Here is a 72,089-nt window from a genome sequence, read left to right on the forward strand (position 1 = left end):
TTTAACAAATTAATTAGCGTTATACAGTTGAAAGCGTTTTCTGCATTGCGCGCGAAACTTTCGTTAAAACGGAAAAAGTCAACATTTTGCGATTTTGGAGCGGCAATTAAAAAAAATAATCATTCTCGATTTTCTTTAATTTTTACCCGATGGGCCCTTGATGACCGGTAATTACAAATCTGCAAAGACATGTTGCATTATTTCGTTTTAAAACGATAAAATAAACGTGTAACCAGGTCGTGGTCGCATCAATTACAGCTGGGGCGTTTCTGTCTTAACGACTTGTGGTACACGAGCGACGCATGCCGCAGTATTCGTACTTGGTCATTTTAATGCCCAGGCGTCATTAAGCACCATAAAAATAGACGTAAACTTATTTTCATTGCTGATATGGCTGCTATTGCCAATGAAAACTGAACATTGCGGCGCGTATACGATCCTTTTTAAGGTGTTATAATACTTGGCTGGTTAGATGTTCATTGTGCTACCATTTAAAGTTAGTACTTTAATATTAGTACCTGACGGACAAAATAATTTGATTCGTATTTATAGGCACCGCTCGAAAGCTTGCTGTCAAAATTGTTTAATTCATTTCTCTAGGCATCACTTAAACGAGCGACATTGCGGAAACTTCTGCCCCGACCGATGGCGCGCATGGCTAGGGCGGAACGAAAACAGTGTCTCTGAAAACAATAGCGAATGAGTGGAAATCAAGGTTGAGTTAGGAGAGATATAGGTAGCATAAGCGGCTCAATGTCGGAGGCAACAGCCAACTGTGCGCTCGGACTCTACTCAAGTCGCTCCAACAGGATCTCCTGCGACGTCTCATCCGCTATCAGAAAAGTCATGATCTGCGACTGGGTTGAGGGGGGCAAGAGGGTTATTGATCTGGGGAAATATTTTTTATAAAATTCCGAGAAAGTCATAGAGTGCAACAACCTGCAGGTGTTTATTTGTAATTAGAACGTTCTTTGTGAGAATCAGCCAGCGCCGCCATTAAGTGCCGTAAGCCGTCACACGCGCACAGGTTCGTGGTTCACTATAAACAGAAAACGAAGAAAGAACTGCTGGCGAGACGGCCGGGCTACAACACGGTGAGGCCTTGCCAATGAAGAGGACGTAACACAAGTTTTTAAACTACGGGAGTTTAATTAAAGCGATCATTTATTTAGAAAGATAAATAATGTAATGGGGTTCACAAGTATCGAAACGTGGCAATAAATAGTATTAACACTTTACCCAGCCGGTGCGTGGTAGAAAAATACAAATTTACTTAGCAAATACACAGAAGGAAAACAATTACTAAACAATTGAAAGCTGAACTCCTAAAATCCTGAATTACTACCAACCAGATTGCAATACTGATGAGCTAGCGGGTGGAGGGTGTGTCTAATCTGTCATTGTCCGGGAGTGACGGCCTCTTCCCTTGCATTGTCCGAAGGGGGTGGTACCGGTGGTTTCCACGGTGTGCTAGTGGGCAGCTCGATGAAGCCAACCACAGACACCCTCCACTCGCCTCTGCTGCGGTCTGTGCTGGGGAAGCCTTCTTTCGAAGGCTTCCCCAGCACAGACCTGGCCATCCACCGTCGCTTTTCCCGGGCTCGATTCGCTTTTTCGTAGATCGAAACTCACGGCTCCAAGTCCAGAGCAGACTTCGTGTTCACACAGGTCGCATTTCGTACGAGACGAAAAGAGCGTGGTTGGAAGCGCGATATGTCAAACCAGCTGCAGGAAAGCTTTCGAACCGCTTGTCTTGCGGGGTCTTGTTTATATTGAAGGACATAGGAATTTGAAAACAATGGTGTACGCCTGGGGGGTCGGTCTCCGGGAAATTTGACGAGAGGAGTTTCTAATATATCCGGACGCAGGCACATTTGGTGCAATAAGTAACCTACTAGAACACGTTCAGACTCAAGGCTTCTTCCTCTCAGAGTCCGCGCTGCGTGCCACGTGCAAGAAATTCTCCTAATCTGATCTTTCATATTTCCACATGTGAAGCGACTGGATTCTAGGCACCCTCTTGGCGTCCTTCTACTCCAGTTCTTTCCGCTCTCGAAATGCCTCAAGCTCACCATCCACGTAGAGCAAAAAGACGTTTTTCATTTTTATTTCAGTGCCCGTACAAACCCATTCGCACCTTTTATGGCGTCGGTGACAGACGCCTGCAAATTTTGCAGGGTGGCTTGGTGTTTTACAAGTCCCCTTTCCCCGTCGCATGCTTTGCTTTGCCCTGCTGCCGAAAAGATCCACTTCGTCGTCTGGAGCTCACTGCACTGCAATTCGTGAAATTGGTACCCGCCCTTAAAATAAGCGGCCGCTCCATCGCTAACATAAGTGAGGCGAGAGTAGATTGATGCGTTTTCCTCGAGGTGTGCCTTAACTTTTTGACAAGGCTAAGCATGCATGATCCTTATCATCAGTTAGATTGTCCCAAATTGCTGTTTTGGACTAGAGGCGGAAAATCCTCAGTGTGCTCTGGAGCGGACATATCTACAGAGCCATGCATCGAACATGTTTAGGGACATTCGTACAGTCTGCTAGCACCGGCAAAACTCTCTAGGAATCCTTGCCCCCCCCCCCCCCCCCCCCCCCCCGCCCCTCTTCCGTTCTCTTTGTTTGTTCTTCCGTGGGGAGGGGCTGTTGTGCCACCGCACGATGTATGACTTGGGTGTTTCTTTCCCATCGCCACAAGCCCAGCCGGTTACGTTACACCGCGCAGGGACGCCGCCGGTGTTGCGTATCGCCGCCAAGAGTCGGAGAGATGCGATCGCCTTTGCGCGTCGCGTGCGGGTGTAACCTTCGGCCTCCTTTTCTGCCATGGGGGGGGGGGGGGGGGGGGGGGGATTACTTATTTTTTGGCAAGTCTGCCTCAAGAAACACTTGTTTTCCTCCGGCGCCGCCGTCTTCGATTATGCTCCGGCTTGGAGTCCAGTTACGCCATACGTAACGATGCCGTAATATACCGACGGCTTAACCTTCCGTCCAGGCCACACCCTCCATCGGTCGGGCCAAAAGCTCCTGTAACACCCCTTAGTCCTAACGGTGCCTAGAACGACAAATCAAATTATTTGTCAGCCAAGTACTGATATTATATGACTAATTTGAAAAGGTTGCACAATGAACATCTAACCAGCCAAGTATAACACCCTAATAAGGATCGTATACGCGCCGCAACGTTCAGTTTTCATTGGCAATAGCAGCCATATCAGCAATGAAACCAAGTTTACGTGCTATTTTTATGGTGCTTCATGACGCCTGGGCATTAATATGACCAAGTACGGATACTGTGGCATGCGTCGCTTGTGTACCACTAGTCGTTAAGACAGAAACGCCCCAGCTGTAATTGATGTGACCACGGCCTGGTTACACGTTTCTTTTATTGTTTTAAAACAAAATAATGCAACATGTTTTTGCAGATTTATAATTAACGGTCATCAAGGGTCCATCGAGTAAAGTTTAAAGAAAATCGAGGATGTCCATTTTTTTTAATTGCCACACAAAAATCGCACAATTTTGACTTTTTCGGTTTTGACGAATTTTTCGGGCGCAATGCAGAAAACACTTTCGACAGTACAACGCTAATTAATTTGTTAAAAGTTAAGAAAGCATGGAACACTCAACACAAAAAGTTTCAACTTTAGAACATAAATTTAAAGCGACTTAAAAATTCGCCGAAAAATGCCTCATTATGTAAGATTTGTTCCAGAAGCCAAGTTTGACATTTTATTTGGCTTGAAATATAAGCTCAAATAAGTTAACTTTAACAAATTCTGATAGAAAAGTATGCTTGAATTAAACGCAAAAAGTAAGGTATATTTCGTTGCACGAACATGGTGGGCTACCTTGTATAAAAATATAATTGAAGGCAAACAATATGCATGACATCCTATACAGCTGTCCATATCTGAACACCCTACAAACGTCATGGAATCATGGAATCTTTCTAAGCAATATTTGGGCAAAGTTCAAATATTGTTCAACTGACCTTTTAAGGTGATAGGAAGCATGATTGGTGTTGGCTGTCTTGCGTAAATTGCTGCGCAACAAGCCCGTTAGTATCCGAATACGTAACAATAGCAAGGCGTGGCGATGCAATATTTACTTCGCCGCTGAGCATCTCGCTCTTGATAATCCCTTATCGGTTGGCGTTGGCCGTGACCTGGTGTTGGCTGGATATCAGAGGCCACAACGGCCGTCACGTACAGCACAGATACGGATAACGCTAACTACCGGGGAGATCAGCACGTCACGAATGACGCAAAGGCTATAATGCGTCATTCTTGACACTAGACGCAGCGTGCTGCCTTGGTATAAGGTTGCGCTCTCTTGACGTTCATACAATGGTGTTTTCTGTATGTCTAGGGGGCGGAAAACCCGTCAGCCCCAATGGGCGTCCGATGTCTCCGCTGTAAATACAAAATTTAGCCAGTGCACACTCTCAAGAAAAAAGGTGTAAAAGATTGTATTGTTACACCCTTTGTCCTATATAATACAGCCCAAAATTAATTTCGACGTACAGAGCCCTATATAGTCGAACAGACGGCCCTAAATTTTACGAAGGGCTTCATAACGGTGCGATATAACTTTTTAAATAGCTAAAGTACGTATAAAAAAACACATAAAGAAAACACTCAGTTTTCACAGTAGGGCCAAGAAAGCCCCGATTATTTTTTTTTTTTTTTTGTAGTCAGTAAAAGGTGAATTTGATAGCCACATGGCTATCAAGTCCCTAATAAAATTTGGGGCCGTCTGTTCGACTGTAGGGTGCTGTACGTCGAATTGAAGTTTGGGGGTGTATTATATGGGACAAAGGGCGTAACGATACACCCTTTTACACCCTTTTTGATTGAGAGTGCAGTATACCACCGCTTATATGGGGTGTTGAACGTGCGTCGCAATGTAGTGATACACGACGGCACGCCGATACGATGATCGTCCAAATATCAAAGGGCATTCGCGAGTAGGGACTGAGCCCGGCATCTTCAAGCCTCTGCAGAGCGAGTTTTCGCTTCATGAGCTCTCCGAGCTGGGGTACGCTAAAGCAGACTTGTGCCCATCTCAAATACTCTACTCTAGATACTGTATTTAAAATACTCTTTCAAGTATCTTGATATCTTTCGAATACCTTTGATCGAGAGGATTTGATACTCGATTTTAATTACAATTCCGAGTATCTTGTACTCATTATCTCAAGTACATTTTTGATTGACATTCCGCCATTTTCCAAGTTTTTCGGTATGAAGTGGTGTGGGCGCGGCAAGAGCAACCGTAAACATTCTTTCGAGCAACCAAATCTTCTTGCTAGCTCCGATAAGCTCCGATGACTTAAAGTGAGCTCGTGAAAACATCGCATTAGTGCCGATTGTGACTCATATTTCACAGCAAAGTTCGTGCAATGACGGTTTTCCGCTCACCTTTCCAAAGGCGCCTTTTGTTTCCCTGAAATTTCCCCCAAAATACTGCTCAAACAAACGGTGTGGTTTTAGGGAAGTAAGGATGACACCCTGAGTCGCAACGCAGACTGGGAAACGACCTACGACAACAATTAATGCAGACTTGAGTTTTTCTTTAGTCTCTTCTCTTTTTCTCTTCAGTCCGTCGCCTATTGCTCTCGCGAACACTGTCGGTAAGCGAACATTGATAAGTAGAGAACAGGACAGGGAACTAACTAAAAGCAGGATGACCTCTCCAAATGCCAACAAAGTGTCCCCCAAGCTTGAGTGCTTTGTTCGCGAGTTACATTAAGCAATGCAAAGCGTCACGCTTGCATTGCTTAATGTCACAACTCAGTCGGCGTTTTTTGGTCTAAACAAATGTTTCGGCATCGTCATTCGCTGAGCTGCCTCCGTAAGTTGCGGCGATTGGCTCTCCGAGTGTTGTGCGTGAAAGAAGACGCACGGGCTTTTTTTAGAGTGTACCGAGAACTGAACGGCGGAGCCAGGGCGCCACTAGCCATACTGCGCCGTCAACTTCCCGGTACTGGCCGATGGAGGCAGAGTGCTGGCCGACATGCTGTGCTAGCTGGGCGTTTCGAAACCGGAACTAAGCGGAACTTGTCTAAATTATGCCCAGGGGGGAATTTTTTTAGAGGAAATGAATCCAGAGGGAGTCCATGAGAAGTAATTAAAAGGAAAAAAAAAACGCCGTACTACCTTAGTGTCGTCAAATATTAGTATACCTTATTAAGTGATGAGGAAAGCAACGTTCTTTAAAACGATACTGCGCGTGCGAAGCCTAAACCAGGTGGATATCTATGTTTCAGAGGCGCCCTTAACTACAATGATTTTATTACAAAAAAAAAAACTAATTTATTTATGATTCCCTCCAGAGTCCACCGGACAAATCTCTGCAGTCAGAGACGATCATTTTAAAGACAACCTCTTTGACCTGGACTTCCTAGATTTAATCATATTGTGATCTTAATAAGACCTGGGTGACTTTTTAATTTCGCACATAGTTGCTGTCTGCGTGGAATACGCCGACACAAAGCCTCCGTTTTACTTTGTTGTAGTATCTGGTTTGTCTATTTTTACGTGAATAAATAAGTAATTATATTCAAGCAGCCTCTTAGAAATTTATTACATGGCTAATGTAACGTCCCTAGATAACGCTATCCGAAGTAACGACAAGTCCTCGTCTCGCGCCCTCCTCTCCTCGCTCCTGTCGTCTGCTAGCGTGCGGTCCGCCATGATCTTCCTAACTCGCCCACTGTGGCTGTGTACGAAATCTTTCGAGGTACTGCGGCGGGTCATGTCATGTGACAATCCAGATAGAACAACGCTGGACGAGGGTAGGTTTTCGAACGCCAAGGTATTCAACCGTTACTCAAGAGTGAGGTCCAGTCAAATCCTCCATGTCCTTCCGAACCGGAAACGGAACGCGGGCGCGGACCAATCGGAGAGCGCGTCGGCACATCAATCGCTGTCGCTACTTAGCAAAGCGTTTACCGAGAACCGGAAACGGAACGCGGGCGCGGCTGATGCTGTTCTAACTAGCTCATTAATAAACACGTTAAGAAATAGTTTTCCCCGTCGTAATCTTCAAAGTGGGTAAAAACTGGAACATGTAGTGGAGATTTGGAGGAGCAGACGAACCGGGAATCAGCGCTTCTCACAGAACGTCTGTCAAACAAATCCCGTGCTGATGTTTTACGTTTCCTCTACGGTTAGTGTAGCCCTGCTCAGTTTGATATACAATTTTTGTTTTCCTCTGCTCACCGAGAGACCGACACCCGCCATCGTTCTCGGCCTTCAGAAGTGGTCGCAAAACTATTTGCCTGAAACCAATATAGCACCAGTATTGGTGCGCTAGCTGTCTGGAAATATGGACACCTCCGTCCTCCCCCCCCCCCCCCCCCCCCCCCCCCAAGAAGCAAAAATTGGTCCCGTTGTGAGTTGTTTACAATAACGAGACATTGTCGCCGAAAATGGTGTTCATATAGCGAAGTATCCATAGAAACGGGGTTCATGTTAACGAGGCATGGCTCTACCTTAGTATTTATGAGGAATGAGACAAATTTACAACCATCTCTCAATGTGAGGGAGACGAACGTTCTAAAGCCAACGCGATTTTTGCTTTCCAGGCAACTCCGTTGAAGAGCGGCTTCTTTCACTCCTCTCAAATCCTCAAATGCTTATCAACAGTAAGAAATAACCTAAAAAAAAACAAGATAAAACGAGCTGGTTTTAAAAAGCTAGGCCCCTTCACAATTTAAAAATTTGTTAAAAGTTCTCTGGTTTAGTAATTTTAACTCAAGACTTCTGTCGAATAGGCTTACGCTTTAAATAATACTTTCATATTATAATAAAAGAAAAAGAGAAAAAAAATGTTTTGGCCACCATAAATCGCACGTGTAACCTGCGCCATGACATCTGGTCGTTATGGCACGCACTGGGCCTTCATAGTGAGTTTCGTGAGCTCTGACTTTTTGTTGGACAACGAGACAGATGGTATGCTGATGCAGCTTGCTCCTCCACTATGGATGTAAAAAGCTTCCAGTACCTCTCGGGTTGTTTTGTCCCGGTGTTTTCCCGTAACTGTGGTGGCATCAAAAGACGGTTCACGTAGACACTCTTTACAGTGAAGGGAAACATTCCCACACACCGTGGCTCTGAGGGGGCAGTTGTGCTCAGGGAGCCTGTCGTTTAGGCAGCGTCCTGTTTGCCCAATGTAGGAGTGGCCGCAGGATAGTGGTATGTTGTAAAGAACACCCCTGGCGCATAGTACAAATTGCTTGGCGTGCTTTTTGAACATGTTTTTAGACTTCCCTCTGCCTTGGCGTTGACTCTTGGACAAATCTGGCTCATATGTCGTGGAGCTGAAAAGGCCTCTGGGACTCCATAGCGGTTTCCAACATTTTTTTTTTTTTAGATTATGGGAAGTCTTGAGTAAATATGGGATGACAACTGGTCTTTTTCTTTCCACGCGACGTTTTGTCTGTAGATTTGTCCAAGAGTCAACGCCAAGGCAGAGGGAAGTCTAAAAAAACAGATGTTCAATAAAAGCACGCCAAGCCGTTTCTGCCATGCGCCACGGGTGTTGTTTACAACATACTAGGGTGCCTCAATGCCCTTCTGCTTAGGGTGATGCCACCCTTTGTAGTACCCGATGATGACAGCACGCGCTCACGGGTAAAATACAAATAAATTGACGAAAACAAAATGTCGCCATAGCGCAGTCAGCGCCACAAACGCGTGCCTTGACACGCTCTTTCACACGCTTCTGAACAAAAAATAAAAATAAAAGTGTGAGACAAAATGGCCCGATGTCTCCACCCTAAGCAAAGCGCACATGAAGGCACCCTACAACATACCACTATCCTGCGGCCGCACCTACATGGGACAAACAGGACCAACGTTACTGGAGCAAGCTCAGTTTGACAGCTCCGCCTGCAGCGTGGGCTCATTAGCGGTCATGAGAACTAGCAGCGCTGCAGTCGACTCTTGCTTCCGCATTGTCTAGCCCGCCAAGTTTGAATAGCGGTACTTGACCTTGGGCGAGTTGTTGATTTATACTAACACTTCACAGCGTAAGGAAAGAGACGCACACAAAAATAAATTTCAGACACTCAAAGAAAGAACACTCACAATGCACTTACTCTGATCTCTGTGGTGTATTACACCTCATCTTCATCTTCTTTTTTTTATTTTTTTATTTTGCTATTATACACATGGAAGTAAAAGAAAAGCAAGAAAAGAAAAAGAAAAGGAAGCTCTCAACGCAGTGGTAGCAGGCAACGCGCGAGACAGGGAAGTAAGATCCGACTGCGGCGCCGCTAGTTCTCGTGACCGCCACCTGGGCCACTCGTCTCTGCAGGCGAGAATAGGGAGCTGCGAAACTGAGCTCGCTCCAGTAACGTTGAACAGGACGCTGCCTAAACGACAGGCTCCGTGAGCACAACTGCTCCCTCAGAGCCACGGTGGTTGGGAATTTTTCAATTCACTGTAAAGAGTGTCTATGTGAACCGTCTTTTGATGCCACCACAGTTATGGGAAAACACCGGGACAAAACAACCCGAGAGGTGCTGGAAGCTTTTTACATCCACAGTGGAGGAGCAAGCTGTATCAGCAATCAGCACACCATTTGTCTCGTTTTCCAACAAAGAGTTGGAGTTCATGAAACTGACTATGAAGGCCCAACGCGTGCCATAACGACCACATATCATGGCACAGATTACACGTGCGGTTCATGGTGACCGAAATATTTCTCTTTCGCCTGTTCTTCTATTAAAATATCTAGATCTCTGTTCTATCCGATGTGTCTTTTCCCTTTATGTCCTTGGCGCTGGGTATTTTCATTATGTACACTTTCATTCAAATTGAAAGCACTTTCGTGCGCCCTCTCTTCCGTAAGCGAAGGGGAAGCTTCCGGGTCCGAGTTTCGATCCCGTAACCGCCAGATCAAACAAAAGTTTCAAGCTGCCAACAGTATTAAAATCATAAAAAAAATACAACAATAAAAAAACTGCCGACACTACTTATAATCAGAGGAAATTTCCTAGATGAAGCGCGATTTACGATAAAATGAATGAATACTTTCGCATAAACGATGAGCTATATTGTGCCCTTCATGCGCATGGTGTAGAATTGAACAAAGAAGCCTGGCCCACTATTCTAGTCAGAGTATACTATTATATTTAATTAGGTGAATCACAGCAGTGATTCACTTAATTGGTGATTCAGTCACGGCGTGAAACTGTTGTGCACGTCCTTCGGAGTGTCTATATTATCATGACGAAGGAAAGTAAAGCATTGGAAATTTTCGCATAATATAACTAATAGTAAAGCTAGTTGGAATATTGAGGATTGTTTGCAGTATAACGCAAGTCGAGATACAAGGCAGAAGCACGAGAATTTCATCCTTGAGGGCCGTTGTAGAAAAGCTGTTTTTAAATACTCCTTGTCTACATTCTGTCCAAGGGAAGGGGGGGAGGTAGTTTTCAAAGGAAATGTATATATGCGTGGAAATAGTTAAAAATGCCGCTGCACTACATTAGTACCGTTAGGTGTTTTTACCTTATGAAGTGACGAGAAAAGCTACTTTTTCTTTAAACAATGCTCCAAGTGCGTCAACGTCCACTGTCAACCGAAACAGCCTAAAAAACGCGGAAATCTAGGTTTTTATTGGGGGACAGCAGAGGTGCTTTTATCTACCATGGGTCTATTCCAATAGAGCTAATTTATTTATGATCCTTTCCTAAGTACACCTGAAAAACGTCTGAAGCCAGAGAAGATGCTTTTAACAATTACCTTTCTGACTAGGACTTCTGGTTCCTCAATGTTTACATCTGCCCTTCTCGTCCGCTTATGTTCTTGTCTAGCTGAAATAATTCTTTTTTTTACTGTAACTTTTTTTTATAATTCTGTATCTAACTACTGCCTTTTGAATTTCGAAGGTAGATGTTGTCGGATTGCAAATCGCCAGAACCAAGCCTACCTCTATTTTTTTAAGTTGATTCGTACGCTTTACCTGATTAAATAAGTAAATATTTACACCCAGTGTCCTAAAACTATATACCAGAGCTAATGCGGTTCTAACTAGCTCATTTATAAACGCCTTGACAACCAGTTTTCCCCAAGGTAATCTTCAAATTAGGTGAAATTTGGAACATGAAGCAAACATTTGGATGACCAGACGAACCGGGAATAAAGACTTCTCACAAAACGACTGTCAAACAAAACCCGTGCTGATGTCATGAGCTTTCTCTGCGTTTAGTGTAGCCCTGAAGTTCAATATCCCAAGTTTTCTGCTTTGCGTAATGAGACGACGACTTCTTCCATCGTTTAAGGCATGTCAGAAATTTTCGCAAAACCACATGCCCACTCTGTATACTATGTCCACTTTATGCCAGACTCCTGACCATATTTAATATGCAAGGTAACGAAGGGTGCAAGGTGCTACTGCGCGTTACCGTTTCGCCAGAACTGTAGATTGAAGTTAACGAAAGCACGCTGGGATTCCATTTCCCCTGTATTTTGTCAATAAAGGAAACGTGGGCGTTATGTTGTTTACATGTCACTACTAGAAGCTCGTTGCATGTCACGTAAACAGCGTCTATGTAAAGATCATGGCCTCTGCCGCCGCGCCCCCCCCCCCCCCCCCTCCGGATCTCACAAGGGGGGCACGAGCCCCGATGCACCCCCGAAGTCTACGCCTATGATCGGGACGCCAACTGCCGCCAACGAACGAGTATAAAGGTGCGTTTATACTCCAACGTAACGCCGACGGGCGCGCGCGCCTGACCTCGTTGCGTTACGTTGGTGCGAAAGGAGCGTCTATACTCCGACGACAGTCGAACGTAACGCAGCGTAGCGCGCCTCGGCGACCGTCGGCGAAGCTTTCGCCGAGGTAGGCCCTGCTCGGATCTCGGCGTCGCCTGGCGACGGTCGTTACCCAGAAGCCTTCACGCCAGCTCCCGTCCCGCGTTTGCCATGGTCCCGTCGTTGCCCCAGCCGGGCATCGGTCGGGCTGTGTTGTCTGTTCGTCTGCTTGCCTTTCGGGCTTGTGTCGTGTAGGGTAGCCGCTGGTCAGTTGGATGTGCTTGTGTTGGCGCTCTGTTTATTCCGTTCGCTCGATGGAGTGAGCCGGCGCGTCGACGTGGACCTGTCTCGGAGCCGTGAAAATGTGTAGGCTTAACGACACCGGGACGCGCTTGAAGCTCTTTGACGGACATCGGCTTCCCATTTCGGTGTCATATCCGTGAGTTTTTGACGCTAAAGGCTAGTTCATGAGGTTTGTGCACAGGACATATGTTAGAAGCTGCATGGTCGCTGCGAACCACCATCTGCTGCTTTTTCGTTGAAGTTGGTCAAAACAACACCCGGCTGATAGTTTTTGCTTTTTTTCGCTAATCACGTATGACTTTCGTCAGGAAATAAATGCCTTTCTATGCGAGCTACCTTCGTTATTTCCTTGTTTTCGAGAGTACCACAGCGCGAAGATATCAACTGCCGCGAGTCCCAGCTTTTGACACATTTAACTGCTTAGATCATCACCGCCGCAGGGCAGCCGGACAGCGCTGCAAGTTGAGAACGGAAGCGGCAATCCGGAACCAGCGAGACCAAACCATCCGGTCGCCATGGTGACGCGCATCCGCAATGTGAAGCAATTCGTTCGAGCGCATTGAACGACGCCGGAGTATAAACACGGTTGGCAATTCTTTTCGCAGCACAGCGTGGCGTGGCGAAGTGGACGTTGATCTTCGTTTACGTCGTTGGACGTTAGGTTCGTCGACGTCGGACTATAAACGTACCTTAGGCGCCGAAAGCCGGCGTAACTAGCCGACGACGTTTTCGACTCAAAGCGGCGCGCGTTCCGCAGGCGTAGAAAACTCGGGAAGACGCAATCGCAGCATATGCTTTATCATGTTTCTGCTCACCGTACCCATGAAGACAAATTAAATTTACTATGCTGGCCAATGGCGTAGCCAGAGAAGTATTTCAGGGGGTGTTTTACCTTGCTCAAACCGCTGAAAATGCAAAAAAAAAAGAAAAAGAAAGAGAGGAAAAGAAATTATACAAACACAGTTTTAGTTACTTTTTTACTGTTTCTTGGAAGACAAAAATTCAACCTTTTTTCGCCACATCTCGTTCGTTCAATTTTTAAAGAGGGAGACTTTAATGGTGAACAACGAAAACACACAATCATAAAATGTAATAATGTGCTTTCAACAGAAAGGTCCAGACACGCTCACAAGTATTCCAGTGCGTACACTTCTCTGCGGAACACTCGGGTATCCGATGACTAAAAAACTACGGAAAAGTGCCACAGAATAATGAAGTTTAGAATACGATTAAACATACAAACTTCTATTCGCACTAGGGCAATGAGCAAGTGAAGTGTGATGCTCCTTGTTACTGCGTGAATCAAATTTTTCAAAAATTATCGTACTATGGTCATGCTTTGGCTCTTTCCGTTCTTCGATGTCGTTTTACGAGAAAGGGGCAAAGAAAAGTACCAGCTTTTATCATTTTGTGGGGTCGAAACATTTAGTGAAAACCGCCGTCGGTCAATCGAAATAAGCGAGAAAACACTTCCAGGGCTAACTTGGATGTTCCGGTGAATGGTCAGACGCGCAACACCTAGCAAGCGCTCCTGGAACGCTGAAGCTCTCAGGTATGACTTCAGCCTTCGCAGTCTCGAGAACGAACGTTCCGTTTTAGTTGTGTTAACGGGCATGGTGGCCAGGATTTGCAGCAGGTGGTTTACATTATATAGGATACAAGGCCTCCGGGAAACGACAAGTCGGCTGTATCGCTGAGGCGCGCTAAGCGGTGCGATCCTTCCATAACTGTGTCCAAACCAGAAGTTCTTCAGGCAATTTATTTAACAAAACGTATGCTCCGCAGAGGCTGGATTTTTGCTTGAAGTTGAGGCTTGAGACATAGAGTCTGATGTCGTTGGCCACAACACCGCTGTCGCCTGGGGAGGACGTTGCTTCCAGACATGAATGTGCCGACTCTGCTGGAGACCTTGATGACACCATTCTTCAAAAAAAAAGTGTCAAGCGACAGCTTGGCTACTGAATATATTACTTTCCCGAGTCCCATGCTGGACGGAAGACTGTAAGCATTACCTAATTCAGCGATTAAGTCAACTAGGTACGCTTTGAAACCAAGTGACAATGAGCATTCCAAAAGGTGCTTCTTCTACAGTGCATATACTGCCACTTTTCCCTCTCGCTTCTTTTTTTTTTCTTTCTTTCTTTTTAAGGGGGATGCTCTATTCTCTTTTACATTTTGGTTCGTAGAGTGCTGAACATAAAGGAGTGCAGACTAGTAAACTCTTAAAAAGGGGAAGACTGGACGAAAACAAGAAGAACAAAACCCCTATGCTGTTTGTCATTTCGTCGTCCTATTTTCATTATAAGGGTTTGCTGCCCTGAAAATGTCGTCGAGTTCTTGAGACTCAAAGGACTATAGTCGCCTATCAGACTGTTAGAATTATTTAGAGCCCGCGTTTAAAGACGGGGTTACCCTGCTTGTACATGATACAAGAAACAGTCTGCCCACAGAATCGAGCGCGATTCACCAGGAGATGGGTGCTTCGAATGCCGCCTATCAACGAGTTCAATGACAATCTCGACACGCGGCATACGAACCACGGATACCGCGGTGATTCGTGTTTGTTGACTGCCCTTTGTAGGATGTATGAGCAGTTTGGCACCGGCTTTAAAGAAGGACGCGTAAAACGCAAAAAAATGACCAGAAAATGCAAGTTGACTCCAAGTTGGCCAGGGCTCCTCGATATCTGTCATCTCTTTTGCCCGGCTCTATTAATTTCAAAATTAGAAGTATGCTGCTAAAAGGCTTAATATATTCATTTTTACAAAGTTGTGGCTTGGTGGCTAGAGGTGGCGCAAGGCGCCGCCCGATTACAAAAGTTCAGCTCCCTTCATCTATCCGCAGTAAGCAGTCACAAGCCGTTGCAATGCCGGCGCCCTCAAACGCGGAACTGTGAATCAGCGTTGAAGTCAGGCAACAAAGCTCGCAACTGATTGGCAAGCGGAGATGTAACATCCGTCATCGAAATGTTTAATCGCTCAGTTCTGCATCGGACATCCGGCATTGCGCATCCGAGATTCTTTTTATAGCTTCTTTCTCACTCAGTTCTTTCTGTCACAGTCATGCGAATGACGAACATCCGGGAAGTGGTATACGGTCTTTATCGTGTTTGATTAGGGCATGTGCCACCATGGCAAACGCGTATATTAAGCGCCAGTCGGTTTCGTGCTGTAGAGGAACCAAAATCCGTCAATGTGTACCGCTAAAATGTCTGTCAGACTCTGGTACGGAACAGTTACAGTGATCTTCCTATGCACGTTCCCGGCTCAGTGGGGTAAGTGCTTCGCAAATTCACGGAATACCCTCGTCGCAGTCGAGTACTTTTCCAAGTGTTTCTTTTTTTATTTTTTTTTTGTTGAAAACTTGGAGCTTTAGACTTTTAAGGGTAAAAATTAAAAACAAAAGACGCAACATAAAAATATATACATGTTACAGACGAATGTAAGCAGTCTTAGATTATTGAAACAGCGCGTTATTTGGACATTCAATAATCCGATCATTGGATCGCTCGCTGCACGCTGCGTATGTATGAATCAGTCGTCAATGATTTTGATATTTGGTCTCGCCCTTGAGATTGATATCAAAGAAACTTCCATGTTGACGAAAGGTGTTTATGAACCAGGGGAGCCTGACATCTAGGAAGTGCAGTTACGTAACAGTTCCCAGTACTTACTTTACCCATATGTTGGCTGTCGGTTTTGTGCAAATATTTCTGTAAGCTTTCTTTATACTATCACGTTGAACATGTTAACGACAGCTCGTCTGCTCCCTCTTCACAGAACCATATAATGCAACTTACCGCAGATTATTTTATGCGTCCTTTCTCGGTTGGCAGACGTCAATTTCGTGCTCCTTCCACTGAAGTCTAATTTAGAAATACCCCAAAGGTTTAACATACCGATTACTAGCTTTCAAAGTTTTATTTCACGGAACGTACCATTTCACTGGGTTTTCGTTTATGTTCCGCTAAAGCGTTATGTTAATCAGAAAGGCAATCTTCCCCCTGTAGTCTCCAGAGGCAGCGTAAAAATAATAAAAAAATTAAATTATTTCCGCTTAGCACGCGCTTAACTAATTTGAAGCGCGAGAGGACATCTACTCTTTGTTTACATATCGGGAGGGGTGTAGCACGATGGCTTCGCGTGGAAAATCTCTGTCGCAAAAGCCCCGCGTCATTGGCCCTACTTTTCAAAAACCCCGAGTTAAAGGGATTGTCCGGTCGAATGTTGTATTCGAGAAAACAATTGAATATCATTGTTATTGCCTTGAGACGCATCGTACGTGCAATACCTGAATTTTATATGCCCCTCTGCATAAGTAATTGAATTTATACTGCTCCCGTCGCATCCTAGCGTAAACCCTGCTTTTGGTTCGCAACATTGGTGCTCTGACGTCACACAACGCAAAGCGAGCATTTTCCTCTCGTCGTTTGCATGCGAATGAACGGCGCAGCGTGCTTCGTTTTTGTAGTTGCGCTCGGCTTGTTTCATGCATGTGTGAGATTTTTGTTGCGCGGTTGAGTGCCACAATCACCGGGCAGCACATGCGAGCCAAGACGTGACGTTCCACACTTTTCCGCGAAACCTGCAGTGACGAGCAAAATGTATCGTAGCCGCGCGTAGGGACTGGGTTCGCGTCAAGATAGAGATCCCGCTTATGCAGCAGTCATCTCACGGAAGAGAGCTACGAGCTGAGCTCTAAGCGGACAGAAGGCTCGTGAGCTGGGGTGTGATGCTCTGCCAACAATATTCAACTACGTCCACCCACTCCTCGCACGAAAGGGATCAATCGGTTTGATTATGCAGCAAAACTGAAACCAACAGCTAGGCCATCTGGAAGCGATGCCAAAAGTTGCATTTAGCACGCGTACAGCCAGATTCTGTTTGACCCGAGTGTGAAAATGGAGCGTGGCTGCGATTCACCAAGCTCGTCACAATCAGGTGACGAGAAGCATTTGAACGATTCCTCGTTTGCCATCGACCCGCGGAAATCGCCTCCAAAGGGAACGACCCGCAGCCTCATCACCGATCCAGTGGATCCGCCGATATGTGGACACAGATGCCGCTTCGGGTACCTAGGCGCCACTTCAGAGGCAAAATCCGGATGCTTTGCTTTTCAAGTACTCTTAGTTCGATCGGTGACCGTCGTAGTTGCGTCTGCGCGAAACGGCATACGTTTGCTCGAAGCTTATGGTTGTTTTCGAGTAATATCCTGCTAAAAGGCGTGATTCTTTTTTGCACACGCTGGGAACTGCACTAGAAGGAACGCGTTTCCGTAGAGTACAGCCTAGAAGACTATATAATTCGAAACAAAATACAAGACATCCATCGACCAACGCTTGTTATCCCGGCCATCCGACAAACCTTTGCGTTTTGTGACGTCACGCAGCAGCTACGGATGACAGCCCTTAACACTAGCGAAATTCGGGGTGCAGTTTCGTACATACGCTCATGATAGGTTTAATTATTAACCGGAGATCCTATATATAAAAATAAAATTACGTCTGTCTATATGAAGGCTCTCTTGACGTAACGAGCGCAAAAACTTGAGTACTTCCGGTTTCGACCGGACAATCCCTTTAAATTGCCCCGTTCCATATCCCCCGCATGCGAGAAGCAACGTCCTCACCGCGCATCAACCGGGATTTTTTGATGTCTTAACCTGATTAATATTTTTAGGGTGTACAAAAAAGTAATTTAAGGAAAAGGAACAACAAAATAAGGCGAAGCGCCGAAAAACTTCGAATGGCGCGCAAGTTGTCCATTGCATAACTCGCATCACCACCAATGCCCTCACCGGACGCAGAATAATACACTTTATATACCTAAGGGGATAAAAATAATTTTAGATGGGCGTTAGAAGAATTTAGCTGGTGTTTGGTTCTAAGATATGTGACGCCATGAGGTTGGGGTTAACCGTTTCTACAGAACCCACTTCGGTGGGAATGTGAATCCGCGCCTGCTTCAGAGTCGACCACAGCCTTGGTTCAATGCTTATTCAAAAAGGCTGGAACTTCACATGTTTTGCGAGTAACTATGTTTTCTGTGTGTATGTGTTTTTGTTTTTTTTTCTAACTTTTAACGTCGAAGGACGTGAATCTGGCGAGCGCAGGCCGGAAGAACGGAAAGCTTTACCCAATTATTCCTCACTTGAGTGTCGGGTACGGCATGATTAACCGCCGAATTCACAAACCTCACTTCAATTGAGGGTCCCCTCCACTTCCTCGAGGAAGGCGCAAAGGCCGGCACTGGCCCATGCGCCTTCCTTGAGGAAGTGGAGGGGACCCTCAATTGGAGTGAGGTTTGTGAATTCGGAGGTTAGTCACGCAGGCTAGTGTGAACGCTTACTGTCTTTTAGTTAAAACCAGAATGCTCCGCCGTCACGGTGTTGACCGGCCACTTAAAACGAGGGGTTCGTGTACCGGGTTCTGAAACTGCGGCTTTGAAAGTGGGGCAAAAAATTACGGGGCGTTTGCCGCGAGGCATTTGACGCGGGTCATTTGACATTGGATGCTTTAGTGCACCACCAATCGGGAGGTTAGTCCGCCCGGGTTTGCGTTTCGTCTATCCTCTCTGGATGAGGAATTTAGTCGGCACAGCAGCACTTGCACTGAGTGTTATTCGACGTTAATGACGGTGTAGTGATTAGACGAAGCCACGCCGGTATGCAGCTCATTCAGACTATCCAGACGGAAGCAGGCAGGGCGGGTCCTGCAGCACGAACTTTCGCACCACGCGCTCCGAGCTACGGTGGGCAACGCACTCAACCATTGAACCCTCCGTACATTTCAGCCTTGCAAAATAAAATAAAATAAAAACACCAGAGCTGGGTTTTCCTGAGATGCGTGCCTAACCTAACCGAACGCCGTTAGATTGCAAACGCTGTCCGTGGTTCAATCTGCGCCCTCTCTTAAATCTAGGCACGCCAAGGGAAACGAGATAAGCCTTTCCAGACATTCTGATTGAGTGGTGCGTCCAGAGGACGAAGATAAGGAGCCGGTAAATACGAAAGTGCCAGGTATGAACGGTAATGTCGGCGGTTTTGGGAACCTGTTCCGAATTTTATCAACTGGACTAACGTTCCACTGCAAGGTTAGGCTTACGGGATAAGGAAAACGTAACAAGGTTTTTATGGCCACATATCCCCTGGATTGTTTAGTCCCGCTAACACCTCTGTCTGGCGAGCTCATATAGACATGAGCGCCATTAAAATATCTTGTAATAAAAGTATAACGTTCGAGTGCGATTTAAATTCCCATAATTAAACAAATACTTGAAAAAAATTTAAATGATAGTATGCATGTACAAGAACCGACCACGACGATCATGAACGCTGGATCCACAAACATTAAAAAAAGCCATTGTTATTGAAACAGCCAGCTTTCGCGGGGATCGGGAGCATGCTGTGCACCGAAGTCCTAGTTTTTCCATAAGAGAACGTCGCTTTCCTTGTCTTCGGGTTTGAAAATACCGGTCTCTCCTGTTCTTACGACATTCTTAACTAACGAAGTTTTTTGCTAAATTATAAATAAGGAAAGAACATAAAAGACGAGGGCGGCTAAGACGTTGTCCGTCCTTGCCGTAACTTAAGAAGCTCTTCGTAAACCTGGCCTCTGTTCCTCAGATTAAATGCGATGAAATGCGGAGCCTCGACAGGAACATCGTGAGTAAAAACAATTAGGAAAGGCAATGGTACGATGTCCTGGACGACGTTGAGAACGACGTCCTGGTGGACGATGTCAAGGGTGACGTCTAGGACGACCTCTAGGACGACCTCAAGGACGACGTTTAAGAGGACCTCGAGAACGACGTCGCAGACGTTGCCTACCCTTAGCGAAAACTAATACGTTTGAAATATACCACATTCTAATTTGAGTGTATTTGAAATACAGTTCATTATTGTAAGTACACGAAAAATAGACCGAAAATATAAACTTCTTTTTTTTTTACTTAGTACTAAAATATACTTCTAAAATCATTTTAAAATACCTTTACTTAAAATACATTTGAAGTTCCCTTCATGCGCTTTGAAATATGTAAATACTAAATTAATAGGAACAAAATACCTTTCACATATATTTCTTGGAATATTTATTTAATTCATGCAAAATATACTTTAACCCTAAAAAAAATGGAGCAATCAAAAATACGTGCAGAATACTCTTAAAATACCTGAAAATCGTAAATACTGTTGTGTTATACTTTAAGTTACTTTTGACTGCAATACTTTATTAATTTGACTTAAACTACCAAAATATTGAAAAGCTTCCCTTCTAGAAGTTCACTTCAAGCAGATATGGAGTACACGGAAGCGCCTAAATACAACATTTGATTAGTTTGTCAACTGAATTGCGCAGCATCGCACTGACAAATCAGCCCAGTTTATGTTATTGCTTCCTTTTTTTCTATCAAGAACACACCTGATCAGTTCCTTGCACACCAATCACATACGGGATTCGGGAACTACAACCACAACATTTGCTGATGCTGGAAAGCTTCAGCAGGTGCTGTGAACAGGTACGTTTGGCGTGGTTTTGTTAGCACAATGTTAGTTCACTGAACGTGTACCCTCACCATTGTGCGTGATGTGAATAGTGACTTTAATATTGTAATATGGAGATAGTGATAGCTTTTGGAGAGGTTTATTATGAGACTGCTCAGGGCGCAGGCTGGATTCGAATATCCCGGTCGCGCCACGAGCAGCCCGCGATCAGTCCTCATGATGATGATCGTTGTAAAGATGAGGACGATGAATGTCTTTATGATGCTGTGTATCGAGACGATGAAAGAAGATGATGTCCTCGTGACATTTGTCCCTCCCAGGAGAAGGCGACATCCTGGCGCCGTGAAGAGGTTATTGTGGTTTGGGTGGTGGGTAGTAGTTTTTGAGTCGGCTGACATGTACAATGTCGCGATTGCGGCGACGGTGGTCTTGGGGGACTTGTAAGGGTTCCACGATGTAGTTGACTGGTGATGTGCGATCGAGTATCCGATACGGACCGAGGTATTTGTCGAGAAGTTTTTGGGTCAATCCAATGTGGCGCTGTGGGACTGACAGCCAGACCAAGTCTCCAGTCTCGAAGGAAACATCTCTGTGGTGGTTATCATAGCGGCGTTTCTGATCGGCTTGGGCGCGAGTAGTTTGGAGGCGCGCTAGTTGCCGGCATTCCTCAGCGTATGAAGCCATGTCGGAGACGCTCTGATGTTCGGTGAAGTCGGACCGGTAGGGTAAGACGGTGTCAAGTGTGCACGATGCTTCTCTGCCGAAAAGAAGAAAAAATGGAGAAAACCCGGTCGTGGTGTGAGTGCTGGTATTGTAGGCGAATGTAATGAGTGGTAGGACTTTGTCCCAGTTTGTTTGATGGAGGTCTGTATACATAGCGAGCATGTCTACGAGTGTTCTATTGAGCTTCTCGGTTAAGCCATTCGTTTGAGGATGGTAAGGCGATGTGGTACGATGAATAACATTGCAAGCTTGCAGGAGTTCTTGCACAAGGGTGGATACGCGGCCACGATCGCTAAGCAATGTCTGGGGAGCTCCGTGCCGTAGTAAGATGTTGGTGAGGAAAAAATGGGCAATGTGATCTGCTGTGGCATTGGGTAGGGCGCATGTTTCTGCATAGCGAGTAAGGTGGTCGCTCGCTACTAAGATCCAGCGGTTGCCAGAAGCCGAAGCATGGAGGGACCCAATAAGGTCAATCCCAACTCTTTGGAAGGGACGCTCGGGGCACGGTAGCGGTTGTAATAAACCAGTAGGGGACTGAGGGGGGCGTTTGTGTCGCTGACAGTCGGGACAGGCTTGAACGAAGCTCTGCACGCTGCGGTAGAGCCGAGGCCAGAAATAACGCTGGGAAATTCTGCGATAGGTTTTCAGGAAGCCAATGACCACTTGTTGGTTCGGAGTGAAGTGAGAGAAGAACGTCGCCTCGTAGTTCTTGTGGGATACATAGTAACCAGCAATTTCCCTGTGGGAGGTAATTTCGTCTGTAAAGCAGGCCGTCTCGGATTTGAAAGTGATGGACGGAGCGAAGGAAGGCACGATTCGAGGAGGTGTGAGTGCCGTTGAGGTGGTTCAAAATGCGGCTGGTATAGGGGTCCAAAATTTGCTCGCTGGCGACACTGTGGAGACTTAACGGTAGAATGAAAAGTGGGTCTTCCACGTGAGAGTCATCGGTGAGTGGTAAATCCGGCAGCGGGCAGCGTGAAAGGCTGTCCGCATCTCCATGCTTCTTCCCAGACTTGTACAGCACGGTATAGTCGTACCCTTGGAGGCGCAACATCCACCTGCCAAGACGACCGGATGGACCTTTTAAGGACGACAGCCAGCATAGGGCGTGATGATCAGTCACTACGTCGAAATGACGTCCGTATAAATACGGACGAAATTTCGCAATAGCCCACACGATGGCGAGTCCCTCTTTTTCTGTCGTAGAATAATTTCTTTCTGGTTTGGTTAGCGTTCTGCTGGCGTAGGCGACGACGTAGGTGTCATAGTGTTGTTTTCTTTGAGTAAGGACTGCGCCCAACCCGAAACCACTAGCGTCAGTGTGAAGCTCTGTCGGTGCGGTATTATCGAAATGTCGCAGGATGGGGTCCGACGTTAATAGTTGTTTTAGTCGGTTGAATGAGTGTTCACAATCTGTTGTCCAGGCAAACGGTGTGTTCTTTTTAAGTATATCGTGAAGAGGTGCTGCGATGCCTGCAAATCCGCACACAAAGCGTCTGAAATAGGAGCAAAGGCCTAAAAAACTCCGAACATTTTTTTTCATTTGGGGGGGGGGGGGGGGGGGGAATCAGAAACGACTCGAAATTTATGTGGATCTGGTCGGATTCCTTCGGGCGAAACGACATGACCGAGGATTAGAATTTGAGTACATCCGAAATGGCATTTTCGTGGGTTTAACTGTAGTCCTGCGTTTGCTACGCAATTCAAAACGGTATTAATGCGAGATAGATGCTCTTCGAAAGTTCGTGAAAAAATAACAACATCGTCTAAGTAACAGAGGCAAATCTTCCATTTGAGACCACGAAGTACGTTGTCCATCAACCTTTCAAATGTAGCCGGGGCATTACATAAGCCAAAGGGCATCTCAAATAGACCATCGGGTGTAGAGAATGCTGTCTTTTGTTTGTCATCTTCAGCCATAGGGACCTGCCAGTAGCCTGAGTGTAGGTCCATCGTTGAAAAATATTCGGCTCCCTGGAGGCAGTCTAGCGCGTCATCGATTCGTGGCATCGGGTACACATCTTTTTTGGTTATTCGGTTTAAACGGCGGTAATCCACGCAAAATCGAATAGTCCCGTCTTTTTTCTTTACCAAAACGACAGGAGATGCCCAGGGACTGCTTGATGGGCGCACGACTCCTTTCCGGAGCATCTCACTTACTTGATCGTCGATCATATTACGTTCGGCTAAGGAAACTCGGTACGGCCGCTGCCTTAGTGGTTGCTGCTCCCCGACGTCGATTCGGTGTTTAGTGGAAATCGCCTGGCCGGGGGCTAATTGACCAACATCGAAACATTTGCTGTGTTTGTGAAGAATGGCGTAGAGCTTTTCCCTTTGGTCTTTGTGAAGGTTAGGATCGATAGTTTCAAGTAGATGAGGCGAACTAGGAGAAGTCGTGGTTGTAACACCAGTGTTGTCGGTCTGCTGGGCAAGAGCGAGTACTTGAAGTGTGTCAGATATTATTGCCGTTCCTAAGACAAGGCCTGACGGTAAAAGACAATTAGAAGAAGACGAATTAGTGACCATGATCAACGCTTCCTTATTTGCGAATGTAGCTAAACTGTATGGGGTGAGAAGTCCTGTCTTGGCAAACGTCGGTTTTGAAGGCGAAATTAAAACATCACTTTGAATCGGGTCCGACGAAGAAACTACTACACTCATGGAGGAATAAGGAGGAATTACGGTGTCTTCTGCAACAAAGACCTTATAACTGTTACTGGGCTCGGGAAATGCGGGTGGGAGAACTTCAGATAATTATATTGTGGAGTGGGAACAATCGGTAATTGCTGAAGCCTTAGACGAAAAATCCAAACCCAAAATTATCTCGTGTGAACATGAGGCGAGAACAAAAAATTCAACAACATGGAAAACTCCGCCCAAAGAAAGACGGGTTGTACACCTTGAAATAGGCATCAAATTTTGCTTACCAGCTGTCTGAAGGACAAGACCGGTACACGGGGTGGTTACTTTCTTGAGTCTTCCACAAAGATCATACCTCATGACGGAAACGGCAGCACCGGTATCTACTAGAGCTTGAATACGTAAATCTTCAATGCACACTTCGACCATGTTGTTCGGAAAATGAGGGCTTTGAGATTGTGAAGATGCTGCAGTTCTTGCCTCCTGAACCGCAGGTATCAGTTTCCCCTAGGGGTGGGGCTGACATTGCGGGGGAGCATTGGTGAGGAAGACCTGCGGCGTGGCGACGGCGAGTGGTACCGCTCTGATGTACGAGGTCTGTCACGGTAGTCGTCACGGGGCGAGGGCGGCCTATAGGTGGACTCATGCTGGGGGGTCGAAAATGGACGATACGGGGCATCGTAGGTGATGGGACGGCGTCGGCAATATCTTGCAATGTGGCCCACCATGCCACAACTGAAGCAGACGGGACGTCCGTCGGGAGCCCTCCATTGCACTGATTTTGGGGCCTGAGGAAACGATGTTGGAGCTGCATATGGCAGAGGTGTGTGCACAGCTGGTCTACTCAATATCTCGGCATACGTTGGTCTTAAAGGTGGTGCGTTTAGGGAAGAAACGCATCCAACCGCAGCTGCGACCTCGTCCTGGATAATAGTCCGAATGCTTGCCGCAGGTAGTGGGGCTTGCGCTATCTGGGATGGTGGGGTCCCCAAGACGCGTGCTACTTCCTCACGAACAGTGTCGCGAATGAAGTTCCGGAGGCTGTCGCGAGTGCCGATGGTGTCTTCGTGAGGTGTGGTGAGACTCGCTATTTCGGGAGTCGGTACGACCCTAGCTGGAACGTGAAGTCGTTGATGCCTAATTTCTTGGAAGTTCTGGCACGCCTCGACGAGTTTTTCTACGGTTAGTGCGTTTTGAGTTGCCAGCAGCTGGAATGCATCTTCGCCGATTCCTTTCAGTATGTGATGCACTTTTTTCTTCTCGGGCATGTCGGGGTCAACGCGTCTCGTCAGTTTCAAGACGTCTTCAATGTAGGCCGTAAACGTTTCCTCGGGTTGTTGTACCCGCGTGGCCAGCTTGCGCTCGGCTGTGAGCTTACGTACCGCGGGTCTGCCGAAGACTTCCCTGATTTTCTGGGTGAACTCCGGCCATGTTGTCCTGCAAGTCTCGTGGTTTTTGAACCACGTGTTGGCGACTTCCGACAGATAAAAGATGACGTTGGTTAGCTTGGTGGCGTCATCCCACTTGTTATGGCGGCTGGCCCTATCGTACGAGTCAAGCCAATCTTCGGCGTCGTCGTCTCCAGCTCCGGAAAACCATTTCGGGTCTCTCTGGCGAAGGGAACCGGGACAGAAGGTTGTCTGTGGACTAACCTGTCCTGCCGCTGAGGTGGAGCCGTCAGCTGGTGGAGCGGTGGTCATAATGTGTCGGAGGGTCCGGCTTCGCAGGTCCAGTGCAGAGGGAACCTAGGCTTCGGGGCAGAAGAGCAGCTTGAGGTCTTCAACGAGGATACCCCGCACCTCCACCACTTGTAAGATGGAGATAGTGATAGCTTTTGGAGAGGTTTATTATGAGACTGCTCAGGGCGCAGGCTGGATTCGAATATCCCGGTCGCGCCACGAGCAGCCCGCGATCAGTCCTCATGATGATGATCGTTGTAAAGATGAGGACGATGAATGTCTTTATGATGGTGTGTATCGTGACGATGAAAGAAGATGATGCCCTCGTGACAATATAGTGACATTAACTACCATATTAAATAGTCTACTACTAAAAAGGAAAGACAAAATAACTACTGTAAAATACTTATTTTTCGCGGGCTCAATATTTTCCAATCCAGGTCAAAGTTGGAGTTTTGGAATAATTCGCAAATTCTAATTTTCGCGACGCGCTGGGATCGCAATATAGATTTTAATCTTTTTACATTTTGCCGGAATTGTTCACGGGACCTATTTTTCGGAATTGTAGGCGATTCGCGAACTTTGCAAGAATTATGTCCTCACGAAAATAAAGTTGTTACAGTATTTTAAAGTGAAGAAACTGCCTTGATTCGCTTTGTCCTGAGTGGTGCTACGCAGAGGAGCAATAACATGTATTTTATGAGCCGTTTGTGTGGATATTGTTTTAGGGACTGCGCCGAATTGTCATTAGCTGTACCAATGCTTTTTAGTAAGAGATATCGTCCACGAACTTCAAAACACTGTTTCCCCTTTGACAGACTCCCGAGAAGAAGATCGAATACTTGGAACCTTAATAAGCGCAGAGGTGGGCACCGAAAAAATTATTACCTTCAATATGTAGGCTACATAAGCCTCTAGGGCTGTCAACGGGACTGTGAATGAGCTGTGCACTGCGTCATGGTGTTTGTGTTTGTGTTCGGTTCTAATGTAGCTTTGTGAGATGTATTTAGTAGTGCCTTCAAGTACCACAGGGACACCATTTGCTGACAAAATCGAAAATAAAAAAAATTGTGTAACCGGTTTTTAATGCACAAATGGCATCTTGAGTGTGAAGGGATAATAGTTTTGGTATATCTAAAATATTTTTTGATACATATTTATAATGTATTTTGAATACCTTACGCGCGTATTTCGAGTGCGGCCAAAATAATACAGAATAAATACAAAATGAATATTCGTATTCAATATATTTCAACTTCGTTTGAAGTACGGTCTCTTTTTGCTAAGGGTAGGACGACCTCCAGAACAACGTTTTGTCATATGTGCAGAGTGTAATCTATCAACAACTGCATCGTCATCGGAATGAAATGACTTCGTCAACCTTTGTTTAGATTTTAATCTCACTCACTTGGTTGCTCAACCAACAAGACTGACCCCGATATCCGCAACCATATTAGATCTGGTCCTGTCAAATCACCCTGACCTAGTTTCCCCCATATCCTGTCTTCCAGGGTTTAGTGATCATCACATATTGCACTTTACGTTAAAGCTTCTGTGCCGAAATCATCAAGTCACGTAAAACGAATTCGAGATTATGCGAAAGCTCACTTCGTCAAAATTAACATGGATCTAAGAACGTTTACATAAAATTGAAAGAATAAAACACAGATGACAAGCACAGGACAACCACTTTATTTCAGTTAGCAACGACGTTTATTTTGGGCAAAGACGTCGTTGCTAACTGAAAGAAAGTGGTTATCCTGTGCTTGTCCTCTGTGTTTTATTCTTTCAATTTTATGTATTCATGTTCAACCCGCTCGCCTTCATCAGTAAGAACGTTTATTGCTATATTTCTAAAAGGATTCCCAAACCGTTCAGTGGAAGAGAATCGGCAAATGTTTAAGAATAAAGTACAATCACTTACTGACCCACATATTTCCCTTAGGACTGAACTCGAAAATTCTCAGCCTCTGTGGTTTAACAAAGCCCTCAAACGACTCTTAAATAAAAAGAACCGTTTATTTCCAGCAGCCAAATTAACCAGATGTGAACGGCGCTGGTCCGAATGCCGCACTGCTTCTGAGACATTAAAGAGGCAATTAATTAGACCAAGCTGGTGCTTTTCGAGCGCACTTTACCCGATATGTTAATCAAGAACCTAAAAAGTTCTGAAGCCTCATAAACAAAAAAAAAAAACTTTTTTTTTTTTGTTAGTTGAAACAACGAAAGTGGTGATACTATGCCCACTGAAGAGTGTGCGATTGCATTGAGCAGAGTTTTTATAGAATCATTTTTAGTGACAGAAGCACGGCGTTTCCTATTTTAGATATTTCAGATTATTGGCCGATGTACCCCATCTTGCTTAATTTTGCTGGTGTCGACCATGTCATGGAAACATTAAGATTGTCGTCTTCAGCGGGAGTAGATGGTGTTAATTCGAAGTTTTTGAAAAATACAAAACATTACTATTCTAATATTTTAAGTAAACTTTTTCATCAGTGAATTAGAGAGCGTGTTCTTCCTCTAGATTAAAAGGTGGGGAAGGCGGTTCCCATTTACAAAACTGGGGACAGAGACTCCCTTCTAGATTTTCGTCCAATCTCTATAACCAGTGTTCCTTGAAAACTCCTTGAGCATCTGTTATTTTCCCGCCTTGTCAGTTTCTTAGAATTTAACAACTTCTTCTACCTATCCCAACATGGATTTCGAAAAAAAACATTTTCATGCGAGACACAGCTTATAAAATTCATTCATGAGCTTCACTGCATCCAGGACCGAGGATCCCAGGGAGTCTATATTTTCCTAGATTTCCCCAAAGCGTTCGTGAAAGTATCGTAAACAACCTCTGAAACTGTCCAAGCTTAACATGGATGTTAACTTTCTTGCATGGATTCAATCTTTCAATCATAGCGGTCACAATTTGTTACTTACAGTCAGTAATAGTAACTCTTCCATTTTGTCTGTAGCCTCTGGGATTCCCCAAGGATCTGTTTTAGAACCTCTGATTTTCTTTTTAATTTATATTATCGACCTACCTCTTGATGTTTTCTGACTTATTTGTTTATTTGCTAATGACTGTGTGATTTACCGTGAGATACTTAATGATCATGATAACAACATGTTCAGTCTGAGATTATTGATATCTACCAGTGGTGTGACCTATCGACTATGAGTCTTAATACTAACAAATGTAAGTCTATGCATGTATCTTGCCAGTCACATGAAACTAAAAACGACCTTTTTAATCAGACTCAGCTGGATATGGTAACTTCTTACAAATATTTAGGCGTAAAAATAACTTCTAACCTCTCATGGAAAGCACCTCTTATGGATACCTCGGGCGTAACTTTTCATTAGTACCTGTTTCTCTCAATCTAGTTGATAATAAAACTCTATTTCGACCGGTGTTAGAATATGCAGCCTCTGTCTGGGATCCCGGACAGGCCACTCTCATCCCCGCGTTGGAAGGCCTTCAAAATAGATCCGCTAGTTTTATTCTTTCTAATTATCATTCTTCATCTAGCGTCACTTCTATGAAATTTACTTTGTAAGTCCTGCCCCCCTTCTTGCGACGTGAGCTTTCAAGCCTCTCTTTAATACACACAATGTATTTTTATAATACTGTGCTTCGCGACAGATTAATCACCCATCCCTTTTCTCTTTCTGTTAGTAGCCGCCTCGGTGGCTCCGAGGCGAGAGCGCTGGCCTACGGATCCCCATGTGGCGGGATCGAATCCCGGCCGAGGTGCCCGCAATCTGACGGAGGCTTATTGCTAGAGAGGCGCCGTGTAACCGAGCTTTTGGTTGCACGTCAAAAGATCCCTAGGTGGTCCAAATTAATCCTCAGTCCTCCGTTGGGGCGTGCCAGATGACCGTCGTTGGTTTGGCACGTAAAAAAACCCCAAATTTGACTTTGACTCTTTCTGTTAGTCATGATCGGGAGGCACTCACTTGATCGAATGACGTTTTAGCGAACGCCCACGTTTGACCGAATGACACTTTAGCGAACAGTCGGACGCCGCGAAGCGGCGTTTTCGGATGGGCCAAATGGGTTCACATTTTTGTAATGAGCCGCCGCAGACTGTCGCCGCGAAGCGGCGTAAAGCGCAGCGCGGCGGATGGGTTAACGCGCGCCCCGGTTATTCGCTAGAATGTCGATTCGCTCAAATGTCGCTGTTCGCTAAAATGTCATTCGCTCATGTGATATGGACCCCAAAGATTGAGGTTTTCAGCACCTCTCAACTCCTTCACCATCTTCCGAGTCACGTGCGCTGTGACGTCAATTAGGGTCGCGCGGGGTTCCAGTGAAGCTCATACTCTAGAGCCCTCAGTAAGCAGCGATAACTCGTCCGCTCGCGACCGTGTGACCACGTCCTGGCGCAGCGCGAACTATGTGGTGAAAGGAGGAAAGTCTCATCCGGGTCCGGGCATCTTCGTCCGGCTCTGCCCCCGTCCCCCTCCGACTTCTGGTAACTGTTCGCGGTAGCAGATAGATCTGACCGTTTTGTGGACCCAGGATAGATGGCGCTACTAAAACTCCGTATAATAAAAGTTTTGTCGATGATACCAAGTTTTTGGCGCATTTATATTTTTGTTGGAACGACAAGATTTCTAGAAAAGTTACCTTTTGTCGAGCAGGTATTCGCACAAGTTGCTATCTTTCTACAAGACCCCCATTAACGTCATGCCGCGTGGTTCTCATGGCCGCCGCTCGCGGCTGCAGGTCGGAAAATCTTCCAATTTTTGCCTCGCGATTACGCGGCGGTATGTCAACACTTCGAAGGAAGGAGGTGTATTTTCTGTCCTTTGTGACAAGATAAACAATGTCAAAAGTAGAAGATGCCAATTCTTTCAGCTTTACAATTGTTGCACAGCTCCTCTAAGGTACCTATCGCTATCAGATCTACATTCCATCTTTCTTTCCTTCCTCGCACATTCCTCGACTGGAACCACCTTCCCGGACCAATTGCGTCGAACACAGACACTGCATTTTCTCGGTCTGCTCTAACCAATCATTTCTCTGATGAATTTGAATAACTCTGCATTGTTTTGATCCCAACGGGGGGATGGGTGGCCGAGTGGGCTGAAGCGCACACCCAGCTCGACGCGCGTAGAGCGAAAGCTCGCGCTGCAGAACCCAGGGATCCTGGGCTCGAGCCCCATCCCTGCCCGCTTCGATCTGGATGAGCATCGTACCGGCGTGCGGTCGTGTATCACTACTGCGTGGTGCGTGTTAAAGGCCCCAGGCTAGGGGTTGTACTGCACTGGCTAAATTGCTCATCTACAGCGTGTGACTCGTCGCAACTTTAATGGCTGACCAACTACACGCTGTATGAAGATCCCCCTAACCCCAATTTTGTTTAATCCCAACTTCGCTCTCCCCCTCTGTAATGTCTTAGGGCCCTGAGAGTAAAGCGAAAATAAATAAACAAATAAAGTACGACGTGAATGTCGACGCCTAGGACAACATCTAGAATGGCGTCTGGAAGACGTCCTAGACGACGATGTCAAGAACGACGTCTAGTACGACTTTTAGGATGACCTCAAAGACGACATCGAGGATGAAGTCAAAGTCGTCAGGTAATGTCAGCTTCAGCTACCGGCTCTTGCGAGCTTTTCCTAACGGCGCTTACGCGAACGGAGCACACACAGCCGGCGCTTACGCGGCCGGCACTTACGAGCTTACGCGACTGGAGCTTACGCGACCGGCACTTCAGCCGAGAGCCGAAGTGACTCGGCTGAAGTGCCGTCCACTTACGAGCTTACGTGACTGGAGCTTACGCGACCGGCACTTCAGCCGAGAGCCGAAGTGGCTCGGCTGAAGTGCCGTCCACTTACGAGCTTACGCGACTGGAGCTTACGCGACGGGCGCTTCAGCCGAGAGCCGAAGTGGCTCGGCTGAAGTGCCGTCCACTTACGAGCTTACGCGACTGGAGCTTACGCGACCGGCACTTCAGCCGAGAGCCGAAGTGGCTCGGCTGAAGTGCCGTCCACTTACGAGCTTACGCGACTGGAGCTTACGCGACCGGCACTTCAGCCGAGAGCCGAAGTGGCTCGGCTGAAGTGCCGTCCACTTACGAGCTTACGTGACTGGAGCTTACGCGACCGGCACTTCAGCCGAGAGCCGAAGTGGCTCGGCTGAAGTGCCGTCCACTTACGAGCTTACGTGACTGGAGCTTACGCGACCGGCACTTCAGCCGAGAGCCGAAGTGGCTCGGCTGAAGTGCCGTCCACTTACGAGCTTACGCGACTGGAGCTTACGCGACCGGCACTTCAGCCGAGAGCCGAAGTGGCTCGGCTGAAGTGCCGTCCACTTACGAGCTTACGTGACTGGAGCTTACGCGACCGGCACTTCAGCCGAGAGCCGAAGTGGCTCGGCTGAAGCGCCGTCCACTTACGAGCTTACGCGACTGGAGCTTACGCGACCGGCACTTCAGCCGAGAGCCGAAGTGGCTCGGCTGAAGTGCCGTCCACTTACGAGCTTACGCGACTGGAGCTTACGCGACCGGCACTTCAGCCGAGAGCCGAAGTGGCTCGGCTGAAGTGCCGTCCACTTACGAGCTTACGTGACTGGAGCTTACGCGACCGGCACTTCAGCCGAGAGCCGAAGTGGCTCGGCTGAAGTGCCGTCCACTTACGAGCTTACGCGACTGGAGCTTACGCGACCGGCACTTCAGCCGAGAGCCGAAGTGGCTCGGCTGAAGTGCCGTCCACTTACGAGCTTACGTGACTGGAGCTTACGCGACCGGCACTTCAGCCGAGAGCCGAAGTGGCTCGGCTGAAGTGCCGTCCACTTACGAGCTTACGCGACTGGAGCTTACGCGACCGGCACTTCAGCCGAGAGCCGAAGTGGCTCGGCTGAAGTGCCGTCCACTTACGAGCTTACGTGACTGGAGCTTACGCGACCGGCACTTCAGCCGAGGGCGCTTCAATCACACATGTTTCAGTCACCGTTGCTTGAGCCGCAAGCTCTTCAGCCACCATCGCTTCAGCCACGAGCACTTCAGCCACCGACGTTTTGTGGCCTTTGTTAAGCGTCCTTGAGCGGTTGCCCATTAAGCAACCGCTCAAAAAAATCTGCCCGAACAACGGACATTTTTGGGATGTCACACGTCTTTCTTTGGTCTGCAATACCGTGCACAGAAGCGGGAACCGCGAGTCCGACCTTGTGGTTCCTGCTTTCGTTGCGCGAGCTACGTGGCAGGAGCAGTATCATCTCAAGGTTTGGACCTCGTGCCGATCGATAGCCGTTTCTGCGATACTACATAAAACAGAACCGCCACTTACAGCGGAAGTCATCGATACTACCTAGAAGACAAGGCCTGGGGTGACATCATGGTTAGTTGGTCCCCGAGCCTCCTTAAACAGCAAACACTTAGTTTGACTTGAGCCGTTGCAAAGTTCCAGACAACGTCCGTTTTGGCGACGCCGCGTGCGTCGCTCTTGTTGTGAGGCGCTGCGAAACCCGCTGGCGGCGATGTTGACGCAAGGTAGATGGCACTGCGTGGATCCACTTGTGAAAAAGCTGGGCAGGAAAGGAGTTGTCCTCTAGGTTGTACTGACGTAATGCTCGACATGAGCGTCACGTCCCCTACGTGACTGTGTTCAAGGGCTACAGACTACATGACGCCAGCGTGCCGGCTTCTTGCTTATCGTTTCGCTTCGTATATGGTTACGTGCGGACGCTACGCACTCAATGTGACTTAAACGCAAATATGTGAAGAAACCTCTAGATTTATACAAAGTTAAAAAAAATAGTTTTCAAGCGGAAAAACACTTTAGTAGATAAAAATTCACGAACGCAGCTTGTGTTTGTTCTCAGCTGAACACGAAGGGGTAAAAACGAATTAACACGTACCAAAATGCAAGGCGGTGTCTAAAATAATCATAATTTTTAAATATTTGTTTTGTTCTATCACATGAACGTAAATTGTAAGTAAAAATATTGCATTTAATCTTTTCTTTATTTCTAGGTGCCAGCGATGTTCAGCCGTGTGGAAGTGCTCTATTAACTTCTTGTTTCCCTGCTGATGGGGCAAGATCGCCAAAAGTGAAGTTCCAGATTCGTGGCGTCACAGTGGAATCTATCAAAGAGGACTGCACGTGAGTGTACCTTACTCCTACCCAGTGTTGTACAAGTTAACAGAAGAAAGGTAAACGACTACAATTACAATTCCCCTATAGTTGACAAGTATTCAATTGAGTTACTTCACTATTTGAACAGAGAAGAAATCGGTCGCTACTTGAAAAAGTAACCGCTCCTTTTCCTATTTCATCGGATTTAAAATAAAAGAAAAGAAAAAAGTGTTTTATACCATATTAAAACGGGACTTTCGTACAGTCTATCACTGAATTATAATCACCGATTTATAACCTAAGTGTCCACTTCTTTAACCGCAGATTTTGGTAAGCCACCCTCCAGCAAGACATTTGGGTGTAAGATTTTCTGGAAGGAAACTAGTACAAACAGAGGGTGACACTAGGAAGGGAGAGGAAAATAATAACACTTACGAGCAATTGTAGAACTTCCAAAAGTAGTAACATTACTCTTGTGGTAACTTCTTAATAAATGTAATTTAGTGATTAAAAAAATCATCCATAATGTAATCGGCCACGAGTAACTTCATTACGTGTTCTGAGTGTACCGTACTAGCACATGATCCTACCCGGGGTTCTCCTTCCATAGAAGATTCTTCGTTTCGAAAGCAGACAGTGAACTTTTCTTACGCAGCTTGACAAATAAGTAATTGTAATGCACTGATGCATTACTTTCAATAAAGAATCACCTGGCTTAGACATGACGTCAAACACAATGAAGCTGCAAGTACAGTTGGTGGGTCTTTTTTTATCGAGCAGCCCTAGCTATTGTAATTTAGTGGGGAAACTTTTAAAGCTCAGCTCTTAGCGACCGTTTCCGTCTTGAGCGGTGTCGCCGTCGGCGCAACTGCGAGTTGCATTATGAGACGTTTCCCATAATGACGTCACACGTGATGTCACAAGTAACGTCACGAGGGTCGCGAGGGACGTCACACGGCGCCTAAATTTAGCGGAAAGTATCGCCGCTAAATATAGCGTAATATTTCCCCGCTAAATTTAGCGGATACATTTTCCAGCTAAATTTAGCTCAAAACTTTTCCCGCAAAGTTCAGCGGAAAATTTTCCTAGGAATACTAGCGGAACAAGCTCCCCGTTAAGTTTAGCGGAAAAAAATTCCCCGATAAATGAAGCGGAAAAATTTTCCCGCTATATTTACCGGAAACATTTCCTTGTTAAATTTAGCCGTGAATTTTTTCCGCTTTATTTAGCGGGAAATTTTCGCTCCCAAATTTTCCGCTAAATGGGAGGGGAGAAGGAGAGGAGAAGGGGAGAGTACGGAGGGGAGGGGGAATACCGTGCCCTCCTCCTCAAGAGCTGCGCTCTAATTTGGCATTACAGAGAATTGTAAACGTCTTTCATTTTTTCTTCAAAATTTAATCGTAATTTCTGAGGTCTTGCATTTGGGTAATCCCGTGACATTGTAACCTTGCGTAGCGCATGACGTCACACGAAATGATGAAGTTGCGTCACGTCACGTAACCTGACGTCCTGCGACGTAAGGTCGCGTGACCCCGTCATGACACCTCGGGTCACATGACGTCAATTTCAATGCTAAATTTAGCAGTGAAACTGACGTCAGGTGACGCCACGTGAGACGACGCTGAACCTTTAACGTAATTTTTCTTGTTTAGCGTGGAAACTGATGTCACAAAACCTAACGTCGTGTGACACCAGGTCTCCTGAGACATGAGCACTTAACGTTTAGTGGCAAAACTAGTGTCACGTGATATTGCAACCACTTGCGTTCACATCAATAGGAGCAAGAAAGGCCCATTGAGGGTTCCCACACAAAACTGTCGCTCCAAACTTTTTTTTTTTTTATAATCCTTATTTCTGTTTCGGTCCTCAGGCCCGAAGATTCAGATGGGCTAACAACTGTTTCATCGCTCTCAGTAACTCTTCTCAAAATCTTGTTCCCAGGAATGCGGACGCAATATCTACTTGCGTAAATGATCTAAAGATGGACGGCTGCCGAGACGAAGAAAGACGCCAGCTCCAACTGCTTAAAGACGGGCTTCGTACAACAAGAAAGTCTTTATGCCACGAAGATCTCTACCAGAGTAAGTAAGCTCAACTTATTTTTTCATAGGCTAATGTTCGGTAAAAAAGAAATTCGCTTGTCAACAATAATATTTTCAATCTGGGAGTGTGAAATATAACGAAAAGAACGTATCCCTGGTGTTCATAAGAGAAGATCATAAATATGTCAATAGCTATACGAACCCTTTCATGCCAACACGTTCCTTTTGAAGAGTTGTGTATAATCACATTTGTGAACGCGCAGGCATCGAAATTTCCCGCTCGTTTTACAGTGCTTCGTTCCAATGTGGACAACCTATACGCCAAAAACAAGTGCACTCAAAGACGAAATACCTGGGAGGTTCTACAGTTTGAGGAAAATTTAATTACATAGAGTGCTTTTGCTCCGAACGCTTTTGTTCACGCATCGCGACGCTGATGCCCAGCGTTTTCGTCATGACCTGTCGCAGCTATCGCTGTGACTCTACCGTGGATTAACGCGGGCATGCAGAATTTTGGCGGGAATTTTACGACCAACCGCCAGGATCGTGACATTCGACAGTATGACACTCCGGCTTTCGTTACGTAATTTGTTGCCACTCCGAACCCGTGTCCGATGCACGGGCAGCATAAGACACTAAGGTCCAAACACACCTTTCGGAGACGCTTTCCAGGCACGTCTTGACAAACACTTTCTTCGAGCCTTCTTTTGTGACACATTTACCAGCAAGACTCAATTTGGAAATGTACTGGGATGTCGGGAGTTGTACTCTTTTCGGAACGTACGCTTTTCAGAACGTACACCATGAATTTACCTCAAAAGCAAAGCGCCCCCCAGAAAAAAAAAAGTGCAAAAATAAACTAAGCATTGCCGAAAGCTCAGCCCCCGACCAAATGCAGCGCTAGTGGTCCTGACCAAGCGGCAGAGTTCAAAAACTAACCGTTATCTTATTCAAACGTTATTAGCAATTTTCATAAATTTCCAATGAGAAAACGGTGGCCGCCGGTGTCCATAAAAGCATGGGTTTGGAGGCATCGACTACCGAGAATGGGCTCCAGGTTTCCATGAAAAGTAAAAAAAGATCACCCATAACGTTTTAGTAAGATATAACGTTCAGTTCTGAAACGGCATCTGGTCTGGACCAGTAGCGCAACTCTTGGGCGGAAATTGAGTGTTCCGCAATTTGTAGCCTATTTTTATGTCGAAGAAAACGCTTGAAACTTTTTTCTCTGGGGCAGGCTATACAAGCAACAAAAACCTCCTTGATGTCTAACTTGAGGTGCAAAGTCTTTGTGTGCTTACCAACACCAGAAACGTGACATCCTGACGACAAATTTACACAAAGTGTCAGGTTTCGAAGTTCTTTCTGAAGGCCCTTGGAACCGCATATCACAGCTTGTACTTGTCCTCACTGGAGTGCAATGCGGCAACATGTGTTTATTTAATGCGATATTTTTAGGCATGGTCGACTGGAACCGCTGTCTCAACGAAACTGCTTTTCATATGTGCATGGGTGAATACAATGATGAACGCACAACACTTGAAAAACATGGCAGTCTTACCCGAGATAAAACAGAATGCAGGTAATATGAGCACAAATTCATTTGCAAATATTATTGTGAAAATACAAACCACTACCAGCTTAAGAAACGGAGGTGATGGCTCGTGGTGTCCACGCTTCTTGATTTGCAATTCGCTCTTTCGCGTCCCTATCACCTAACTTAACCTTTAACTGGTTAAAGAAATGTTTCCATTGCAGTTACAAACACAGCGGGTAAATAAGTATTTCATTTGGTTACTTCATTTCGTACGGGAAATAGTAGTTTACTATTACTTAAAAGAGCAACGGTTTCTTTTTTGGGTTACTTGAGAAGCCTAATGTCGTAACGACTGGCAACATCCAGAAATAAGCCTTAAACAAATAATTAACGTAGCTTTTGAACATAGAAATCGTAAAGAGCTTTCCCAACTTTTCTGTGAGTTTTAAAACAATCCTTTCACACTTTCGATCTATGGTTTAGATCCACCGGATTACTCTTCTCAATTCTTGAAGAACTCCGACTGCTGATCTAGCACGTCCCAAGAATAGAAACGTTTTATTGCGCTATAGCTTCGATATTATTTGGTTTTGATTATCTTTTTGAGCCGGATTGAAGTAGTTTAAAGGCAGAGAAGATGGGGAGGTTGAATGGTCAATGAACACAGAGACATTACTTTAGGCGTCAAACTACGCACTGAAAGCCACTCGAAGAGTACATGGACTTGGCAATCCAAGTTGTTTAGACAGGAGAGTAACCTTCTTTCGTACAACCCAGTAAGAATAAATATATATCTCATTGTTCTCAAGATTTAGAAGAAAATAAAGTAGACATATAGCAGCATCTTTAGCTCGAAACAGAAGGACTAAACAGTCGTAACCCAGACTCTGAAGGAGAGGGTGCTGTAGAATACCAATGGCCAAAACAAGTAACTTGATTAATCCAAATTACTTTCACGATTACTACGAAATGAAAGCTATCAAACCACTTAAAGATTACTTGGAGAAGGAATTCAATTACAAGTGTTTGATTATATGTAAAGAAGACCAAATATGTCTTAGCTAGCGCCACATTCTCGTCGTCAAAATGTCAAAACGCTCGGGACAGGACTCACCACGCGCTGCCTTTTTTAACTTGTCAGCGCCCAAGCTCCCTTTTTCCTTTACGTCCGACCGTAGCCGTCACCACGATCTGTTAATCAAGCCACTTCAAAAGTGCAACGTCAGGAAGCTCACCGTCTTTGTGGCTTTTCTATCACCAACTAAACCAGTCAGGCACAATGATGCATCGCACAATAACCTCCTAGGCTCTTTTTTTTTTGTGCATGAATGGTTTAACCGGTGATAGGAAGCCTACAAAAAAGTAAAGAATATACTTGAGACTGCTTACGTATAAGAATGCAAAAGCATTCGTGTACGCAGCGCATTCCTACATGTAGCGCGTCACGTCCGCCGCTTCCCCCCCTACTTTTTTCATGACGATGCATCTGAGCTGCTGCACTTTTCTTCGTGTTTTATTCCTGAGGTGCGTACACCTTAAAGTGGAGCGCCCCGCCGACTTCTGTGACGAAGCATCTGCGTTTCTATGCTTTCGGCCAATGGTAATTTAAGTGCCGTTTCGCAGCTACGGAGGGTTGCAGACAACGCCGGCTTCGCTCCATAAAACAGTTAATGCTTTCGCAATAAAAAAAAAATTGAGCACGGAGGGATTATAAACTTTTGGCGCAGCATGATCGATCTCACCAAATCCAATCATAGCGGCGGTGGAGGTCGGACTCGAAGGGAAAGGGAGTATGGAGGATACTTGTCGGCGCTTTGGCACCAGTATTCTCGGTGAATGAGGTGTACCGCCATTTTAATACAACACGATTGGGTAGATTTTCTTAAATCACCCACATTTACGGAGTTCCTCGCATTTTTCTTATTTTGCTTTGTTCAGATACGGAGAATATGCGTGTTTTTTGAAGTCCGCCGAAGGCTGCCCATCTACAAGTCTTGCCAGGGGGGCGGTGAATGACCTTTACAACACCAATCTTGACCTGAACAACTGCACCCGTTTTGACCGTGAGTACAAAGGCCTGATCTCAATATGAAATACTAAAAATACAAGTAATAATTGAAAAAAACAACTTCTCTTATTTGAGGAGAGTTGACAAAGACCAAATCTGCTGCGGCAGCTTCGCGAGTTTCGTGTCGCAAAATAAGATACAGACAATGAGTATAAAAAATGCACGGTAGTTATTTCGCAGTGTTGAAAGACAAGATGCTGTGTCTTCCGCTATAAAATATGAATTGCGAATAAACGGAGGGCTTTGACACTCTCACACATTTTAAAATGCGTCGTCTGTACTTCTCAAGCGAACCAAAGAGCTCACTCGAATAAATAAATATACACCTTAACAGAAACTATACATATTACATAACGTTTATGATATTTATTAAGTTATTAATTTCAGGTAAATGGCATCGCCAGGGGCATTCTTGCAAGAGGGGGGGGGGGGCGGGATACGTTTTCGCAAAAACAAATAAAACAATCTAGACTAAAGCCTAATCTATTACCTAATTAAAAAAATGGTCTCTAATTTATAATCTCATTAACCTAAAACTAAGTTAGCCCACCCCTTCTGCATTATAATTAAGGAAATATTTGCTCGTGATCACCTAAAATTAACAAATGAGGAAACGAATGGATTCATAAATTGAGCAATCGTGTTTTTAAAAACATTTTCTTTATTCATAAGCCGACATCATCAGGAAAATGGGAAAATATATGTTGAATAAAGCTCCGCATTGCTGTCCTGCGGGGAGTGCACTGTTACACAGCGAACACGGGTTGCGGCTTAGGGGCGTTATTCGAGTCACTAAAGCTACCAGGCCTCAAAGAATATTTTAACGTGAAATGTTCGTTGGCTAGTGGCTCCGGATTTCGCAAAGCCACATTTCGTGTAGCCGGGGCCTGTGACTTCACATGACTTCAGTTTCCCCGCTATATTTAGCGGCAAAATTGGTGTCACGTGATCTCAACGCCAGTTCAGTTTCCCCGCCAGGTGTAGAGGATGAAAATGATGTCACACGACTTTACATGACCTATACACAAATTCAGTTTCCCCGCTAAATGTAAACGAAAAGTTGACGTCGCGTGACCTACAAATAAACTCAGTTTACCCGCTAAATTTAGCGGACATATTTACTCGTTACCGGCCACAGCCCGTCATTCCCCATACTCTGTGTGGACACAGGCTCATAGAACCGCTGAAGGTTGGTGATGTAAGAACGTTACACGTATCCGACACAATTGCCTAGCCATTTGCCATACAACCTAACGCGATCGTTTAGGAGGTCGTGTCATAGGAAATTTGGCGTCGGCGTCAGCGGGACCGGAAAATCCCGGCATGCACCTGGGGACGTCACGTGTTACGTCACGAGAGTAAAAATTTCCCCAAAATTTTTGCGGGAAAGTTTCTAGCTAAATTTGTCGTACAAACTTTCGACGAAATATGACGGAGAGATTATTCCGCTAAATTTAGCGGGGTCGATAGGATCAGAGCCAGGTGTGACGTCACGCCGCATGACCTCACGCTCACGTGTGACGTCACCCGACACGCGACGCTACCGACTAGACAAGGCGCACAAGCTTGCAGGCCTTGGGAGCGAGCGCGGGTTTATACGATAAAGGCTTTGCGAACGGGGCCCGATTACGGCATCGCGCTTAAAAAAACACATGCAAAGAAAAAAGTCTTTTTTTTTTCAACAGCCTGGACGGGGAAAAAAAATGTCATAAGTAAATTTACAACGAACAAAGAAATAAAAAAAAAATAAAGCTATATTTGCGGCGCGAAACGAATTTGTAGTTGGCGCCCGCGGGAGCCGCCGCCGGTCACGTGGTAGACTTGTGCGCCGCCCCCGCTGAACGCCCCAGAACCCCCATGCCGCCGCTGCACGCTGAGCTTGGCGCGACACTGGTTCACGGCCTCGGAGATACCAAAGCACTCGCGGGATCTCGGAGGCCATGGCTGGTTGAACGCGTTTTACCACGCCGCCGCCACCGTAGAGGAACAAACACTCCGGCGAGCCGTCGCAGCCAATTTCTGACCGGCGCACAGGTCTGTCACGTAGTCCTTGCGCTCTCTCGGGAGCTTCCTTTGGGTTCTGAAAGTTACTCCATAATTTTAATTCTTTTGTTGCACTTCAAACGAAATTTTAGTACATTGCAGAGACCATAGAAAGCTCCAGAAAGAGTGCAAGCATCACGTGATCACAGCAGCCAGTCACGTGACCGTACGGCCACTTTTCCGCGGGCTCCCACAGGTGCCAACTAGAGATTTGTTTCGCGCCGTAAATATAGTTCTAAATCTTTCGTGCTTTTTTTTTTTTTTTTGTTATAAATTTGTTTCAGATTCTACTGAATTAACTTAATACTCATGATGTTCATCCTTCGACATTGACAGTAAAAGAAATCAAAGATTTTTTTTCTTGGAGGGTGAATTTGCATAGCTATGACTAAGTAAATATTCAACTCAATGTCCTCATTTATGAGTTGCAGTTACATCCGCTCAGAACGAATTTAGTCAATGAGTATAGTATTACACAGTCGCCATATATCTAAGCCTTTTAATGTGTACTTCTTGCTTTTTTACTAAACCGTCTGTTTAACAGAGCTAATTTATCTGCCACACTGTAATGTTATATATGGAATATATTGTTATATATTGAATTACTGACCCGTGTCTTTTTATATGTTCGTTCGTTGATGAAGTGATACATTTCTTTTGTGACTTGCCGCTGTTGCCTCTTGGGGAGGGAGTTGATGACTCGTCAAGCAGCACAAATACAGATTTTTCCCTCAGTCCCCTTCCATCATATACTTGTACTTAATGAAAAAATAACTATTTCTATTCTTATTTTGTGACACCCTTTTCCCGTCCAGGCGGCTTAAGAGAAATGTTTTGTTATTTTGCATGCATCCTTTAAGCATCCAATTTATGTTGTTTTTTTTTTCCCCCTAAGAATAAGTAAAGAAATAGATCGATGATCAGAGCGCTAGCATATGCTTTACCCCACACTTCTCAAACACCTTTTATCTCAACCCGTGGGTCCTGACAACTAAAGAATTGCAGGGCGTGGCGAGTTCCGGGTGCCTTGTGATCACTCATCAGCCAATCAAATTGCGGTATTAGCCTGCACCAACGCTGAAGAGCCAATCCTTTTAGCAATAGGCGCGAATGTACTGAGCCATGCCCTACGTTTCTTTAGTTGACAGTGACCATAGACTAAACATGATTCCTCGTGTGGATACGCATGTTTAAAGTATTATTCCACCCACTTCAACCTTGGAAAAGCAATACCGGAAAATATTACTCGTTGAAAAGGTCATAATAAGTTCATTTTACTTTTTTTGTTGTAAGGTTCGTCGGGAAAACAGCGGTGCGATGCCGAAAGATATTGGGAATGTTTCAAGAGGGCCGAGGACCGTACCGAATTTCCAAAGGCTAGAGAGGAAAAACTGCTCGCTGAAGACTGCAAGTGAGTACAGTTTTTGAAGTTCCACCGTGAAGATGGGAGCACCATCTTGAAGACTGACAGCGCAAAAAAGGAAGCAAAAGATAGCTATACTCTCAGCAATCAGCCAAAAGTATACGCCCGTCTATTTACTCGTAATCGTGCAGCCAATTTGTAGATGAAATATAAAAATCAACTAATTAAATAATTAAGGGAGAAGTTAATAATTGAAGTGATTAAGCATCTAAATATACCCCTTGCTGTAATATAATTCTTGCGGCTTCTTCTAGATTATTCGTAATCAAGATAAGGAAGATAGTTAAAGAAAACTCATTCATGAAAATCAACGCCACTAAGAACATGCAATAGGAAAAGCGATCAGGCTGATACTCAACAAATACAACAGACTAAGTTTGCCGTCGGCAACTTCCGACAGGGACACTTGATCAAGCTGAGTGAAGGAGCGCGGGAACACAGAGCGAAGATTTTGTTCCTATTGATTGAAGGAAAATTCAACGTTGATATTACAAAATACAAAAGATATCACTTGCCAGGTCGCCTAAATACCCACTCTTGTCATGCTCGTTCACAAATGCATGATTTATTTCGACTAGACACATTCAAGTAGTCATTTTTCCCCGATACATTGTTAAATCGAAGAAATTGCCTGTATCGCTAACAAATTAAGACTGTTGACTACTTCATTGACAGAATACACTTTCTTTTCAATGTAAACTCTTTAATTGTATTTTGTGTGCTTGCGTGCCTTCGTGTTATTATTGCATTGTAAAGAGGGTGTAAAATTGTTAAATGTCATGAATCACCTAGCCGTTTCTTTCTTTACAATATATTTCACTTATGTGAGGGTGTCAGTATATATAAATGAATTAATATTCTCATAGAAGAAGTGAACAGCTATTGATATGACTTGGACAAGTGTTTCAAGGAATGACTAGAAAGCACAACTGCTAAAATATTTCTTCTGCACATATCTTGTGGTTTTCACGTATATAAAACCTCAAAAAAACATGACAAAACATATTTCGAATAAAAGAAGAACTATAAATAACACTGTTCATTGTTCTCATTTTAGAACTGTGAATACAGGAACTTTTGCAAGTGCCAGTGTGCGTTTTATTGATTATATGCTTAACTGATGTCGCCTCTTCCAGACCCCAAATTACTCTTTTCAAAATGCCACAGACTGCCTTCTTTAAAGCTGACGTTGTATTTGGGTGTGCGAGAAATCGTAACTTTGTCATCGCACTCGTCAGAACGTAAAGAAGTTACACTTGTTCATATGTGCTGTGACTAATTTGACCGATGTTTTCAGGGTTTTGGAGTCCGTCGATTCTTGCACAAAATACATGGAGAATGGAGGATGCTCGGACGAAATAAAGCAAAAGCTCCAATATCTGAAAAGTGATTTTGCTTCACTCCGCTCCCACTTGTGCGACCCAAGCCTTTATACAAGTGAGATCATCTTACTCAAACTGTATTACGGTCCGTACGTTCCGTTTTGATATCAGCCCTTGGTTAGCACGCGTGCACAACTGTTACAATTAAATCTTTGCGATTATAGCAAGCTGCGTCATTACGGTTTGATATCAGTCCGAAACGTGAATTTTCGTCGGTTATTTGATTGGTTCCACCAGGTGGTAGCATCGAATGCGGTCGGACTTAGAGCGAAACGAATTGTAGAATAATCAATACCTGTGGAAAGCCTGCTCTACTTCCATGCAACGTCATTGCACCCGGATGGCGCCGACTTCGCAATTGGGCCCGAGCCTGACGTCGAGTGTCCTTCGACGCGTTGATTGGATACGAGGCATATCCGAACGCTGGCGCAATGCTCGTATCCAATCAGCGTCTTCGCTTGACCTCAAAATCCCTTAGCACAGGTTTTCGATTTCTTCAAGTGTTGTTGGCTTGACCAGAAAAACTGCTGCTGTCCCCAGTCGGTTTTCGGCCGCCGCCACGAGAACCTCCCACGAGATTTTACACATTTATAGAAGCAGACAGCCTAAGAAATTGAGGGCATGGCTTCTTATATTACCGCTTTACGCTACAGGATGTCCGAATCATAGCCCAGCTTTGCCTTTTTTTCTTTTTTTGTCACGCGTCAGAGGGTTTAGTACGTTCCGCAGACATGCCATGCATTGATGTCATATTGGGGTCCATTGCGGTAACCTTCCTGCTGACCACGTACATTGCAGCATACACTTTGCACCACCCAATTTGTTGACTTCGGCAAGAACAAGAAGGAATTACCACCAGTATGGTGCAGTGACGTCACGTGCAAGCCACGCATAAATTACGTGAGCACTGTACGTTACACGACGCAGCGCGAACACAACATCGACGCTTTCCGCTATTTACTGATACTGGGTATCGACGTGCGCCAATGTTTTATCCCTTAGGTTGAAGCTCCACATAAGCACTCTAAACAAGATGACAAGTTTTGACAAAAGCGATTCAATTGTTGGCGAGAAATATTAAAATCTGGAGTCGCACCTTCTTGCTCGCAGGCTGTGTACTCATGAAACTCTCTCTCTCTCTCTCATAAGCTACAGTGCCCTCCGAGTGGCAAACGTGGAGCTTCTTCGCGCAAGAATGTTCATTAGACGAAAAGAATGCCTGTAATTAGTTTGAACAATTCTCGCATTTCTAGGTGTGCTCGAGTGGAATCAATGCCTGAACAAAAGTGCCTTTCAATCCTGCTTGAAGCTTCTGCCTCAAGACCCATGCAGGTAACGACAACTAAAATAGGAGGGATTTAAGGTAGCGGCTCTACGGTGGGCGGTTTTAGTACGTATTAGTAAGTTCAGTTGTAATGGCTAAAAACTGCGTATGCATGGACCTCTTGTACAGAGTGATTAAAATTGGTTTAATGAGAATATTCGAGCAAAATAGAATCAACTTATATGATAGAGAAAGAGGTAGAGAAAATAAATTTTGTACTGTGCTGAACCAGTTGGTTTAATGTTAACGAATATATATATATATATATATATATATATATATACATATATATATATATATTAAATGTTTTTCATAGATGATAAAATGATTCGACGGAAGTGCAGCAGTGCCTTTCATTGGTTAAACAAGCTTTTCAATATTAAGTCAATATAAAATAAGAAACGAGTGAGTAAAGTATTTCAGAATAATTTTTTTAAAGCCAGTAGAATTTCGCTTTAAGACTCCGGTAGTCTTGACCTTGACAGGATATGTTTGCCGACTATTTAAAAGTACTTCTTGCCTGCACAAAAAAAAAAATTAATAATTACCAGTGACCTTTATCGCTGAAGGTTTACAATGCATGGACTGCTTTATTTAAGGGACAATTTCTTTTTAATTTGCTGAGACACTAAGAAGAAATTTCGGAAAGTCGTATAGTTTCTTATTAATGTATTAACTGAATATAGCGTAAAAGTTGACGTAACCTGACTTAATGTCACGTGATGTCAGATCGCGTGACATCAATTTTGCCTCTAGATTTAACAGAAATATTGTCATCAGGCGACCTCGGGTCACGTGATCTCAGGTCACACAAAGTCGCGGAGTCATGTCGTGATGCCCAGTGACATCAAAATGTTTTGTGACGTCACTTTTCTTGCTAAATATAGCGGGTAAATGCGCAAACTACTGAGCAAACGGAGAGATCAACAAGTGTTTGGGGTAGGGAATTACGTTAAAAAGCTGTGCATGCTTTAATACAAAATAAATTTTCAGTGCAGAGAAAGACAAAATGATTAAAAGTTTACTTTGGAATCACATTCTTAACCGATTTTAATAGAGACGGGTAAGTTTTAATAGAGGCGGGTAAGTTGTAAGTTTTAACTTACTTCACCAAATTATGAAATACTCTTTGAGGCAACGCCATGTGAAAGCATCATATCTCGGATGAAATATTCACGATGTTTAAAGTGATTACGTTCATAAATATGTGGGAGCTTCCCCTCCGTAATTGTCCGCTCCAATTCTCTTCTAATTTCTCGCAGTACTGGCAATTATAATTGCTTCCTGAATGCGACAACAAGGTGTACTCGAGACAGTCCTGCGATAAAAGCCGTGCACCACGCGATCAACATTCATCTTGACTTGAAGAACTGCAGCAGAGTCGAATGGAACAGCGGCATCATCACGAGTCCGAAGATTTTGCTGACATTGGCTGCCTTATGCATTTCGCTCTTTCCTTTAAGAAAATAAATGTCCCAAACGGTTAGCCTCCGGCCTATTTCGTCCCTACAAATATTTCTTGTGTGATCCAAATATGTCATAATCATCTACAGGGCCCCATCGACCAAAATCTCCCTTTTTTTTTGGGGGGGGGGGGGGGGAGAGGGGGGGTGAAAAATAAACTGCGAACCGCAGAAATATGAAAGTCTGTGAGAATGTGACGCAATGGTCTGATGACAAAATACGAAAATTTGAGAACGTGACGTCGCCTGGATCGAAGGATACGGGAGGAAAACAAAATTTCTCGATCGGCCGAGGTTCACCTAAGCCTAATATTCATCAAAGCAAGAAATGATATTGTGGGCGACTGCAGCATTTATTTTCCTGAAAAAAACTTGTCAGACAGAAAGGAAACAATATCCTCCTCTTTCTCGTTGTTATATATCTTTTTTTTTGCATTTAACGTTACAGGCAAACAGATTGTAATATTTTGGGGTGTTGATTATAAGTCTAAGGTGGATGTCGGCTCGTTCAGAAAATGTAGATTTTCTCCCGTATATCTTGATCAACGGGTAAAATCATGTTCTTAAACTTTCGCATTTTATCACATTCACCTACTGAAACACCCTCACGGAGATTCAGTTTGCTGCAATGAGTAAGAGATTTTTGCTGGCAAAAAAGAAAAAAGAAAAAAAAAACGCGTTTCGATTTCTTGATTGGGCCCTGTATCGTCACTGACGACTTAAGAAACGACTTAAGAAATGAAGGGTGGGGCCTATTAGGGTCATGCTTCTCGCTTTGTAATTAGGCCTTTGACGTTATGATCAGCTGTGGTCCCAATCCGAATGGCTGAAGAGCGATGACCAGGATGAAAAAGTCGAAACCCGTCACGTCCTAGGTTTTTTAGGTTGTCGGTGCATACAGTAAAAGCACTTCAATGATGAAGGTTGCCTGGTAAGAGTTAGGCTAATTATGAACTATAGGCATACTACAGGGCAATTGAAACAGAAGGCAGGTAAACAAGGAAATGGTGTTCTTGAGGTAAGCACTTGATTGATAAAAAAAACTTTCCAAATTTGGCCTGTAAGGACTGCGTCATCGACTTGGGTTAGCTCAGAAAACATTTCAGGGAGATACTTTTGGCAAGTAGTGGCTTCGCAAACCGGGAAAAATATATTTACCCGCCTTGAATATTGAGAAGTCTTCATTCTTCGCAGATATTGGTGAACGGGAACAGGAGATATTTTAAAAAAAGGACCTCATTTTTAAGCAGATTAAATATATACAGTCCAAAAAAGATACATTTAGAGCTCCATGAAAGAGGAAATATATCGCACGAGGCATTGAAAATGTACCATAAACATTTGTACCAGACATAGTTACAGGAACGTCTCATTATGTGTGTGCTAATCTTTTTTTGTTTTTTTACTTTGTTACATTTTTATTGTAGAAGACAGGGGTTCTATCTGAAGAAAAATAAACCCCTTTCCAAAAATACGTTAACTACCGACCAATCTTTTTCACAAATCTCCGCCTCCAACATGACTTCCGCCCAGCTAGCGCAGCATCTCTGCTAGCACTGAGCCTACGTCGGACAGTACCGAGAACTGTCCGGCGGAGCCAGGTCGCCACTGGCATGCTCCGCCGTCAACTTCCCGGTATTGTCCAATATAGATCTTTTTCGCAAGGGCGCCGCCATCTTTAATTGTCGTCACTTCCACTCAACATTACTAAAACACTCAGTTGGGAAACTCCCATAGGGACAGCTTTGAAAAAATGGCTCCAATCTGTCTCCGAGCACCGAGCTAATGACGAGCACGACGCCACCATTTCTCCCGCAGCGGCCACTCGAAGAAATGCACGTGACTTGTATTTTGGCTTTAAGAACAGATACAGCGGCAGAGGTTACAGGAGTGCCACCCCCGTCCCCCCGGCGGACGCGCCGCGTTCAACTACTGAAGTTAAAATGCACCTAGGCCGGGACGCGCTACCTGAAAGGCCCGCTGAGGCATGGTTGTATGAAAACAATACTAATTGTTCCGCAAAACCCTGCGAACTAAAGATGATAAAAACATCACGCGCCCATTATTTGGTACTAAACTCCAATAAATTTCATACAAAAAGAGTCTTTTCCGTTTGTTTTTACGCAAAAACAGGCTTTCAAAAAGCTCGAGGTGACCGTAGTACAGACAAACGAAAAAGAGTGGCGCTGTTGTCGCATTTAGCTCGGTCTCGGTGGATGCCAGCGGCCCAGGTTTCGACGGCGAGTTTCCCAACTGAGTGTTTTAGTAAGGTTGCTTCCACTATGGGCGAAAACATTGTAATGCCGTCGCCCCGCCAATAGGAGGCATTTAGGACAAAAACGTAACCGTCACACATTCTCGTTTTGCCTCACATCTATTTTTTTTACTATTTGCAGGTTGAAACGTTCTGATATTTTTTCGTCGCCCATACCGGATATGCCTACTTGGCGGTCGGGGACGAGAGTAAGCGGAAAGGTCTATAGGCCGAGCGCTAGCTGGCCGACATGCTGCACTAGCTGGGCGTTTCGAAAACGGAACTGACCTACACTTGTCTACATTATGCCCAGTGGGGGAGTTTTCAAAGGAACTATATCCAAAGGAATCCGTGACAGATAGTTAAAAAACCGCCGTACTAAAGTAGTGTCGTCAAATATGCATATAACTTATTAAAATGCATTTTAACCACAGAAAAAAAAAAACAATTCAAGGGAATCGGGAATTGTAAACGAAATTCAAAAGGCGCGAAAGGGAAGGAGAAAGAGCAGACGAATGGTGTTGATTAACAAAGCAGCCTTACCCGGGGATTCTAATCAGAGTATACTTTTGCTGTTAATTAAGGGCATTAGTACGTAAAGCACAAGATAAGTGAGGTGAAAAATAAGTGAAGAGCAAAAGCGCATTTTTACTGAACTCTGGCTTTTATTGTTGATACGAGTCTCTTCAACCTTGTTTTATTCGCGAATCCAGCAAAACAGACGCCACCAAGCGGGAAAACCAGGAACCTGCCGGACCAGTTCGCTCCGCGCCCCTCCGCGGCTCTGGTGGCTTTAGCGGACACGCGTTGTAGGCGTGGTGGCGAGCAGTGTAATTTCACGAAGGTCCGAAAATTTCTTACGTTTTCTTAGTCATTAGTGCGGTGAAGCCTCAGTAGATTGTTTCCTTCCATAACGCGCTTGAAAGCCCGTTTACTCCACAACACACGGTCGTGTGCTTTCGATTCCTTGGATGGGGAGGAATCACGTAAACACGTTTTGATTTCTTGTCTGTCTCGAATCACATTCAAAGTAACAACTGCTTGGTAACTGATAAGTGGTTTCTTTATAAGGGTGTAGAACAGTGGAATGAGGACGACAGACGAGACATTTCACTGGAGGGAACACCAGTGTTGCGGTCAAGTGAATGGGAAGGTTCGATAGCTGCTTTTTTGAGTTTGGTTGTGTTCGGTTAGCTTCAAGTTTGAGCCACCCACGCCGGTCTGTGCGTTGGCTATTCATTTTGGCTGCTTTTCGCCGAAGAAGCCTCTGGACCGCACTGAAGGAGTTGGGCTGATTTCGCAATTACTTGATTCAGGAAAACCTGCTCGCTGCAAATGATGAATGAGGGAAATTATTGGCTTTCAAAAAGTGGGGGACAAGTCTCGTAACGTTAGAAGCTGTAACGGCATTTTGATCTATCGCGCCTCCAATATTTATATTATTGCGGCGTCGAACCCAGTAGCATTATACGTCTAGCTCACAGAAAATTTCTGTGGAGTCCTAGAGGTCTCTATGGGGTTGTATGGCTGTCCTAAAATTTCTGTGGGGTCAGGCCTGTGGGCCTATGGGACATGTGGGTTACTGTGTGGAGTCCTTTTGGGTAACCCACAGCCTGTAAGGGCTCCTTTCGGTAACCCACAGAGCCTGTGGGGGCTCTTTAGGTAACCCACACAGCCTGTAGGGGTTCTTTAGGTAACCCACAGAGTCTGTGACTCTGAGGGGATAGAACGCTGGCTTTTATGGGACATGTAGGAAATTCTGTGAGTTGCTGTAGGTACCCCGCAGCCTGTGGGGATAGAGCCTAGGGTCCTATACGACAAGTACGACATTGTGCGGGTTGCTGTAGGCATGCCACACTCTAAGGGAGCGCTCTGTGTTGCTACACCGGACATGTGTGAGACCTACAGGAAGCGTGTGGATGTGTCCCTCAATATATATTCTACAGAAGTCATGCAAATATATATTTTTTTTGTAAGTCTTTTTTTTTTAATTACATCGCTGACCCCAGTGCGCAGAACACTACGCCGACGACGTCGACCACACGGGTTTTTCTTCGAAATCGAGCTGCTCACGCATTAATAAGTTATGTCAACATTGTTCTGAAGTTGTCAGTTTCGTGTTCTGTGCTCTGACCTTATCAGTCTTGTGTGTTCTGTATTCTAGCGAAAAAGCATATTGCCAAAATCCAGAGCAATAAATGTATATGTTTATAGGCAACAGACAAATTAGATGCAGGACATGGATTATGTGGACTCTTATAAGGTTTATTTTACAGATATCCAATGAACCGCAAACAAAATAAGAGAAAAAGGTAGTGCACTGACGAGTATTCATAAACAAATGCAATCATCTAGCAGCAGAATAGTGATTTAGTCTAGAAGAAGGGCATGTTTTAAAACGACAAAATATAGAGACAGACTGAGAAACAAGAAGCAAGCAGTTTTTCTTGAGTGAAATGCCTGTACCCAGGTAGCACACCGCGTTGGCCGGTATCAGGAGTACGCCGACCGGTCCTGTAACAGGTTAGCGGTACCCGGCCATGGGCGCCCTTGAGCTACCGGCCCCGGCTGGCGTCGGGGTTTCGTCTTACTCACTGGCCAGTTCAGCAGAGGTTACAGTGACTGGCCGGCATCGTGTTTTTGCTGTCTTTGCTGGCCAGTCTTTTCATGGAGGATCCAGTAACTGGCGGGCATCGGTACTTTGCTGTCTTTGATGGCCAGTATTTACATGATAGTTCAGTAACTGGCCGGCATCGGTATTTTGCTGTCTTTGATGGCCAGTATTTACATGAAAGTTCAGTAACTTGCCGACATCAGTGTTTTGCTGTCTTTGATGGCCCGTATTTACATGGAAGTTCAATAACTTTCCAGAATCTGCGCTTTGCTCTTCACGCTGACGAGCCCCGCCGTGGAAGTTCCGTTCACTGACCGACATCATTTTTTTTTTGCCGTTTTCACTAGGAAGCCAAGTCATTGAGATTCTCACGAACGGCGGCATGAATAGCATGAACAGCGAGGGGAGATGTTTACGTTGATAAATCCTTCGTATATGACGGCCGACACTGGCGTATTTGATCCCAGGATGGCAAGGCTGACGTGTTTTACCGCGAAAACGAGAGAAACAACGATGGGGGGATGAAAGCACGTTCAGGATATCGAGCACGTACGCCACGAAAAATAAATTTTACAACGCCCAACGACACTTTTTCAGGAATCTAGTTTAATTTGATGTACTATGCTTAACGTCCTGTGGTATACGCACCTGTTTGGCTCAGATAAAAAATATAAACGGTATAGCAGAGCCTCCAAATAAAAAAAAAATAAAAAAATAAACACGTGGCAGGAATGAGAACGCGCTTTGAGCTACAAAAACAATAATAAACATTACTTTCCCGAAACTAGAAAGGTAAGAGATGTTTTATTGCTTACGACGCCACGAGAGCTACATAACTCTCCTCAGATCATGTTATTTGGGGATTTCAATTGAGAGTGAAAATATGCTATTTAAGGCAGGAATCGACTGTTTTATGTGGTAGTTACGATCATCTCACAGAAATATTTCGAATGTTCAGATAGCCAGACGGTATCTGTCTTCCAAAAGCTTATGTTATACGACATACCGCACCAGGATTAAATATGTCCTGTTCCCGTCCTCGTCCTCTCTGTTTTATACTTTCAAGTTTTGTATCTATTAACCAATACACTCGTTTTCAATCGCACCAAAGAAACGCATATAAAAAAAAAGCGAGAAACACCAGCCCGTTGTGGATGTTTATACTGCTGAGTTTGTGAATTGACTTGACGCTACGAAAAAATATGTTACAACGCCCAACGACACCGTTTCTGAAAGCTAGTTTAATTATCCGCAGTGTATACTGGAATTTCAGGAATAAAAACGTGTTTAGGCTTAATAAAAAATTAAAACTGCGGAGCGCGACCTCGATACGTAAAACCAGGCGGCACGTGGGGAATAGGACTGATCTGATAGAACAAAATTAAATACTACTTTCCGGAAGTAAAAAAAATTAAGAGATGTGCTTTATACGTAGCGCGCTATGAGCTCAGGTAAATAACTGCCTTAAAATAGCGGTATTTTCGTTTCAGTGGTGGGTTAAGATGATCGCTTTCAGAGAAACTTCGGCTTCATCACTGTGGCAGTTTAACCACTAACACATTTTCCTATTTCGGTCTCAATGTACCCATTATTAGTACCTTTATTTCTTCGTTGAAAGGACTTGCGCTGTTTGCCTATTACCTGGTGATTCAAGGAGCGGCCAGGCTCTTTACATCGACCTCAAAGTTCGGTTTCTTAACCTATCGCGTTCCGATTTTGGACAGCGTTGGCCGCAGGTGCTGCATTTTTTCTATAAAATTCGCAAAGAGCGAACTTACCTGAGGAAAAGTAAAAAAAAAAGGCTTAACTCCTATGGAAACGCAGCGAAGCCATCTGTCTTCTAGCCATTGGGCTTCTTCCTCAGGTAAGCTCGCTCTTTGCGAATTTTATAAAAAAAAAGATGCACCATCTGTGGGCAACGCTGCACAAAGTCGTAGCGCGATAGGTTAAGAAACCGAATTTTGCGGTCGGTTTAAGGAGCCTGGCCGCTCCTTGGATCACCCAGTACACTGAAACACCTATTAGCACGGAGAGAGCGAATCCTACCGACAAAACAAGAGGGCCACGGTTTCTCCATTGCATGAATTCAAACGTGGGCTCGCACTTTTTATTTTCACCTTCTGTGCAATTTTTACGCCAAAGTGCAAAACCGACGACCGCAAAAACATAAAAAATATCTAAATATTAAAAACTAAAAAAAAAAGCTTAAAAAATCTTTTACTGGGTTTCGAACCAATCAGCAGAACAGCGCCTTAACAAAATGGTCCGCAGCCGCGTGACCGGTTGACTCTCTTTGTAGGAGGTTACATATCTGCTGAATTCGTTCGGAAATATTGTTCTGTTAGTTTCGTATTTTATTTTGCTACGTGTTCGGGACGTGTTTATAATATTGTGGCAATGTTGACACGCTCAATAATTTTATATTACTGTGTCTTCTAATAGTCTTTTGTGTGGTTGGCTGATTGTTTTATTGCAAGCGTGTTGAAGATAAAAGAACATAGCTTCCGTAAAGTCACTGGACATCCATAACAGCCAACGAATGAAATCCAATCGAATTCACCCTCTGTTCCGCACGTTTGTCGTGTGTGTCTGTGCAAGGCGGCTTTGGTCGGCGTGTTGAGGTAATTCCCGAATTAGTCGTGACGCGTGGAGTACGCCTTAGTTTCAAATGTGTCCGAAAAGGACGGAAGCGACGGTGAGAAGTGGAACTACGTCAAGTTTGTTCAACAGCCGAGATCATGGCACGGTTGTTCGAGGTAAGTTTGTTTCTTTGTTCGTTAGGGCTAGATTATCTTTTCCTGCGTGCAAAAGTTTTGTTATTATCTGTAAATCGCTTGCTTTTACCAGTATTACTAATTGTGCGGGAATGATGCTATGCAAGGTTGTTTCTCTTCTTTTTTCTTTCCCGATGCAGATCACTCCTTTATCGTTCACAAAAGAGCGCTTAGGCTGCGTACCCGCCCTAGGTCGATCAGTAGCGCCGGAAACTTTTGGGGAGATGGTGGGGCAAAGGCGGAAAGAAAAGGGGGAGGGGGGAGGTTTGATTGCCTCCCTCCACCGTATTCATTACTAGTAAACTAGAATGTCTGGAAGAACGCGGTGCTCCTCCATCACCTAAGCCACTAGGTTACACGCAGCGGGTCGAATCCGTGTGGGTATTTGCGTGCGGAAAGCTGAACCAAGCAATAGAAGGCAGCGAGTGATTGATCGAGCAGGCCCGTAGCTTCCGCCACCCAGTCGTCTGCAAACGACTTAATTTTCGGGATAAGTAATCAGAAAATAAGTGCCGAAAATTGGTGCCGCGATGAATTCACTCCAATGATGAATATTAATGCATAGCCTACCACTCTCGATCGCAAACATTTGTGCCCACGAAATAATGTCTGTCGACGGCACTTTTACTAATTCTTCACGAAATGTCGATCTCGGAAACATAACTTGCAGTACACGTGTTTCGTATGATCCAATGCAGGTGCAACTAATTTCACACCCCTAGAAACTCTCGGGCTGCTTCAAGTGGTAAAGCATTTAGTCTCTTCCTAGTGGTCTTGCTTAGAGGCTAGGAAGTATTTATTACAAGCTTCTCGGGAAATTTACAAGCGTACTCTGAACTAAGGTTATGTCTCGCCAGTTTATGGGAGGTATATTTTGTTCAGTGTAAGTATAGTGTTGGACATACCTCACCCAATTCCTATTTTTTTTTTAAATATTCATTTGATACTGCATTTAGCGAATGGTGTAGGTTGTAATTGTTTTTAGTTTTTGCATGGTTGTAGTAAGGTGGTGAGCCGGTACTAGTTGAAAACCTCGAAAAAAAGTTCACCAAAAGTCAAGGAGACAAGGAAAGTAACACGTAGACCATATGCAAGCACAGACTCTCAACTCGCATAAATCAGAAAAAAGGAAGAAATAAGGAATGCGGAAGGACCTGGAGTACAGGCCCAAGTGGAACGTGCTGATTCACCCAGTAGCAAGAGCAGATTTTAAAATCATAATTTACTTCTCAGTTAAGGTAACAGATGGATGGCTAATACCTAAAAAGAGCTTAATCTCTCTATGCACTTTTTACACCGCTCGTGTATGTCATCCTTACAAAAACATGAATAATTAGAATATGCCTTGAAAAACACACAAAAGGATTATTTTAGGCATTGATTATTCGTACTATGGGCAACCAATGTATCCGCACATTCGTCTGTTACCTGAGCTAACAAGGAAATTGTTGTTAGTCTTGTGCATATGGGTGAATCAACACGTTCCACTGGACCTGTCTGAACTTTTGCTAAAGCTCCTTCCGCATTCTTTAATTTTTTTCTTCTCTAATTTATGTGACTTGGAAGTCTTCACTTGTATGTAGTGTATGTATTCCTCCTCTTTATTTCATGTTTTTATTTTGTGTACTATTTTTTAAGATGTTCAATTAGAGTGAACTCACCACTTTACTACATGGAAAGGCTGTTGTTAATTCTAGAATGCCTGTGAAACTATCTACCTGACATCCTTGCCTCCCGCCCCGGTTCCTGAAGCTCAGTTTTCCGAGCACAGCCTTTCTGATTTCTCTGATCCTCTTTTCTTTTCTTTTGTGTTCAATCGATTGAGTTGCTAGTGTGCACCTGTCTGTATGCTACGTGTTCCTGTCCTTCTGTCCTTGTATTTTTGTGCACTTTCTTCAAGTTGGTCTATGATATTTTTTATTGTATATTCTACTCTGTGTTTTCATCTTTATACTTACTCCAGCCCTTGCCAAGCAGATGTTGGCATTCACTTTCGCCATTCTGATGTCAGTGTCCTGAGAATACACAGGATAACAGTCTCCTCTGCTGAAGTCCAGGCTTCATGGAAGACTGCCAAGGCTGTTTATGGTAAGGTGCTCTACATATTGGGCAATATAATAGCAACTTATTGCTGCTAGGATTGTTTTGAACACAGACTGTGTTTATAGGTTCGCCTTTAGCAATTCTGATGCCACTCGCTTGGAATGAAAGCCTGATGGGAAATTGCGCATTTCATTCGTAAGCGGAATGCAGAGTTGACAATAGAAGTGCATCACTACTTGCATGCAGTGATGTTGTGTGTGTTGTATTTGTATTTTGTATTTGTTTATTTAGTGTCCCCAATAATGGCTCAAGCCTTCCCATTGGTGCGCTTGTTAGTAGCAACACACAAACACGAACGAACGGTGACAGTGGTGAACAGTGCCACGCTCGTCCTTCGCCACCGTGCCCATTGGTTTTCAGAGAAGTTTGCAGTATTGTTCTCTATGATATTTTGTCATATATCACACATAGACACAACCAAGGCGCTGTACCTACATTCAACACTCGCAAGACTTGCGTGAAAGCACCCTTTAGCTGGTCACACTTTCAGAGTCATTTTAATGTTGCAAAAATAAATAATGATATTGGCATATTTGTCGTACCGAATTCTATCATACCTGTTCTGAACTCTAATCTCCACGAACTGCGAACTTTTTGCATAGATTCTTGTGCATCCCCCCATCACATAAGTGCGAAAACATATTACATGGTCTATCAAGCCGTGTAGTCCAAAAGCTATGATCTGTAAAACTCTCCAGAACACTCCTGAGTTGCGAAGCTTTGCGGTAGTTTTTCATGAAAAATATTCCGTGCTATTTCCTAACCACGAATACGTGACTGCAGGAGCATGGTATGCATTCGACATACTCTCTTTGACAAGCTGCAGCATCATAAATGTCATGGCCACGACCCTTACTACACCTGTGAAGTTTTTGGCTGACGGTGTCATAGAAGCTGTGTATGGGCTGGAACAAACTGCAATCAGCCTTGTGTTATGTGGCACTGCTCTCCCTGTATACAGAGGAGCAGGAGTGCAGCCGCATTGCTCAAAGCTGGTGGGAGGTTGATTGAATAGGTATGTACTTGCCACCCCACTCTCAGCTATTTGTTTAGCACCATGCACATCTTGTGACACTGCTGCACACTGTTTTGACACATGTCATATATTTTTTTAATATTTTTCACAGCACAAGTGGCAGCAGCACCAGCTCCTGTGATGCAGAGCGTGTGCCACGCAGGTGCAGCCTTGGGTGCTGCAGCTGCATTACCTGAAACTTTGGAGGGAGCAGCTGGTACAGTCGGACATGCATCCGCTGAGGCAGCTGCTAAAGCACCCGCTGAGGTGGATCCATTGCAGCTCCTAAACTTCCTACATTGTGATATGGTAAGTTGATTTTTAATTGTTGGCTTTATAGAAGATACCTCTGGATAGAAAGCATTTCTATGCTTGCACAATGTCTTCATGATGAAAAGGCCTTGGCGATTTGCCATTGACCATGTACATCTTGATAAATGTTGCTCAAATGAGATCTCTCAGCACCATCGTCAAACATTATTGTTTTTTGGTGTTGCATCGCTTCCCCAGCAGTGGTGTACGAACCAAGCTTATAATGTCTTGAAAACATATCTAAGGCGACATCCCTTTGTAGAAGGTTTAGACCTGCATCTCTAACATTCTTTTCAACATTCTGAGTGCATAGGGCAGAAAGACTTGAAGCGTCACATTCCCCATTAATTACCTATGGCCCACACAATAAACCCTTTTCATAAGTGTGTGCATGTCCAAGGCCGCCATTTCTTAAATGCGGATACGAGCACGCATTGCAAACAAGCGCCGCGTCACTGATTGGTGTGGATAGACCTGAGTGCAACGACAGCGTTCCACGTGGACTTCGATACAATCAAGTTCTAGGTTTTATCTTCCTATATTTACATAATTACACACTTTTTTAATAAATGATGAAGTTACATTTTATGCAATGGAACTGTCGCGGTATTTTAAGAAATATTGATGATGTCAATCATTTCATGAATGAGCTTCGACCCATCGCTCTTGCCTTGCAAGAAACCCATCCTCACTCTAATTCTTTTAACATTTTAAGGCGCCATAAGGTTTTCAGGAAAAACCGTCGCGCTTCCACTCCTTCAGGTGGCGTTGCAGTAGTTGTGCAGAGTGGAGTCGCTTGCTCTCAAGTCCCACCCCGCACACCTGTGGAGGCAGTTGGAGTGCGTCTCCTCGTGGACCGGCTTGTAACGCTCGTTTCTTTATACTTACCACCAAATGTTCCTTTAAATCTTCAAGAGCTGCAGGGACTTGTTGGACAGCTTCCTCAACCGTTTTTAATTTTAGGTGATTTTAACGCTCGTCATTCCATGTGGGGTAGTACCCGTCAGGACTCCCGTGGTGGTGTAATTGAAACGTCTTTTATTGTCTTCTGGGCTGTGCCTTTTTAACGGGAGAGAGCCAACTTTTTTTAGTGCGGCACACAACACATTCACATCCATTGACCTTTCAATTGCTTCACCTTCATTACTTCCTTGCTTCTCCTGGAAGGTTCTTCATAACCCTTTTGGAAGTGATCATTATCGAGTTGTTTTAGAAAGTACCGTTCCATTGCCTAATCTTTTAAAGCGGGTTCCTAGGTGGAAGTTAGACAAGGCAGACTGGGCGCTTTCTAATCTTCACTCCACTTTAGATCCTTCGCTTCTTTCTTCTATGTCCCCCGAGAACGCTACACCTTATGTTACTGAGCAGATACTAAAGGCTGCTCAGCAGTCCATTCCCCAAACATCTGGTAATATACCCAAAAAATATAAACCTTGGTGGAATAAGGAGTGTGCCACAACCCGGGCGGACCAAAATAGGGCGTGGGGCAGATTTCGCAGATACCCACTTCAAGCAACCTTGTTGAGTTCAAGCGACGAAAAGCCAAGGCTCGTTGGACTAGGAAGCAGGCAAAACGGAAGTCGTGGATGAAGTATCTCTCTTCTTTAACCAGCTTTGTCCCAGCCAAAGAGGCCTGGGACACAGGAAACACAGGACACAGGAGATGCAGGAAAGTAAATGGGGATTACAGGTGCTTTGCCATTCCAACGTTTAATGCCCCTTCTTCATCACTAAAAGATATTGGCAACATACTTGGGGAACATTTTTTATAATTCATCTAGTTCGGCCAACTACAGTGTTACTTTCGGACAGTTAAAAGCTCGTGCGGAACGACAAAAGCTTATCATGTCAGGAGGAAATTCAGCATCCTATAACCAACCATTTACGCGATGCGAGCTTGAGATGGCTCTTAATGTGGCAAAGCTTTCTGCCCCTGGTCCCGATGGAATTCATTATGAAATGCTGCGCCGCCTTTCTCCAGAATCCCTTGAAAACCTTCTCCTGTTTTTTAATCTTTTGTGGGAAAAGGCATGTTTCCCTCGGGCTTGGAAACACGCACATATCATCCCCCTCCTAAAGCCTAACAAAGACCCTTCACAACCATCAAGCTACCGCCCCATTGCACTAACAAGCTGCCTTGGGAAAACATATGAAAGGCTTATAAACAGGCGACTGGTCTACATGTTAGAAAGCCAGAGGGTCTTTGATAACAATCAATGTGGATTTCGCCAAGGTCGATCTTCCCTTGACCACTTAGTTCGCCTGGAGACTGTGATACGTGAGGCATTTGTAAACAGGCAGCACTGTGTTGCGGTTTTTTTTTTACTTAGAAAGGGCATATGACACAGCGTGGAGGTATGGGATTCTCCGAAACCTGTATACCTGTAATATCCGGGGCCGTATGTTGTGAAGCATAAAGGAATATCTGACAGAGAGGACTTTCCAAGTTCGTCTCGGCTCAGCCCTATCTGATTCCTTTGTTCAAGAAAATAGAGTCCCTCAAAGGGGTGTTTTAAGTGTGACTTTGTTTTTGCTAACAGTGAATTCACTCGCACGACTGCTGCCACCATCTATTTTGTATTCTCTTTATGCTGATGATATACAGATTTCATCATCGTCCTGTAACCTTTCTAGTTGTGAGCGCCAGTTGCAGTTAGCCATAAACAAATTGTCCAAGTGGGCCGACGAAAATGGGTTCAAGTTCTCTGCTTCAAAAACGGTCTGTGTTCCTTTTTTTTTGCGACGCGGGCTGTCTTTGGATCCTTCCCTGAAATTAAATGGAACACCTATTCCAGTTAGAAAGGAGCACCGATTTCTTGGTGTAATATTTGATAAAAAGCTTAACTCTATTTCCCACCTTAAAGCTCTGAACCAAAAATGCCTTCAATCCACAAACCTTTTGAAAGTTTTATCTCACAAGTCTTGGGGGTCTGATAGAAAATGTATCCTGCAGTTATACAACGCCCTTGTACGATCCCGTCTTGACTACGGTGCAGTAGTGTATGGACCGGCTCGGCCCTCTGCCCTTAAAATGTTGGACCCAGTTCACCATCTCGGCTTGCGACTGGCAACAGGAGCCTTCCGGACGTCTCCCGTCCTCACTTTGTATGCAGAATCCAATGAGCTGTCCCTGAACAAACGACATACATATCTTAGTCTAACATATACTTATAAGATTCTGGCCGACCCCCAGCATTCGACATACTCCTCACTTACAAGGTCAAGGTTCTTTCGCCTTTTTGAAAATAAACCAAGCATTGTGACTCCGTTAAGCTTCCGTATTGAACATCTTCGCACTTCTCTGCACCTTCCTCTGGGCAAGGTCGGCCTCGTTAGGAAAGTCAACGGTATTCCACCTTGGAAAGCACAGCGAGTTGAATCTGACTGGTTTCTTGCGAAGTTCAACAAGCACGGCATTTCCCATGCTGTAATTATGCAAGAGTTTTGAGAACTGCAAACTAAGTATGACGGTTATCTTCATGTTTATACAGATGGTGCCAAGACTTCTTTTGTCGGTTGCGCTGTGTATTCAGAACGCTTCTCCAAGGTTCAACGACTCGATTGTGTCGCCAGCAGTTTTACGGCGGAACTCTATGCAGTATCAATGGCGATCGAATGCATTATCAAAAGGAAAATACTGAGGGCGGTCCTGTTTGTTTACTCTCAAAGTGTGATTCTTGCAGTTTGCTCTCTTAAAGATACTAAAAATATGCTTGTACAACAGATTCAATATAAACTTAACACTGCTTTGCATGGAGGTCAAAATATAAAATTTTGTTGGGTACCCAGTCACATTGGCATACAAGGCATTGAAGAAGCTGACAAGCTTGCAGGGTCTGCCGGTAACCTTCCACAATCTCTGTCCTGTTTACCCTATCAAGATATTAAGCCCTTGGTGAAGTCCTCGATTCGTAATTCTTGGCAATTGGAATGGGACATGGAGTGCGGTAACAAGCTTCATGTTACCAAACCGGCTTTGGGAGTTTGGGAAAGCTCTTCATGCAAGAGCCGACTTCATGAAACGTTGTTGTGTCGTCTGAGAATCGGACACTCTTTTGTAACCCATAGGCATCTGCTTTCGGGAGAAGATCCACCAGTCTGCGATCAGTGTGGTGATAGGCTCACTGTTTTGCATATCTTGTGGTTGTGCCCTGGTCTTGAGCCCAAGCGCCGCATTCATTTCCCTGAATTTTTTCAACATCATATCGCATTTCATCCTGCTTTCCTTCTGGGAGAGAATCCTCTGGTCTCTTTTGAACGAGTAATAGAATTTCTTGGTAGTATTGGTCTTTTGCACCGATTATAGCTTTTTGGTTACCCGTTTTGTAAAACCTGTTTTATAGTGCAAACCTTCAATTAGTTTGGCGCAGATGGCCTCGTAGCTATTGCGCCATAAACCCCCAAAATCTCTCTCTCTCTCTCTCTCCCAGGGCGTTTGAAAATGATTCGATTAAAAAAAACGGGTTAAACTAACGAAAGCTTACTTTAATCAATATGCACGAAGCAGCATTCTACAAAAAAAAGATCTAACCACTATATGCATCGGTTTTGCCTCCTCTTTTAATTTTTTAAGATACATTTATACAACATTAATGTCAAGGTGACATGGAAAGCCTGGGGTGACAACATAGTGAACCAGGACATAAGGCCAAGCGTTGCTGTGAAGAACGTGGTCATTGCTCTGTGGGGGTGCAGAGTCCTTCGGCAGAGGACTTCGACCGAAGTGGCGTCGAATGTCAGTCTTGACAAGGACAGCATTTTGGCTTTGACCCCCGAGAAGGGTTCACTGACGAAGGGGTCCCAAGAAGGTGTTCTAAGAGGGGAGTGAAAATTATCTCAGGTAATCGTAACCTCAGCAGTTATTTAAAAAATCTTCTCAATCAAGTCATTATCTTCGCAGCTAGTTGGTATTATACTGGGAATTAACATTGTTCCAGTGGTCTCTGGATGGACCGCCTAAAACTGACTGGATTGAGCACACAGGTGTTACATAATGGTGAAAGCTTTCAGTAAAATTATGGGAAGATTAGGTAACCTCAGTAAAAGGCAGAAGCTATATTTTTTATACTTTACATGCAAACACCAATTTGTTTTGTGCCACTGGCCTTTATTTTGGCTGCATGAAGTAAGAAATGCGTAGGGCATATCCTTTTTATTCCAGTCATTTGCAGTAGCAATACATGCCACAGTGGCCCTAAATATTATCTGATGTCTTCATCAAAAAAAAAAGGCTCTGCCAAATTTTCTTCGTTGGAAAAACAATTATCTTTTTTCTTCTTCTTTATGCCCTGACCTCTGAAATGCTTAAGCCACCGGTTTCAGGCATGCCCTCGTAATAAATCATAGCGCAATATGCCCATTTATCTGGTCACTTAGATCTGCCCCATGGAACAATGTGAACTCCCAGTACGTATTGTGAAAAATTACAGTACCGTAGAATACCGCGCATCCACCCATTCCACATTAAACACCCATCCCCAAATTTGCAAGACGTGAGAAAATACGCACAGTACGTATATATGTAAAATTGATGACCGGACAAGCGCCCATCCCCTATTTTTGTGATTATCTCTGAAGTTTGAGTGGGCGCTTGCCCGATATTTTACGGTAGCTCTAAGTACTTGTCATGCAGTGGCAAACAAAAACAGGGTTATAATATGTGATGCATATTAGTACTCTCCATGAGTGGTAGGATGTTTGAACACTCTTAATCACTTTCTCTAAATTGAATCCAGCGTCAGCATTGTACTTATTTTTTAAAGGTTCGATCTTGGCTTGCTCAAACATTAGACAGCAGAGGGGCACCCTATATTGTGTCTCAAACACGCAGCCCGCCTGGCGTTTGCTAGCAGCCCGCGCAGTCAGGCAAAAGTGTAAAAAAAAATTACATTAAGCATTTTTTTTGTAGGGAAAGGGCCAAGGACCTTCTTTTTGGTTGTGAAAAACCGTGACGTGGTGATGGTATCTTTCAGAGCCCGATAGTTGTCGAAACCAGGAACTGAACGTAAAAAGCTTTCAAACGGCGATGATTGTTAATTGCTATACAGTCAGACCCGCTTATATCGAACTCGCAAAAAACCGTCTACCAGTTCGATATAGCGGGTAATTCGACATAAAAGTTTGACTGAATCCGACAACAAACAAACACGCCATTTTTAGAAAAGTTGTTTACTCTCGAAGGAGCGTTTGTACGTAATGAGGGACGCTCCACGTGGCTATTCAGCGGCCGCTTCCTCGTTTTTTCAAGGTCTCACCGGCTCATCCTCTACTCCACTTCCCGGCGGCCGACGCCGTTGCCCCCAAAATATAAAAAAGTCAGCTTTCTCTGCAAGCTGGCTTTCCCTCATTTTTCGTCCGCATAGGGGGAAAGCCACCTTGCAGAGCTAAACGGCGCTTTTGGCAGTTTTATCTATCGGGAGACGCTGCAGTGTAGCCAAATTTTTTCTATGCAATTTTATTGCAGCTACTAGTCTGTTCACAAAGAGTTTGGTGCAAGGGATAGTTCGATATAGTCGGGTTTGACATTATACAGGCTGTGCCATTTTTATTCGAACTTATTTTTTTTTAAAGGGGGCGCGAGTTACGTGGATTCCTTTTTCACTGTGTATTTGTGGGGCTCGGCGGACATAGATAAGGTTATAACCGTCACAATATCTTTACAAATTGACTAATATTTGTTAATTAACTTTTAATTATTGATTTTATAGTGCATGTCGCAATTGCAATTTTCAAGTGCGTAATTATTAAAGGCTATTCCAAATGAAATTGTTCATTAAAGTGACGTGGCATGTGATTTTAATGAACATTAGTTTAAGCCTTACGTCTACAAGCTGTGCTCCTTTAAATATTTCGTTACTGCATATTTTTCAGAATTCCTAGTGATGAAGCTCCGTGGCCAAAAACATCATGCGGATGTCATTGCTGTAATGTCGACGACAGCTACAGCGAACCACATACTGGGAGAAAAATAAATGACCGGCGTAAGCAAGAGAAACGAAGAGCCAAGCAGTAAATAAAGATAGAACCAGCCGGTTCTTGGCAATGGTCTCCAGTGAAATACTGTGTCAAGCATGCATCCTCCTGCAGGTTTCAACACAGATTGACCAAAGAGAATGAGGTTATGAAACCCTATGGGTTACCCACACAGGACTCTGGTCCTACCCAGCTCCTATAGGATCGCTGCAGGACCCACACAGCTCGCGTAGAACCACACAGACTGTATGGCGACTCATGGGAACCTATACACCCACACACACTCTCTGGGGACCCACACACCGAAACAAACTGTGCGGGGACCCATACGAACTGAACACCCACACAATTTCTGTGGGACCCACACGGTTTCATAACCCCATGGGTATGCGGGTTTTTGGAGCGGGGTAAGAACTATAAAGCAATGATTTGATTTTTAGAATAATATTTCCATTTACGACGTATCACCAACTTTTTTATCAGTTTTGAAAAATTGAGTTTAGTTAAGATGCTCATATAGGTTCTCTGACACAGTTCCAGTTGCTTGCACCGTATAAAACTAAAGTATGCCGCGCATTTAAGCAACGGCGAGGACGCTTACCGCATTCTATTTCACACTGGACCTCAGATTCAAAGCAGTTCTGTGAAGAACGACAGTTGCCTGACGCCATAACTTGTTCACAGTGTTTGAATTTGGGATCAAAAGTCCATTTTGGTTCAACGTTTCCTCCTACGCCACTTCCATAACCACCATTGTACCGGGGTTCACATTTCGCTTCTGCTGTTGTCAAGAGCCCTGTAAGATCAACCATATATGAGATTAACCAGCCTTAATTATATATACGTAGACATAAAACAACACATTACTGAAGCGAACCGTCATAAGCCCCGTCGTTCTCAAGGTAATAGGAACTGACATGTTCAGAAACGCAGGGTGTGGCGAGTTCCTATAGCATCCGATTATCGCTCCGGAACCCTTGAGATTGCGGCATTCGGCGAATTATTTGCCGAAGAACAAACCACGAAGCAAAAAGCGTGAACATAATGGAACAGAAAGTCAGGCTGCAAACAAGCTAATGAAGGTTAGACATCGAGCCAAACACAACACGAGTCCAGTTTCAGACTTTGTTTGCATGGGCGCGTGTGTGTGTTTCTGTGCGTGTGTATGTGTGTGATTCTGTGTTGTGTGTGCGTGTGGTCTTTTGATTTCTGCATTCTCAGGGTTGTGTTACTTATAACATAATATGCCACATTCGGCGTTTCTTGAGCTGTCTGATTCTGCGCCGCAAAGCTGAAGGAGAGGAAAGGACGAGAGCGTGCGGGGACGTGAGAGCGCCGAGCTCTGACTGGAATGATTAGTGGGTAGACGCAAAGCTAGCTGCCTTCATCTGTACTCATACTCTGAACGCGTTGAATTGCCGAACGCCGGCGTCTTGCGTTTCGCGTTTGCGTTCAAATTGTCTGAAAAATGAATATGCACAAAGGGTTACGTCTAGCATTACATCTACCCCCTAATCCTTCCAGTCAGACGTCGGCGTTCTGACTGCTTCACGCGTTCTCGTCTCCTCTTATCCCTCCATTTCTCTGCGCATAACTCTCCGACGCATCCGACGCATAGCCCTCCGCATGACGCGTTTTGGAGCACTGATACGTACGACGGAGAAAATATACCACGTGGTTGTTAACAGGCTCGTGATTGGACCTGGTGGCCTGTAGCATTGGGCTTAAGTCCGCCCAGGGTGAGACGGAGTATGATAACTTTTTGTCGGTATTTTTTTTTATAACATGTTTTTGCATTCGTTGGGGACGATTATGAATTCTGCGTCTGGCAGGTCTTCGTCCCAAGCTTCAAATATGCAAACTGGAGCTTTTTTCTTCTTTTGGAAAAGCACGGTAAATTTGTTTATTTTTAACTTAGTAATGTTTTAAATTTCCATATAATTTTCTGTCGTTACTCTAGTTTAAGAAAACATCCTTGTCCCATTTTGTTGGATAACAATCAAACGCATAATTGTTTTTTCAATATCCTCCCTGGAGATAAAATTACTAGTTCTCTATCCCGATTATTGCAAATTAAAAAAGACCCCCCCCCCCCCCTCCAAAGTCAGTCCTGCACCCATTTACTTTTATACACATCCTGGGGCTCTACACTCGCCAAACACAAAGCTGGAGCCGAAAGTTTGCAGAGTGCTCTGATTGGACGCCGGCGACAAAAGCGCAGAATCATCGTCATGATAGTCTAATCATCCGTGAACTTCTGCCCTGACTTTGAGTTTGACAAGTTTAGGGCCCCTAGGCTTTAGCAAGCTTAATAAAATCACCAGCAGCCCCACGTTTAATATTTTAGGAATGATAGTAAAGAAGTTAATAATCCCAGTATATAAAGTGTAGATGACTAAGCCTTAACAGGGTTAATGCAAAAAGAAGTGTTGCATGTGGGAGAGGCACACGATTCAAAAGTCTAACTCAAATGAAGAAAATGCAAACCAACAATTATACGAAAATAAAATTAGAAGAAGGAAGAAAGTTATAACGATGAAATAAATATCTGGCTATATCTGGTAAACTTGGGATCAAAAATGCATTGTCTTTTATAGAAGAAACATACTACGGGTATAGTTAAATGGCGGGGACTCAGAAAATAGTACAAACATAAAATTACTTTCTTACATTTTTAAAAATGTTTGCTCTTGCATATAGTTTGTTGCAGGATAAAATCTGCGAAAGAGGCACCACCCCAAAAAAGGTGCGCTCCACTCAATGTCTTGGTGCACATTTAAATGGGAGCTGTATTTTAATTTTATATTTTGTGCCAGACATATCTATAGATCACCATATAAAAGGTCCATATGGCATCATTTATAATTTTCTTTTTTAATTAACCACGTACAAGTCCATTTGACGTTTGGCCATGTTAGTTTGCCATACCTTGTTTGTCTTTTCCGTAGAATCATATCTGAAGTATATAAATCTGGCGCACTTCTGCCGGCATTTATTTGACTGTTACGCATAGTATGTGTGTAGTTAAGGATAATTGTGTGCAATCATCTAGATTGTAAAGCAATTTGAGCAAGCACCTTGAGTTATATTGATGTATATGGGTCTTACGTGAAATTATGAGACATCGGTAATACAGGGACATAAAAAAAATATCAATAAGAAATAATAAAATGTTTGGCGCTGTACCATGTTTTTTTTTTTTTTACATCTGAATCTTGTGACGCTTTACTGCCGAGGAGAGTATAGAGGTGCCATTTTTCTTTGCAATTCTGGGGTAGATCCTCACTCCAGTTCTAATGTTTTAACAAACTCTATTCATCTTCATGGCAATGAAATGAATTAAACAACTTTTATTCAAAGTCAACCTGTTCGTTTAGTGGCAGGATGATTTTCTATAAATTATAATCTTGTAAATGTGATTGTGTGTGTCGGTCAACGTAAAGGGGCAGAAACTAAGCAAAAAACGACACTTGCCTGACAAAGATTTGTGATGTGTGTATGTCAATGTAACGCTACCACATTCAGTTAGGATGCTTGACAACATAAATGGTTCAGTTATAACATATGCTACTTAAGTCACAGGATATCATGTCCTGAATTAGAAATGACCACACGCATTAATAACATACTGGTGAAGTACATAGAAACGACAACAAGACGAGGAAAAAGTGGATAGTAAACAAAACAAGTTACAAGAGCCAACTAATCCTCATCGCTGCTTTGATTCAACATCAAATGTTACAAGAGTAATGGTTGACAAAAAATGACAAAGTTATGCATTTCATTCGGCAGATTCTACATTCAAAATAGTGCCCAGCACAACCGAAACAGCGGGGATAAAAATAGCCACGGAAATCATCGTACCCACACCAACACAGGTATTCGATTTCAAATAAACACACCGAATAAATAAATGACAAAAATTACGTTTGTGAACTAGAAATGTCTATACGCTTCAGTATTAGGGCAATAAATTAAATATAAAAAAGGTCAAAACGGGAAATAAACAAATCAACTTCCAAGAGCCTACTCATCCAGCTCGCTACTTTGATTCAACATCAAATGTTACAAGATGAATGGCTTACGAAAATTGCAAGGTTTTACCGATTCTTTAGCACCCATTCCAGTTCAAAATTAAGGCCCAGAACAACCGAAGCATCTGCGAAATGATACAAGATGTACTACGTACCTGTTGTGTGAATAGAAATAACGACTGCAATCAGCAGGAGCTTCATCGCTTCTATTGACGTTCTTTATGGAATGAAATTTCTGCGCAAACTGCTTTGTATTTGAGCGAATCGTTGATTTTATGCCTTCGACACATAGCGTAAGAATCACGTGGGCAATTGCAACATTCTTCATTTCCGCCGTCATGACGAAAACTGTCAACCGTGATCATTGTTAAAACCCCTCGAGAAGTAAATTAAAAGTAACAAAAAAAAAACGGACAATACAACACATAGTTTCAAAGTGCAGCTGCGTTTGTTCGGTCGACCTGTGAACGGTAAAAAAAGCTCACTAAATAAATTAGATACTATCAAGGCTACTTTCTACTTCCGGTTTCTAAATATTTGTTGCCCGAACGTGTACATATCTGAATACTACGTTATACTTTGAAATTTAAACGCAGCGAACGTAGCATTGCGCAAAATATGGGCCTTTGATTTGCCGGCCATCAGGGACTGGATATCTGTGATCAATCTTGTTACGCTAGACGTCGGAGTATAACAGATAGCCTTCATGCCACCTCGACGTCATGAGCGGGCCTTGCCTTCTACGTTGTACCGTCAGAGTTCGGCATTCGGCGTCCCCGCGAGCTCTTGTTTCCTCGTCACCCTCAGTTTTTTATCGTGTGGTCAGTGACAACTACTTTATGTAGGTTTAGAAAACTTGTACTTTACTTGAAGTACATTCTCTGAGCATGTACTTTTACCTTACTAAAATATTTTTTCTGATACTTTTTGGACTTCACAGTACGATCCCCAAATTTGAAAACACAAAATGGCGTACCGTCGTGTGAAAACGCGCTATCGTCTTTCGAGATGTAATCTGGTCATTTCTCTGAGTGAAGTAATGGAGGCTATAAGACCGTTACAAATAAGTGACTTATAAGATAATTCTGTTAAATAGCTTGTCAGCGAGAGTAAACAAGTGCTCTGTGGCGATTTGGCTTTGCCCAATATTTGCAGCCATTTCGAAAATACTGATGCACCTCTGAATATTCCTCGAGCAATGCATACCAGTTAAGAAAACACTGTATAGGTGATGAAAGGGCATCATAAAAGATTGTCTTAAAAAGTACTTGTACTTTACTTTGAAAATACACTCTATTTATAGTATTTGACGTTGCTTTTTAGATGAACTTTACACAACACAGTAAACGGGCAAACACTGCCTTCAAAATCAAACTGAAGCAATGGTCACTTCAAACTATAAATAACATATCATTGACGAAAAAAAAAGTACAAAACAAGCCGCTTGATATTTGGCTAGCAGGATTTCGCTAACGGATCAAAAGCTATACAGTCTTTTGTAACCTTGAAACAAAAAACTATATATATATATATATATGTGTGTGTGTGTGTGTGTGTGTGTGTTTGTAGAAAGACAGAAAAAAAAACGTAGCGCGGGATGACGAATAGTATATACGGCAGAAAATGCAATTGAGACGGTTGTTGGAGCCACCTCCTCGGAGACCACGTACGATGGTGGGAAGTGCCCGTGGTGCATATTCAATAACGTGGCTCTGGATTCTCGCAGTTGATGATGATACCGTGTCTCTAAAGCTCATAAACAAAGAAGACTACATGTACACGTGACGAGACAGAACAGTGGGAGGATTTCTGGAGCACAAACGAGCACGCACCACGTGACACCAAGAGTCGTACCGCGTTCCACGCGGCGGCGTGTGTTTCCAGAACACCTCCGATTGGATACATTTCGTTTCTTGTGCATTAATAAGACAGGTAGGAGACGCCAGAAAGCCAAGGTGGACTCGCGTAGAGGTTAGCACACCTGACCGGACATTGGGAGCCCCAGAGTTCAAACCTGGCTCCGCCGTTATTTTGGCTTTCGGCGGGTTCCTAAAAACTTTATTTCTTTGATTTATTGGATTAAGTACGGTTCATTTATCTGCATATGTTCGTTTATATCCTCCTCGGAGATGACGTACGATGGTGGGAAGTGCCCGTGTCGTATATTCAATAACGTGGCTCTTGATTCTCGCAGATGATGATGATACCGTGTCTCTAAAGCTCATAAACAAAGAAGACTACATGTACGCGGGACGAGACAGAACAGTGGGAGGATTTCTGGAGCACAAACGAGCACGTACCACGTGACACAATGCGTCGTACCGCGTTCCACGCGGCGGCGTGTGTTTTCAGAACCCCTCCGATTGGTTACATTTCGTTTCTTGTGCATTAATAAGGCAGATTTGGAAACGCCAGAAAGTCAAGGTGGACTCGCGTAGAGGTTAGCACACCTGACCGGACATTTGGAGGCCCAGAGTTCAAATCCTGGCTCCGCCGTTATTTTGGCTTTCGGCGGGTTCCTAAAAACTTTATTTCTTTGATTTATTGGATTAAGTACGGTTCATTTATCTGCATATGTTCGTTTATATCCTCCTCGGAGATGACGTACGATGGTGGGAAGTGCCCGTGTCGTATATTCAATAACGTGGCTCTTGATTCTCGCAGATGATGATGATACCGTGTCTCTAAAGCTCATAAACAAAGAATACTACATGTACACGGGACGAGACAGAACAGTGGGAGGATTTCTGGAGCACAAACGAGCACGTACCACGTGACACAACGCGTCGTACCGCGTTCCACGCGGCGGCGTGTGTTTCCAGAACCCCTCCGATTGGTTACATTTCGTTTCTTGTGCATTAATAAGGCAGATTTGGAAACGCCAGAAAGTCAAGGTGGACTCGCGTAGAGGTTAGCACACCTGACCGGACATTTGGAGGCCCAGAGTTCAAATCCTGGCTCCGCCGTTATTTTGGCTTTCGGCGGGTTCCTAAAAACTTTATTTCTTTGATTTATTGGATTAAGTACGGTTCATTTATCTGCATATG

General features: G+C 44.3%; 1 protein-coding gene across 1 annotated transcript; it reads left to right on the top strand.

The window, feature by feature from the left end:
- The first annotated feature begins 15,269 nt into the window (after positions 1-15,269).
- On the top strand, positions 15,270-46,971 carry LOC115311949. The gene is made up of 9 exons (XM_040215336.1): positions 15,270-15,336; positions 33,580-33,709; positions 35,624-35,763; positions 37,183-37,306; positions 39,200-39,324; positions 42,666-42,783; positions 44,093-44,232; positions 45,431-45,509; positions 46,764-46,971. Exons 1-9 carry the CDS (start codon positions 15,270-15,272, stop codon positions 46,969-46,971), a joined length of 1,131 nt encoding a protein of 376 aa, XP_040071270.1.
- Positions 46,972-72,089: the final 25,118 nt, after the last annotated feature.

Source organism: Ixodes scapularis, unplaced genomic scaffold (genome assembly GCF_016920785.2).
Source record: "Ixodes scapularis isolate PalLabHiFi unplaced genomic scaffold, ASM1692078v2 PGA_scaffold8__174_contigs__length_109621045, whole genome shotgun sequence".
Taxonomy (NCBI): Eukaryota; Metazoa; Arthropoda; class Arachnida; order Ixodida; family Ixodidae; genus Ixodes; species Ixodes scapularis.

What these genes read in the sequence shown, in the direction of transcription:
- LOC115311949 (XM_040215336.1), top strand. Translation starts at nt 15,270, where the DNA reads ATGTCTGTCAGACTCTGGTACGGAACAGTTACAGTGATCTTCCTATGC. An exon ending in CACGTTCCCGGCTCAGTGGG is followed by an intron (nt 15,337 to 33,579) that starts GTAAGTGCTTCG and finishes CTTTATTTCTAG; the next exon opens with GTGCCAGCGATGTTCAGCCG. An exon ending in CTGCTCGCTGAAGACTGCAA is followed by an intron (nt 42,784 to 44,092) that starts GTGAGTACAGTT and finishes CGATGTTTTCAG; the next exon opens with GGTTTTGGAGTCCGTCGATT.